Consider the following 72089-nt stretch of genomic DNA (forward strand, 5'->3'; position numbering starts at 1 on the left):
GTTTTTTTACAGTAAGTGTCTGTGATGATCCGAAAATTCTAACCTTTGTTTTCTTGCAAATGTCTTTTATTTTATTCTCAAATTTGAGGACTGATTTATAGAATTCTAGGGTGAAAGTTAATTTACTGCAGGGGTTTTTTGACATTTATTATTGTTGATGAGGAGTCTATCACTCGGACACACTTTGTAATTTACTATTTATTGTCTCTAGTAATTTTTAGCAATCTGTACATAGCTTCTGATATTTTAGCAAAATATATTTCAGTTTGTATTTTTGTTACCTTTCCTTATGATTTAAATATACATTTTTCAGATGAATAAACAACTTAACATACACATATTGGCCATAAGAGTTGTCTGTTTTTAAAAAATTGGCTAGTGTCATCCCTTGCTTCTTCAATGTGAAGACATATCATTTGCAATGCTATAATATTCTTAGCCACATTTTGTGACTTAGTAGGCTTCTTATGGCTATGACAGAATATCCTAAACTGGGTAATTTATAAAGAAAAAAATTTATTTCTTGCTTGTTCTGAAGGCTGGAAAGTTTATTAATTATATGTTCAAATATATGTATGTCCTTCTACATTTTAACTGCCATGAATATATCTATACATATAGAGATAGATAATTGTCTCAAAAGGTCTGGTTGATCATTTTACAAAACAACTTGTTTTTTTCATGTAGCATATTTTATCTCTGATTTTATTTTATCAAAAAATATTGTCATTCATGTTAAATATGCCTAATTTATAATTCATCAAATTATTCCTGGGAGATGTTATTTCAATTTCTTTGGCTTTTAATTCTTTTTGTTATATATTGTTGGTAATGATTAATTCAGTGTTTGTGAGTACTGGTATTTGTACAATTTTTATGGCTTTAACCACTCCAGCTTTCCTTTGTTTCTTTGCACCTTCTGGAAATTTCTTTCTTCCCTTTGACTTTGGCAGTATAGTTCAAATCTTTTTTTTTTTTTTTTTTTTTTTTTTTTGTCACTGTTCAAGCATTCACATCTTGTGTGAGCAAGAGGTCTGTTCACATCAGCCTGCTCTACCACGTTACTGGAGCACGTTTCCTCTTCTCGACCGGATACCCTTCTCCATTTTATAACTCACTAAGCCTAAGCCATGCTGACCTGCAGTTTCTTTAATCTACCCTACCTTCCCTGGCTCCTGATCCCAGCCATTACCTTGCAGGGAATACTTCAGTAACTTTGTCATCCTATTAATCTGAGTTCAAATGTCATCTCCTCAGAGAAGTTACTGGCCCAAACCAGGTCTCTTGGTCCCACATTCCCACTTACCATTCACATTTTCTGCTACATGCTTGTCATCCATCATTTAGATTGATACATGCCAGTGGTTGATTAGTATCTTGTCATTCCCACTGAAATGATGTACTATGGTGTAGACACTGAATGAGATCTCTTCTCTACTGAGGGTCGGAGGGAGGGGCAGTATTGTCTAGGACTCATGGCTGAGAGGAAAAGCACCAGCATGCTAAGCTAGAGGCTCTTCCAGAGCGAACTTGCCCCAGCAAATAGGCATATATTCTGTCTCGTAATTTCAAAAGTCTACTATAGTTTTATTTTTGTAATCTGTGTGACTGCACTACAATAATCAGTATCTTTCACCACTAGATAACTCTTCAGGGTTTAGCTGTGACTGTGTTCTATTTGCATTATCTCATTTAATCTTTGTAAGCAATCTCAGAGGGTACAGAGTTCTTAAATCTATTTCTTGTTACTCAGAATTTGGACCACTGCAACCTATAAAATGTGAACTTCTAGATGGTGAAATTACTGTATTTGAAGTGTATAGTCAGACTTTATTATTTTGCATACTCCTGGTCAGGTGACTTTGTTGCAAGTCATAATCAGAAGAGCTAGAAAACACCTCTTTTCATGAAGAACAAGCATGGTATGTCTTCTTTATCAAGGAGGTTCTGTATTTATTTGTTCAGTTTGCATTAACTTATGGTAGAGGCTGGACTGAGATGATTTGTATATTTGTGCATTGTGATCCAAATACTTCTGGATTTCACAAACTAGTAAAAGTATAAGCAACACACTAAAAACGAACATCTATGGTTAGCATCCTTTTGTAAAAGAAAAGGTATTTTGACTATCTTCAGAAAGGAAGGAAAAGCAGAACCTCAGAATTAAACAGAGCCATGTAAATTAAACAAAAGATCTTCCAAAATTTTTATTTCATTTTCTTATTTCGCTACCGCCTGGTGAACAGTTCATTAAGAACTAATATTTAGGAACCACAGTATAGAAAAAGAAATTGAACCCCATGTGGCTCAGACAAAGAATCTTAAAGGTTAAATGTTAAGAGCCATTCCTATTGAAGATCAATCAGAAAAGATGAATCATTTCTGGTTTTATAATGGGATTTTATTTGCACAGAGCTTTTCAGGGATGCACTATGCAAAGAGAGGTGCAGCTGTCTCTTTTTCATGTGCATCCCTATTGGCAATGGAGGAGCAGAGATATGTAGATACCAATTACCTTAGTCTACAATAGCAAATGATGTGCCCTTCTTAATTCCTTCTCAGAAAGGCTCTCTCTGAGTGCCGTGCTCTCCCCTCGCCTAACCCATCTCTGAATTTTAGATGTACAATGTGGAGTGCCACCCAGTGCTTTTTAATGCTTTCTTCACAGCCAGCTATTTTCGGCTTCATTCTTCACGTTTGTTTTAGCTCTCAGACATGTCAACATGTTCCCTTCAGCACTACATATCATAATAGATCTCTCTGAAAGTGACAAAAAAAATGCTCATAAAAAATTCCCATGCAAAATTATAATGCCACACTTGAAAATAAATGCTGTCTTGACTGGTTAACATATTTTCAGAAATATTCTAAAATAATTATCTTCATGCCCCAATTTCCTCATTTGGCTTCCAAGTGCTTTGTTCTCTGACCTTGTTGTGAGTAAAAAGGACTGCTTCACATATGCTCCATTCTTCTTCGAGACGAGAGAGCATCGCTTCTTTTTGAGCATCATAGTGATACATGGATTGCTGTTAGGGAGGGCAGCCCATTCTCCCAGGGCTCAAACTTTCCCCAATACCTCAGAAAGTGACATTCATTTTTACAGGTCATGAGAGTAGCTTTTACCTCATAACATCGTACGGGTTCAGTGCATCTGAATAACACCAGTCTAAGGGGAAGAAAATGGAATGCAAAACATTATCAGTGCCATTCATTCTCAGCACAGCGAATACTGTACAGGAACAGGGGTTGATGTGGAAGCCATAAAGAGGGCAGTCCACAGGGACAGATAGCCTAGGGCAGAAAACTACTAGATGTGTGGGACAAAACACCACTATGCGGTGCAGCATTTGATGAGGAAACCTAATTTGACTAGCATTTTTCATCCTAAAATTTTGTTATGGTCCTTTCTTTCTTTCTTTTTTTTTTTTTTCAAAGAGAGAGAGAGAGAGAGAGAGAGAGAGAGAGAGAGAGAGAGAGAGAGAGAGAGAGAGAGAATTAGTATTTATTTTTTAGTTTTCGGCAGACACATCATCTTTGTTTGTATGTGGTGCTGAGGATCGAACCCGGGCGCACGCATGCCAGGCAAGCACGCTACCACTTGAGCCACATCCCCAGCCATGGTCCTATGCTTGCTTGGTTTTCTAAGAATACCTTTTGACAGACCCTTTGAAAATAATCTAAAGTAAAAACTAATGTAATGTTATTTCTTCTAAAGAAAGCATCTCTATTTGCAAATGTCTAATACTTCTGTACTTTAATCTATTGGCTAATTATTGAATTATCCCCATAATAATCTTCTAGAGATAATAACTCCAGAGTCACAAATTATAGAATCCTGATGTATGTGTGTGTGTGTGTGTGTGTGTATGTGTGTGTGTGTGTATATATATATATATATATATATATATATATATATATGCATGTGTATATCAACACATATGCAAATATTTTAAATGCATACATATAGATTAATGTTAAAAATATGTATGTGTATTATCTATGTGTCCATAAATCTTCTATTGTTCTTGTCAGCTTGAAATTTTTCTATAAAATATGCATAATCTCTGCCTTTAGGTCCAAGTAAAATTTGCCAAGGGCCATCTGGTTTACTTCTTAATTCCCTAGGAGTATGTGTCTCTGTTTGGATTCTTTCCTACATTTAATATTTATGGAACATTTTTTTTCTATATACCTATGAAGAAAAACTACTCCGAAATGAACAATTATTTGATGTTTTCTTGTCTTAGTAAATAGTACTCGGCTTTATATAGATATTTTATATACACATATAGATATACTAATATTTTTAAAATTAAGAAATTCATTTTACAGAAAATGTGGTTATTCATGAAAATGTTGGGACCCTCTACTCTGGTATTGTAATATTTCTTGTATATTCCAAATAAATATGAAAACCTATTTCATATTAGGCCCATCCATCTGAGGGTGAGTTAAGCATGAAGGTTACCTAGGGTTGTATTGGTAAAGGTTTTTCCCTGATGACTCACTAGAGAAATAATTTAGAAGATATTATTTCATTTTATCTTTTAACTGAATATCAGAGAGTTGGTAATGTTTGGTAAGGAGCAGGAGGAGTCTAACTTTTGACTGTTTAATTAAGGTTATTTGAGCACTGATTTATAATTTTAGAAAATATCTATAGTATCCTTCTCTCAAAAAATTTCATATTTAGTAGGGGACACAGCAAAATCAATAGACATTTATGTCAGAGCAGTCAAGGTAAACTTCTGAAATTATGGTGCACTTAATTCCTTGGTGGATGTAGAAAGGATGTTGAATATTCTGTCCCAGACTATAAAGAGTAGGAATAAATCAGAAGAAAGCAAATTTCTACCCTCATTAGAGTTGTGTAAGGGCAACTGTCTTGCATAGTATGTACTCATATTACCATTTTCTAATAAAGAAATTGTACCTTGGGAAAAAGCCATCCCATCGCTACCACAAAGTAGAAGCAGAATTTGAGTTCAGGTCTGAGTCATTCCCAGACTCATACTATTGTCTTCCTTTTATTGACTCTCCTTATGCCAAACTCGATTTAAAAAAGGCAATACTTAATGCCGTGATTAGTGCACTGAACTATATAACTATATGCAGTTCTTGAATATTCTGTGCTGCACTATTACTGCACTCAACAGCTATTATGGATACATATGTGTGCTATGCAAGTTGTAAAAGAAATAATAAAGAAATAAATTTACAAGGTGCATGCTGTACTTTGATGATGCCAATTTGTTTTCTTCCCCAAATGCTGCTAATGTCACTGTCATCTCTACTGCCAGAGGCATTTCTGTATAACCTGTCTGCTGCTATGCTCATTTAGAAAAGGAAACCTATCAGTACAACAGGACAGAAATCTCTCCCCCTCCCTTTCCACTTCGAGCTTCATTTCAAAAGCTGTTTGTTTTGTCCTAATTGTAATTGAATGAGTATTTGTCATCCATCAGTGTCTGCGTTTCACAATCTGAAGATGATATCTCATATTCATCTTGGGAAGAGTAATGGCACCAAATGACACACATAATAACACTGCTTAAAGCTAAGTTGGTTCACTCAAGGAGGGGCTGGCACCCAAAGAAATCACCTGTCTGGCCTTCGTCTCACAGTGTTTCCACAAATACAGGGCTCTTAAATTCTCCGCCGTCTCATACATGCCAGCTGAAGAAAATACACAACCTACCATGGATGCATGCGATTCACAAGACATACATTGCCAAAGGGTGACTGAAAATATCAAGCTGTATATTGCAAATGGCAGCAAGAGAAGATATGTTGCTCCCCAGAATGTATTAACCCCTGATTTAGAAGTTTAGAGTACCCAAACCAAATCATGAGCATATTCCAGATTAATTCTATGCAATCTTATAAAAATGAGGAAATTTCAAGAGAAGGATGTCAATTGCACTTGGAGATGGTTCATATATGCCATGCAATTTACATGACATATTGTCTTAGTATTGAGTCCTCAGGACTCTAAAACGAAAGTATATTTGTCCCATTTTACCACTCGGAAGTTCAAAAATAGGTCAAGATCACATGTCCTGGATGATCTGTGACACTCATGGCATGTGTCATCCAACCTTCTTCATGCATACTGCAGCCAGGCAGCTTTCAGTGGATGGCAAACTTGTCCTCAAGGAGTCCCTCCACTGCCTCCACTTTCATCATGCCCACGTCCCTAAACTACTTTTCCTGCCACTTGATCATTTCAATCTCTACAAACCTAGCAGCCTGTGGTTCCTATTTATAGGCCTGTTCAGTTTGGAAAATCCAGTCATTTGTCCCTTGTGGAAGGTATTATGTGAGGATCTAGTATCTTCCATGTGCTCAATAGGGAAGACAATCTTTAACTGCTATTCTCAAATTGTTGACATGTACTAAAAAGACACATCAACCAAACTCCTGGTCCTTATTCTTGGTTTCTGTCCCGAGCCTGCTCCTCTCCCTCAGTGGACTGCACTGGATGATGGGAAGCTGCCAGAGACTTTATTCTGCCCTCTTGAGGCTGAGCTCTGAGCCAGCTCCCTTTCTAATCCTTCTCACATTCTGTGCACCTTTGAATTTTTGAGGAAACACATAGCCATGCAAGCAGGATGCGCCCCCATCCCTCAGGTCTGACCACTCTAATAGGAAAGTAACAATAATGATACCAGGCATGGAGGCACCAGTGACTGGGGCAGCTGAAGCAGGAGGATCACAAGTTCAAGGACAGCCTCAGCAATTTAGCAAAACTCTAAGCAACTGAGCAAGATCCTGTCTCAAAATAAATAGAACTGGGGGGCGGGGCTGGGATTGTGGCTCAGTGGTAGAGTGCTTGCCTAGCATGTGTTAGGCACTGGGTTCAATCCTCAGCACCACATAAAAATAAATAAAATAAAGGCATTCTGTCCATCCACAACTACAAAAAAATTAAAAAAATAACTGAGAATGTGGCTTATTGCTTATAGGTGCTTACCTCAGTGCAAAAAAAAAAAAAAAGCAGAAGAAAAGAGAAAATCCAGGAAGTAATTCAAATTATTGTAAAATTTTTAAAAAATTCTGTCTTTTGAAAAGGATATATGAACAGTCACATGCAAAGATGCAGCAGTGGACTGTGTGAGTTTATTGTGTTAGTGTCGGAGGAAGTATTAGTTTCACCAGATCTTAATCTCCTTGTCTCTTTTTTCGGTCTTAAACTTTCTAAGAGGAGAAATGCAATTACAAAATGCACTTTTTAAAATGCTGGTTTCAGTGCAGGCTGTCTGGGCTGTCCCTTCCAGCCTCCAGGCCTGCCAAGATGATGCACTTATTTATTTTCACTGCCATAATCTTAGCCTTCCCTCTTTTCTTGTCTATCTGAAATTTACCGATCTCTTTTGCAATGACTCTTTATTTTAGAAAATGGCTGTCTCCCTCCTCTTGAATTTTAACAAGTGATTTTTTCATTTTCAATCTTGCCTTTTTTCCTTCTTACTCTACAGTGCTGTGGGTCTGGGTGGAAGTGCCCCCAAAGGCTGAAAGCACTAAGACTATGACCAGGAGATCTTTAATAACCGTGAGAGTATCTGGGATCAGTGTCATTGTCTCCATCATCCTGTTGTTGATCGGTACATATTTCGTACTCATCTATGGTTGTATCCTTATCAGGGAGCTATGGGGGACCCGCCATGCCATCACTGATCATGGTTGTAATGGAGATTACTGCTGCACAGGTTGAATATCAATGTTTGGTTCCCTAAGACAAGAATTCTCAACAGGCTATGTTAGTTTAATCCATAAGATTTATTTTTTTCTGTACCATATTTATTTTCTTGATGATATGTGTTAAAACACAGAAACTGTAAAGCCCAAGAAGTATGGTTATGTTTGCCTTTTTAAAATGCCCAAAGAGTTCAAGAAAACTTTCCTAGAAAAATTACTATATGTCTGAAATTTTGGCCCAAAGAGTTCAAGAAAACTTTCCTAGAAAAATTACTATGTGTCTGATAAGGACCCAGAAATGAAAGACATCTCCCAGATTATGGGAGAAAGGTAGAAATGAAAAGATGCCATCCAAATATTCTGTTCTGATGTCATATTAGTACATTTCAAGGTGTCATGGTTATACAAAGATTGAGAGGTCAGGGACAGCCTAAAGAACTATATCTTTTGTAATAAAAACATGATATATATGAACTGGCACTAAAGTACAGGAATATACTATATTGGAGAATCAGCAGTGAAGATTCTGGAATGGATTCTCTGGACAGAAAAGGAAAATAACTAGCGCATTGGAAACAATCAAAATACAAGGCAACTGCCTTCTACCCTGAGGAATAGATATATGTTTAGAAACATGTAGTTACAGGGTGAGATAGCAGTTTAAGTAGACAGATACCACTGCTGGTGTAAATTGTGGCTTCCTAGAAGTCAGAGGAAAGACAATGTTCCTGCTTGCTCAGTTTGGTGAGGCGCTCTGCTTGTCTCCAGATGTGTACTGGCCCGAACAGGCTTTGGAGATAAATATTGCATGTCAGGGGTTTAGAACATAGCGTTAGAGTGATGTTCAATTGGGTCATTATGTTATCTGGTTGAGTATGGAGGCAAGAGTGTTCACATGGGGCTGACCGATGTGAACATAGTAGAAATTTCGGTTATGGGTAAAATGTGGAGCTAAGTATGAGGCCCCGAGAAAGTCAGAAGGAAAGGAAGGTGAAGGAAGACTCCTCTGGGCAATGCAATGTGCTATAAAGCATTTTCTTGTTCTGTGATGTGAGGAGTGTGGTTTGACAATAGTCATGCCAATCCAGGGATCTCAAAATAGTGTCCTATGGAAAGAAGCCCAGGAGAGGACAATTTCTAGTATTTTACCTGTGACTTCTACTGGTAATCCCATGTCCCAAATTACTAATCAGGAAAACCCCTCATTCTCACATGTCTGTGTTTGGAGTGGGGATTCTTCTCAGCCATCCATTAACCATTCATTGATATTGATATGAGAGATAAAAATCTCACTGCTCTCTCTGACTTGGGTGGCAATTCACTGGAATTGGAATGTGAGATGAAACCCCTTTGCTGTTTCTGACTCAAGGTGCTGTCTGTGCAGTAGGAACTATTTATTTTCATTTCCTATTCCATTTTCTGTTGCAGTCATTTTTGTGACAAAAGATTATTTTCCAAACTCTATTTTCCACTGGTGCTGAAGTTTTCACCTCTGAAACCAACAGATATTGTAATATGGGGGTTTGTGGGTACCCAGTCATCTTAGGCAGGATTGTTTGAAGAGTTTATACAGCTTATTTCTCTAAGTGGATAGTGAGCTCCACAAAGAAACTCCTATTTATTTTACGTTCTCCTCAGTGGCTGGCCCCATTTGGAGTACACAGCAGGTACATAATAAATACTTGTTGACTTAGTTGAATTTCAAGCCTTTCATATAAGCCATTATGATTTAGCTGAAGAATGTTATCGCCTTTAGAAGGGCTAATTAGAGCCAATAATTTGACTGACCTGTGCTGGTTCTGAAGTACTTAGTGGTAATAATACTGTTTTTGCAAGATGGATATTTTACTGTTGAGCCTGTCTGGTTTGAGAGGCTCACTGTTTTATGGTCTGTATGTGGTGATCATTTGGATGTAATGATCAAATGGGGGTTGCCCAAATTGATCGTTATAACAGGATTCCACTGTAATTACATTTCCATAAATGATACTCAAATTCACTAGGGAAATCAACAACCCCTTGGTGTGCCTACTTCCAGCACTGATTACAAGTTCAGGTTCTATAGCACTTTCTAAACAAAAGGTAATTAAAATTTTATAACCCATAGTTAAGCCAAAATGAAAAGGCAGGGTTTTTTTTGTTCTAGATTCAAAAGTACTGCTCTTTGTAGACAACTTCGAAGACAATTCAATGTAGAAGAATAGGCAGATGTTTGGATCTTATACATGCATATTATTGAGACAAAAGATTTAGGTAGGATAGAACCAGAAGTATGGGTTCAAACCTCAGCTCCATTATTTCTGTATCTACCTGGCTAAGTTATTTACTCTTCTGAGCCTCAGTTGCCTCATCTTTAAAATTGGAATAATATAGATTCTGCCTCATCAAACATTTAACCAACTAAATGCCCCACTGTAGAGTGCTCACCACAGTGCTGGCTGGCCATGTTTGTAAGTACTTTATATACTTGAACTATTATTGTTGTAATTTGGGGTTTGTTCTTTTTTACTTTTTTTTTTTTTTTTTACAAATTCAGCCACATTTTCCCTGGTGACACCATAAAAAAACAAATAAACAAATAAAAAAACCCCACTGTATTTATTTCTTCTGCCTTAGAGTGAGTTGAATGTTTCCAGCTCCACATCTAACAATACTTGCTATCCTTAGTTTGTAATTTCTTCTGTTCTGGAATGCTCGTGGTGAGCTTCCATGTTTCAGAATTTGATCATGTTCATTTTTAGGCAGGGGCTTGTCTACCTTATTAGATTAATAAGAATATTCCATCAACTTCAGATTCTTGACATGTTAAAGCACCCATCACTCTAAATGTGACAAAGGTCATAGGATGATTCTAATGCACATTTCCACAATGGATTAACATACACACACACACACACACACACACACACAAATGTGAGAGAGGGAGGTTTCATCTCAGTCTAAATACCATTATGCCATCAATAACATTTAAAATAATCTTATTTTAAGCTTTTGAGCCCTTTCACATGAAGGAGTGGTTGTAAAACTTTGCAATTTAGGATAGAAATCACTCTATTCAGCAGAAATTCAGCCAACAAAAATCATCCGCACTACATGGAAACAAACTAAGGGTAAATATTTTATTTGTCATACTTTGCCACCCATGTAGCCTGTACCCCAGAGGGCATCATCAAGTTTTACTGATGAGCCATGTTACGAAATTTGAGCTAGGAAGCCTCTTATACAAATACAAACAGGATGGACTTTCCCATGTTCCCATATTCCACCTTTGTGTTTTTCAAAAGTATATTCAGTGTGTTGATTTTGTAGCCTGAAACTTTACTGAATTTGTTTATTCTAACTGTTTTTCAATTATGTCTTTGGGTTTTTCTATATATAAAATCAAGTTGTGTGCAAACAAGGATAATTAAAAAGAACTTGCCCAGTAGTAATCATGAGTCAGAAAAAGTAAAAGCCTTTATCCAGAGACAGCTCTGGGCCTGTATGCGTCTCTTAAAAGTGTTTTTTTAGTTTAACAGTAAGAGAAAAGTAAGAGGCTGATCACATTAAAGCTATGATCTTTCAAACTAGAGGAAACCATACCGAGTTGCACTATCTGGACACACCTTGATTGGTTTTGTTAAAAGCAAGTTAGTTGTATAGGTAGACATTTTACATAGAAGGGAAAAGTTTTCTAATATATTATTACTGTAGCTTCCTTTTTTATTATATACCTTTCCTTCTGAGTTCTAGTCTGTCAGGTTTGTTTCTAACTAATTCCTGGGATTTTTATTTTCATTTTTGACTTCATGATAATCTGTATTTTTGTTGCTCTTCCTAGTAATTCTTTTAGTCTATGCTTATATACTGATATAAAATAAATAATATTTCTAAAATTAGCCTAGTTTTTTTATGATCATGATTTTTTGGGGGGAGAGGGTACTCAGGGGCACGAAACCACTGAACCATATTCCCAGCCTGATTTTGTATTTTTATTTAGAGACAAGGTCTCATGGAGTTGCTTAGTGCATCACTTTTGCTGAGGATAGCTTTGAACTCAGGATCTTCCTGTCTCAGTCTCCTGAGCCTCTGAGATTACAGGCCTGTGCCACCATGGATCATGACATTTTTAATAAATAACTTAAATCTATAAGGACTGAGTCATAAACCAAATCTCTTTTCTCATATAAGTCAATCATTCAATCTTTTCTTATTGAGTGCTTGTATGTCCCATGCTCTGTGCTAAGGACTGGAATTGCAGGAGTTCAAGCAGGAAGTATTCATGCAAAAAAGGAGCAAGGAGGAATACTACAAGTTGAACTGTGCACTTTATCAAATTTTCTATGCATTAATTATGATATGTTCCAGTTTATAATTCCTTCCACTATAGAACAAATATCAGTCAAGATAAACATTAAACTTGTTCTTCCAGGTTCAGTGTATATCACAATGGGTTAATTGTCACTCTTGCCAGTGTATTTATGTCAGTAAAATGAGTATGTAAGGAAATAATAAAGATAATAAAAATGAATAACAAATATGGAAGGTATTTGGATTGAGAACACAAAATGAATATCTGACCATTGCCATGGGACAAAAATAGAGAAATGGATGTAACCCAGTAATGTGCACACAAGTTTTATGCCAAGAAGCTAGAGAAGCACTCCCTAATAGCTTTTGTGTTCAGAAAAGCACAGTGAGCTGCTCTTAGAGAGAAGAAGTTGAAAAACAACATGGCAAGTTTGAAGAAAGACAACAGGTTAGGCCACTGAGTTCCAGGCATAATTAACAAGATGCACATACATATTACATATTATGGTAAGGATTTGTAAACTTAAAAAACACACACAACAAAAGTAGTAAAATGCCTTTTAATGGGAACAGATGATAATGAAATAATATTTTCAAAATATTATGAGAAAATAATAATTTACATTACATTCTGAATACAATACACTATCTTAAATGAATAAAATTAAGAATATATTCAGGAAAAAAAAATGAGTGTTTACAACCAAAAGAATTTTATAGAAAGAAATTTATAAAGGAAAGAAGACAATGAAATCAGAAGGAAAGTGTGACCACAGGTATTGTTCACCACCCTATCTACATGGGAAAGTGACCTTGGTCAGAAGGAGCCCGTGCAATGTGTTCTGATAATGAATGGTGACAGGGGACATGTGGGCTGGTGGCACATGGCACCCCAGGGAACATGACAGTATGGTGGGATCTTCATCAACCTGGGTCCCTCACTGTGAAGAGAAGCAGTCCCACTCACCCTCATTTGACATGTGGTATAAGTGAGAATTTTTTTTTTTTTTTGAGATTTCCAGTTAGTTTATTACCTCATCATAATGTTCCTGTTTTGGCTAATAGAAAAAGCCCAAGACTAAAAAGCTGATGAGCAAAGATATTATTAAAAGTGTTGAGAAATCTAAACAAACATTATCTATAATTCTGTGTTTAAAAAAATGCTTAATTTATGTGGTTCAGAAAAATCAGAACTCAGTGTTGTAGCTAATCAACAAAACCCATTGTGTCTCCTGCCTGACACCCAGTTAGACTGCACTCCTCGAAACCATCTGTGGCCATATGAGAAAGACGATCTCCTTGACTTCTTTCCTGGGTAGCTATGTAAAATTGAGACAACTTGCAGAATGACCTGCAGAGTCACATTTTAACATGGAGGTGCTACAAGTTGGAAGCAGTCTGAATTCTGAATCTTTGCTTGAAGTGAGTACCAATGTCTTCTCTAGACTTCCAAATGAGTAGGAAAGAAACTTTTATGATGTTAATTCACTGATGTGCGTGTGTGTGTGTGTGTGTGTGTGTGTGTGTGTGTATGCATTAGCTTTATTGAATGAAGACAACTAAAGAATATCTAATCTTCTTAATATGTTTAGGTCATTTATAAGATTAAGCATATTCCAGTCTATAAAGAAAGTATCAATAAATAAAAATCAAGAGATATCACAAAAAAGCCCACATTTTCTCTGATCAACATAAACTAAAGCAGAAATCAATAAAAAAGATTAAGATAATACAGCTGTTAAGAAAGAAATAAGATTTATAAATAACTCAGGTTAAAGAATTAATATTATTTAAAATCTGAAACCTAAATCTGAAAAGTGAAATTGCAATGTGTCAAAACTTGTGCTAGTTATAGAGAAATTGAGTTTTAAATGATCATATTGAAAAAGAAGACACATTAAAGTTCTAAAGATCATTTTAACAGCTTAGAAAAGGAAGAAGAGAATGAATCCCCAAATAGTAGAAAAAAAACCATTAAGAATAGAAAGAAATAAAAATAAAAAATAAGTTTAAAGTGATAGAATTAATGATTATTATAGAGGTAGAATTCATGATGTGGTAGTAGTGCATCAACAATACATAACACTTGCTATATATCATAGAGGTCCTAATTTAAATGCTTTAGGTATATTAATTTCTTTAATCCTTAAAACAACCTTATGGAATTGATGCTATTATTATTTTCACTTGCACTGAAAAAGAAATTTATGCACAGAGAAGTTTAACAACAAGATCCAAAAGTAATATTTAAATAAAACTAATAGATAAATCTTGGTGAAATAAATCAGGAGAAAATGATAGATAGAAGACACAAGCAAATGAGAATAAGAATGAAAAATGGGTTAAAACTATAGAAAAAAAAAACAGCAATTCTAAAGACACTTGAGTAAAAAGCCAGCAGAAACAGCACTGAAGAAAGAAAGATTTAACTTTGGTGTTGGCTCCAATTTTAAACTCAGCATTTTGGAAGCAGAATAGCCTCATGCCTTCTTCAACAGTGCATCTGCCGTCCCTGGAATTATATATGATCTATGTTTAGGAGATTACATAGTTCCTATAAAAAATAATCACTGTAAAATGTTAATAGGAACAAGATACATCACTTGAATTCATTGCTAACATCCAACTGTTCACCTTCAAATATGGCAAGCATTTTGTATATGACTTAAATAAAATTTGCATTTTACATAAAAAAATTACACCAGTCAATTGAAGTATGAATTTTTATCACTGAGAAAATAAAATGCTATATTAATTAGTGATGCTTGTGAAAAGTTTTAATTTTATGTGCAAAATGAATGTTCAAGAACTAATTTTGTGGAGAAAAAGTAATCATGAGAACATTAAGATACAGCATGGTGATCACATAACTTTGGCATGACATTATAAATAAAATTTTATCTCTTTAGAGCTATCAACTCTTTGTATTATTTACATAATAATACAAAATAGAATAATAAAGAGTATGATATGATTAGTATATGAATATTATATGAGTAAATTATTGTATAAGTCTCATCTGGATAGAATTATGTGGTATACTTTCTGTGGCAGACATACCCTAATGCAATGCTCAGAGAATCACATCCTTAGATAATCTCTTGAGAGTGGCCGAAACTGTAACTTGCTTCTATGCAAAAGAATTTGACAAAGGTGAGGAGTTGTTAGCCCTTGATAATGTTATGTTATGTGCCAAATGTATTATATTATTTGACTGTTTTAACACACTGGACAATCTAAGGTTGGCTTAGAGAGGCAGATCTCCACATTGAGGGGAAGACATGGCAGGAAATTGCTATGACCTCTTCGGGTGAGGCTTCAAGGAACAAAGTTTTGTCAACAACCAAAGAACTTACTTACCATACCTAAGCTATACTACTATTTTGGTCAGCTTTTTTGGTGCTGTGACTAAAGGATCTAACCAGAACAATTATAGAAGAGAAAAAGTTTATTTGAGGGCTCACAATTTCAGAGGTCTTAGTCCATAGAAGGCCGGCTCCATTGCTTGGGGCTTGAAGTGAGGCTGAACATCGTGGCATAGTGTGTGGCAGAGGGAAGCAGCTCACACCCTGATCAGGAAGCAGAGAGAAAGAGACAGAGAGAGAGAGAGAGAGAGAGGAGAGAGACTCCACATGCCAAATACAAATATAAACCCCAAAGCCAAGTCCCCAATTCCCACCTCCTCCAGCCATATCCTATCACTTCCGTTACCACTCAATTAATCTCTATCAGATTAATTCACTAATTGGGTTAAGACTATCACAAACCAATCATTTCTCCTTTAAATCTTCTTGCATTGTCTCACAGTGAGCTTTTGAGGGACACCTCACATCCAAACCATAACAACTATAATGTATAGATTTGGGTTTTGATGTTAGCCCAGTGTAGCAGAGATTCTTAGCTGTGTGACTTAATGTATGACTTTTTTGCAAGTCTTCAGAGAATTAGTGTCTGCAATGGGAGAACAAGAACAATTTCAGTAGCATTACTGTGTTCTTGTGAGGATTGAAGGTAAGGTTTGTGAAATGTTAGGCACACAATGTGTTCTTGATTACAGTTACTGTAAGAGGTAGTGAGTTCAGGTTACTGAAATCTCCTAAGCCTCTGCCTTTGATCTGGTACTCATTCCTACAGCAATGTTGGAAGGATTAAAGAAGACAACAGAAAAAAAAAAATGTCCTTGCTGGTATATAGCAAGTGCTCATTGAGAGGTGACTACTCAAACACAAATGCTGAGATGGGAATGCTAATCATTTGATTATTCTCCATAATATACATGTAGTAAAATATAACACTATTCCATACATCTGTAAAATTATTATAGGCTAAGCAAAAAGAAAAAAAAATTAATACAACAAATATTAAAGCTGTGTCTTCTCTCAAATGTATGTATGTATACACATATATACACAGAGAAAGGAAAAAATATCAAAATCAGCTAATCTAATGAATTTTTCTTAACATTAAATTTGTCAAAAAATTAGGATGTGATTAGTTCTGAAACCACATTTTATTCAGAACAAAAACATTCCTCAAGATGTCCCAGAGAACAGTCTATTTCTCTTATATACACTATCATTACCACTTCTCTTACAGAAAATGAAAGCATCATTTCCGGAAAGGAAATGGATGCAAATCCACATCTTCCACCGTACTCATCACATCTTACAGCTTTTTGCAATTCCGTCTTTTACTCTTCACTCTCAGGATTCAGATACAGCCATTGTGTAATTATATGTTTTTCAAGAGAAATTGATGAGAATGTGAATGCTCTGAAACAGTATCTTGTTTCCTTAGATAAAGCACAACAATATTTTCTGTTTCTACAGATGGCTTAAAAAGCCGGGGCAATCAGTTCCAATCACTCCTCACTCAAAAAGAATGCACAGCCCTGCTGCCCAGAGTGCATCGGTTCTCATCTGTGACCTTAAGCGATGAACATGCAGCGAAAGTCTAAGATCGTCCAAGTAGATGAGCTTAATAGTTCTGTTTTACCTGTGAAGAGCACTTGGCAGATTCAGAGTACTTTTACAAAAAACTGTCTCCTCTGACCCTCTCAGGCACAGAAGGTATTATTATCCCTGTGTTATAGAAATAAAAAATATGCATATGCAGAAGTAGGTACCTTTCTCAAACCCACTTTATAAGTAATTGGCAGGGCTATGCCTGGCATCCTGGCATCTCTTTTCCTTAATGGTGTTTTTTAAAACTCATAATGGATGTAGCTTCAGACAATTATGACCTTGAGCTTTTAGGTTTTGATGAGACTTGGTTTTGAGTTTTAGCTCTTCCTCTTGCTAGCTATACAGCTACGGGCAGATTATTTAAACTTTCTACAATTTCATTTTCTCATTTGTAAAACAGGGCTCGTAATTGGGCATTTAGAATTATAAAGAGATTAAATGAGATAATATTTGCAAAACACTCAGCACTTAATAAAATCTCACTGTTAGCTCTAATAATTGTCATAAGAAAAATGCATTCTGCTATCTTTTATGAATAATTTTCCATCTATATAGGAAATATTCAGTATATGATACCAATTTCTGTTGAATAGAGATGGTTCTAGGAATAAAAAAAAATCTTTACTATTTGTAAAAATGGAATAAATTTCTTTTCCTGGGGTTCATAAAAAATGAAACACTTATCAAGTTGCACTTCAAGTAATATAGGTTTTCCATGCTCTCAAGAAGGCATATTTTCACAGGCAAATGAGGTAAAAATATGCCTTTTGTCATTCTAAAAACCCAAGTGGGACAGTTTCAGTGAAGGCTCAGGAATATATATTTTTTTCTTAAATGATGAAAATAGTTTCTTCAAGACCATATCTATTTTATCTTTATACCTAGGCAAACTCCCTATATGAAATCCCAATCAAGAAAAAAAAACAGGGCTATATGTCACTATAAAGCTTGATAAATGGATATTTTTCATTGATTTTGGACTGTTTCATCAAAATGGCAGTTTGGGGTGTGAAGTAGATAGACACAGTTTCGCAGCATGTAAGAGAGAAATTACATTTCATCAAGGAGAAGATATGGGCAGGCACATATTAAGGTGAATGGCTCAAATATTTTACATTAGTAGCAGCTTTTTTTAGTTTGCTTTATGCTTATATTTTGAATGTTAATATACATACAGCAATGTCAGAAGAATTGAAGTAATTGCGTGTCAAGCGGTTCAGTGTAGCATAAATGTGACCATATTAAAATAGTTTTCCAATGTTTCTCATAATGAAAAATAAATCAAATCACTATTTTTTCTAGAATAAGAACTAAGGTAGGAGGTGTCAAATTAGCTTGAAAGATTTGAATTGTGTCATTGTGTCTTTATGGTTCTCAGAAGCAATTGATATATATGCATATTTTTGTATATTTTATATATGATTTCCAAAAACTAAACAATGGATCTTTGTCTTAAAATTAGAATATTGGTTTTTAGCAAATGAACTCAAAAGAAATGAATTAAAAAATAGAGCCACAGAACAGATATTGATCCTATTTCAAACTTTGCTGTCAAAGAGAAAGAGAGAGAGAAATTGTCCAAATCTGTTATTACCAAGTGATGACTTTAGACAGCGTCATGAGATTCCAGTTTCTTGGAACATTGTATGGTTGATATACATCATGACTGAGTTGAGATCACCATGAAAAGAGTCACTGAATCACCACTCATCAAATGACGCTCAGAGCCAATAATTTTTATCTTAAATATAAATGAATGAAAAACATATGGAAAAAAATGTAGTTCACAGGTGATCGAAGGCCTGTGGCAGTGTGCCAAGACAGATCATCTTCATGCATTATATTCCAAGAATCTTTGGTTTCAGCCTTTATAGCTTCCAGGAGATTTCAGTGCTCAAAGACACAGGCAGGGGTCCTGTTGTTTCCATTACTCTATGAATAGTGGGACTCTGTGAACTTTGTATACAGTTCAATTTCAATTATTTTACTGGGCAAATATCCTGGAACACCACTGTAGAAGAGACTTTTGTGATCAAATACTGTCATGAGTGCCTCGAGAAGTTAGGTAACTATTCTCCACTCAAAATTGGGATGGGTAGGAAGAGTACGCCAGGGCTGCTTTGGATCTCTGGGGGTCTTTAGTTTTTCCACCTCATTTCTGTGCAGTAGCAGACTGATTTAGAATTTCTTCTCCTACTTTGTCTCTCTTAATATTCTGTTTCCCTTCTGAATTAGTTAAGGTTCTTTGGGTTACATTTAATAACAGAAATCAAATTGAGCCAATGCAAGCAAGGAGGAAAGAAATGAGGGAAGCAGGAAGCGAAAAGCCTTGGGGGATCTGGGGCACTCAAAACTCTCCATCTCATATTTTTGTTCCTCTTAGCAGATGTGCTTCACTTTGACTCTCTACAGTCCAACTTTATTCTTCTCTTCACATATGGAAAGAATATGACTGACAGCTTCCCAGCCCTAACTACAGAGAAGTAGTCTGATTGGTCTAACTTTAGTCAGGAGACACCCCGACAGTAGTTCACTTATCTAGGGCCAGGGGGAAGGGGTCCTATGTGACAAACACTGTTTTCACATCCAGAGCATGGTTTGAGGTGTGACAAGCAGTTCTGAAGGGAGAGGGCTGAGTTGAGCAGTTATTCCAGAAGTTGTCATCCACATTTAATTTCCTACTGCCAGAGGGGACATTAACATAGACTAGCCTATTCTGTACCATTTTTTATTTCAACACTTAAGCCTCTCACCCAAATCTCCTATGAACACTGTTTGTTTTTTTTTTCTTTCATGGTTTTGTTTTTAATATGTACACAGGAAAACACAAGATTGATACAAAGAGAAGTTTTGAGAAGGGTCTGTGGCTGAGCAGTCCTTGAGGGATGAGCAGCTGTGGAATTTGGTTTCCTTGTTTTCTGGAATACTCTTGACCTTCTACATACACTAGGAGATCACAGTTCTATGCTAATTCATCCTACCCATGCAAACCCAGAACCAAGAGACAGACAAAGAATAACTCCAACTCACTAAGCAATATATGGGACACAAGATTATAACAAAGCATATTCTAATGATAAAAGCAACAAAATTGTGAGAAATTTGGAGTTGATTTATTATGCCGCCATGCTCAAAAACCATATATTACCAAGCCAGATTTCAATATTATGCAACGTCTTGCAAAGAATAGTTAAAATCATCATTAACAACAGTAAACACATATCAGATAATCAAAATGTGTACAATGAAAAACGATGCCTATGTGATGCAATGCATTTCAAGGGTTGATTTTTTTTTTAATGGAGTATTACATGAGGCTTACTAAAGGGATGCTGAAGTTACAATGCTCTGGATTCCAGTGCCAGCTATGCTCCTTGAGTGACTTGTGGCTAGGGCACATTATGTAACCTCTCTACCCTCGATGTATTCCTTTAATCTTACATGTAACTACTAAAAGCTGCTTAAAATAGGTTATATATTTTATTATTTATTTATTATTATAGGTTATCTGGTAGCTAATATGTACCACACATTGAAAAATACTAGATTTTTTTTCTCACTTTTTCTAACAACTCTATCTAGCAAACAGGCCAATTGTCTAGGTATTATGTCATCAATTTTTTAAAAATATTTTTTTGTCGTCAATGGACCTTTATTTTATTCACTGATACATGGTACTAAGAATTGAATTTACTACCTCACACATGCTAGGCAAGCACTCTGCCACTGAGCCACAACCCCAGCCCTTATGTTGCCAATTTTGAAAATCAATGAACATAAGAAATTGTCCATGGTCATTTGGATGTACTACTTACTATTTAACTTTCTTTAGATACTTTTAATGATGGAAATAAAATTGATGTCATTATTTGAGGAAAAATGGAAAAGTGAGGGATATGGAAAGAACCTAGAACTGGAACTAAAAAGACATGTCAGTTAAGGAAAAGCTGGTTGGTCAGGGCCATGGTTCATTCATTCTTCTTTCATCATCAAATTGTGTCTTTCAGTAGAACTTCTAGCCACTCAGAACAAAGGCTTCCTTACAGCTACGTGTGGTCCATTGGCCAACGGAATGCTAGAAAAATGTGCCTGGCATTCAACCACCAGAAAATTTTCTGGTAGAAGCATTCATCTCTTTTTGTCTTTCTGTTGTCTGCGCTGGAAGCATGATGGCTGGAGTCCCATCAGTTTGTTAGGCCATGCGATGATTTTGGATCTGAAGCCATGTATGTCAGAGCAATGAGAGGAAAGGAACACTGGTTCTTGGCACTGTGGACCATCCTATCAATTCCACATTACATCTTTGTTGAGGGTAAGCTGGAAATGCATCATCTTGGGAAATACGTAATTATTTTGTGTTTTGCTGATATTTGCAACCAAATTTTGATGCTTACAATAGAATCTAATCCTAACTAGTTTTATCAACCTCAAAGACACAAATACCCTGAACATCTGTGAGAAGTTAAGTATTCTGAAAGGCTTTGAGGTCACAAATAGAGTCATATAGTCCTAAGGAAATTTCCAGGTAGCTAGGAAAATAATACAAATTCCTTAAATAAGACAAATCATGAGAACATCATTATACAAAGATGGCAGAGATCCTAGTACCATGTTGTGTGTGTATATGATTTATGGAGTGAAATTTCCCAAGTTTGCCTTAGTAGTGACCTACTTCAGACCAGTGTGTCTAAACTGTAAGAACTGCAAGAAACATTCCAATAGTAGGAAACTAATACCTCTTTATGTTTATACTAGAGCCAGGATCTAGGGAACAATTAAGATTTCTAAATAAGAACAAGTGAAATAATCAGAAAACCCTCCAGAGACCAGCAGCTGATATGAAACTAAAATGCAGGATGGGAGACCTGAAGGCTACTTTGTTTGTCTTAAAAGGTCAATTTGTCTCTGAGGCACCTCTGGTTCAGGTGACACCATTGTGTGTTGCCCCATACAGGAAGACATTTCCCTATAGTTCTAACAACAGCACCATAGAAATTACATGGACCACCATGGGACGTGGTGGGGGAAGGTTGGACCAAGTTGAGATGAGGGAGTGGTTGGACCAATTATTTTTTAGGCTTATTTAACAAAATACATAAAACACAGTATTTGCTAATCATTAGTTCATTTCATCTTTGTAATAACTTCAGGAGGTAGGGACTATTAGTATTTCCATTTTAGAAATAAAGGAACTTGAGGCATAGAGATGTTGATAAGTGTGAAACCTCATTCCACTTGGATAGAGTGGAGTGAGGATTTGAACCCAAGCAGCTAGGATCAAGATTTTTACCCCACCTTAGTTCTTATTCTGTATTGATTCTCTCAAAGGCTATCCCAAACTTGGGAAAAAAGATCACATTAACTGACATGTGTGCTATGTGTAATGCTGTGCTGAACATCTATACACATTTTTTCTTATAATTCTCACAACAATCCTAGGAAGTAAGTGTTATTATTAGCCCAAAGAAATTATGTATCCCAAGGTCCACTGGCTTTAAAATAAATGAGCTGGAATCCCAACTTAAGTCTCTTAGAGCATCTACTGATAACTACTATTCCTTGTCACAGTATGAGCAAGATGGATCAAGGAAGAAAAGGCAGAAAACTCGAATATCATTCAAACAATAAAATGTTTAGAGTGGAAGAAGAAACTCGAATGTAAACCTGGAAGATCCTGAGTAATGAGAACGCATACATTTCTGTCTCACTAATGAAATAATTTAGTTTTCTTTTAAAAAGAATGTGTTTTATTCATTGTTATAAATATAATCATAAACTGTATTGCATGAGGCAGTTTATGAAAGGAGAGGACTCCAACTGCAGGGGACCTACAATTAACCAAGACCCCTTCTGAAGCTTAGCTTGGGGGGCCCAGAATTTAAATTTATACCCCCTGGCTGGACTGGAAAAATATAAAAGTCAAACATCCAGGTTCGCCTTGGAATCCTCGCTTTGCCCACCAAGAAGCAAACGCTCTGAGTGAGCATTGAACACAGCAGGAAATATCATTACAGACCTGGAATCCAGATTTCTACCAGAAAATGCGAAGCATCTGGCAGTTTTGAAAGGTAATCTTTCCAGATTTACTTTCACATAAACTATACTCCACTTCAGCACCAGAAATCATGGGGGAAGATTGTTTTTAATATAGTGGTTCAGAGAAAAGCACAGGGAAACTTAAATGAAGACAGCATTTCATCTCCAGGCCTTGATTAGCAAAAATAGCTCCCCCTGCCTTTCCTTACTTGTTAAGAAAGGTGGGCTCACTGGAATAGTCTTAGGACATTTCCCAGTTCCTCCTATGTGGCACATTAATTTCCAGAGAATTCTGTGGGGCGCCTCTTTTCTGAAGCAATCGGCCATTGATTACCCATTAGTTTGGTGGTTGTTATTTTTCTCTACAGGAAGCTAACTGAAGTTTCAAATTATCTTCCACTACTTTGCTGTAAACACAGCTCCAAGTTCCTTTTTTTATTAGTTAGAAAGACAGGTTTCTTTTTTGTTTAATTATATCTCCAGTTTTTAATCCATGTGATTGGAGGGAAACACATTGTTCCCATTTTTTCTTTCTTTTCTTTTTTTTTTTTGCGGGGAGGGGATAAATGTGGATTGAGTTATGCATACCTAAATAATTAAGAAAACATTTTCATAGCTTTCAGTACACTCCTCAATCTTTTAGATGATTTCCCTCTGTGTAAGACCCATTAAAAGCAAGAGAAGGTCAAAATATAGGTTAATCTGTAAAGAGTGGTAGGTAAGACAGAATCTAGGGAAGAAAACTTGAGAAATCCTCAATGATCAATATATGACATATACTCAACATAATGAAATGGAAACATAGTGTGTTTTTCTTTTTTTTTTTTTTTAAGAGACATCTTGGAAGAAGTCATTTATAGCAGAATGCACAATGTGAAATGTTTGAACTGCATGAAAATATAAAAGCCAAGCTGAAAATGTACACTTATCAAGATTGTTAGACAACACTGCATTATCATTTTTCCAAAAGCAGAGCATGAATTTGGATCTTAATTACAATGAAAGCAAATGTGTAAAAGAAAAGTTTATTTCCCATTGTTGTTTGTGTATAATTGATAGTGTGACAAATAATTGCACAGCTATTGTGTATGGCAGATAAGTAACTTGGGTAGAAATCTTGCCCTACATGGCAACCAAACAGCTGTTTATCATTGGCCTAATTATCAAGTAAATGAGATGCTAATTTCTATATTCATAAGGCATGCATGAGCAAGTAGTAGTATATGCAAAACAGGGCTCAGTGACAAACTTAATAAATAAAATAGCAAGGTATTGGTAAATAGATCCAAATGTTTTTTAAATCTAAGACTTAGTTTATTGGAGAACTGTACAGTTCCACTATGCACACCCAGCCATCTACTGTGTTTGATGCATACACAGCCCTGACAGCAGCCTTCTCTCACTCCCCAGTCTTTATTCAGCTCCTGCTGTGTCTATGGAACTCCTATTACAGTTGCTCAATGGGGGCAGAATCAGACACACTGTGCAGATTTATGGATGGCTGTTTCAATCCCTATGGGATTGTGGTGCCAGGTTTCCAATTTCCCAGCACAAGATGGGATGCCCCCTTTTCTAGGAAATTAATATTATCAGGAAAACCCTCCAATAAGCACTGTAGTGAAACATGCTTTTTCCCTTCTCCCGGCCTACAGTGCCTCTGTGGGTTCGGTTGGTATAACATCCTGGGTTTTTTTGATGCTGACTAGGAAACAGGAATCATTATTTAAAATAATAATGATAATTTCAACTTTTGAAGTGGTTGGAAAAATGCTGACTCATGCCATCTCCTTCATGTTTAGGGCTTGGGAGGCAAATGAACTTCCATCACCAGATTAGGCACCTTGGTGACCTATTCATACCTACATTTACCTTCAGCAAAGGGAGACAAACAAGTGGAGACTTCAGAAAGCCAAGTCCTCAAAACAGAGCCACAGAGCCCGCCAATCAGGAGTGGAGCCAAAGTTTTAGCCTACTGAACAGTTTTCAGTAAAAATACAAGAAAGACTGCAGAAGATGCCACCAGAACGTGGTGTGCTACATTTTGTAAACTGATGGATGTGTGACAGCCCTGACGGAGAGGTGGGGAACAATGTCAAGTCTATCACTGTTCACTTGTAACCAAAAGCTCAGTCCCTGTACCCAATGCCAATCAATGACAATTTAATAATAAGGACACAGGATGCCGGTTCTGAGAAAAATGAAGAAAAAAAAAAAGGTTTATTGCTTTGCTAGCAAAGGAGAAACACAGGGGATTCTTGTCCCAAAGGCTGACTCTCCCCATCACAAGGGACAGGGGGCATTTAAAGAACTTTTCAAGTGTTACATTCCAGGTGTGCTCTGGTAGGGGGTCCCAGAGTGCCTTGATGGAGTGTTAGGATTCACTTGTTATTTTGGGAGATATTCACTTCCCAGATCCTCAGCAGGCATCTCCTTCCTGTAGTGGGTGTATTCAAAAGCAATTAACTATGGGAAGAAAAGATTGCACTGTCTCCCTAACCTTGTTAGGGTGGGGGAAAAGAGGAGGAGAGAGAAACAAAAGGGTTATTTTAAAAAATAAGCCTTAGAACAAGAGGGCTGTATTCAGAAGGCAAAGGGACCACTGTTAGACACTTTGCAACATGAAAACCTAGAGTAGGTGCTAGTAAATGAAGGGACATACTTCTACTAAGTGTACAATCAGATCGGTAGTGATAACCCGGGCTGTCGGTGGTGAGTTCTGCTTCCTCACATGTTGAAGTTGAACATTAGAGAAGCATGCCAAGGCAAGCATATAAAGCATGGTTTATTTTAAAAAGGGATAACATAGATTTCCCCAGGGAGGGAGAAGGGGGCCATAGCTGGTATCCTGATATCCCAAGAAGTGAGGTGTTCTGCACTTTTTATATGTCCTAGGCTACCTTTGTTCTCCTCCCTTCTTCTCTTCATCTCTCTCCTTCCTGCTGAGCATTTGACTAGGCCTCCCCCCCCCCCAATGCTTGGTGGGAGGCCAAAAGATGGGAAACAGGTGGGCTGGAGCGGGAAGGGCAGGATGGAGCAGCCAAGGATACATTAACAACCTTATAGCTCCCTGTAGGGAGGGGCAATTCATGGGACAGGTTACCTTGGCAACAGGTTGAAGCAGGGGCAGGTTCTTGATAAGGGTGGAGGAAAGGCTCTGAAGGAATTATACCATTTCAATCCCTCATGGGTCAGGCTCCAACTTGTTGGACTCCCTCAAAACTGGCATCCTTGATCCAACCTGATTCGATTTACCTATCTATGCCAACTGCCTGTCTAATTCTGGCTTCGGTAGCTCCTTAAAATATGCTCCTGGTTGTGTTTTGAATCTCTGTTATTGAAAGTAATGAGTTTCAGCAATTGATTCTTTCACTGTATTGACGTTATTATTAATGGCAACTTCAACTTGCATTTTATATTTATTACATGTTCATTTGTTGGAATTTTATGCTAAACCGGAGAGTTTAAGCTACCTATAAGGAAGTCATCATTCAACATGGGCAGACATTGAAGCCCAGGTTGTTGTGATTGTTTGTCACAGAGCGGGACTGGAACTCTGAATCTGTACTCATTCTCCTTCTTGAAAAATGAAGTTGAATAATGATCAGGGCGTTTAACGCGGCATGCCATACAAATGTGCTTTTAACACAAAATAGGAAAGTGTCAGATATCTGGCATGATTATAAAATGGGACTTTTTAAATTGCTGTACACCCTAGTAATTAGGCCTTTGTCCCCAGGGAATAAGAATACAGTTCATTGCTTTGAACTGGAAAACTCTGCTATTAACAGAATACCTCATTTTCCTTTATCTTTCAAGGGACTTAAGAATCTTCTAACTCATTCACTTCAACAAACACTTACGCAGAGAACTCAGCACAAACTGAGTTCAGTCTCTCCCCAGACTGAATCAAGTTAGGAGGATATATGTTCCTTGCAATGAAAGATTGGGGCCATTTTCCAGGTGATTCAGATGCTATTGCAGCAAGAATATAGTGACAATTACTTAGCTGAGCTCATTACATTGATCCAAAATAGTTAATTATAAAATACTTTGATTCTATAGGTTTGGTTCAAAACTTCCTTAATGAATTTTTTAGACATGTTTTAATACCCATTATTTCCGTAGACCAGGACTCTGAGTATGAGTATTTGTAGAAAACTAGAGTCAATGCTGGGATTTTTGAGGTGAAATGGGAACATCTGACTTGGGTGTTCAGGTTCAATAGCAGCTTGTTAAAAAAAAAAAAAAAGAATACCAAGGACCACTCTCAAATTTTTCAATCAGCATCTCCAAAAGGGATATATATAGAAGTACTCTCATTCTTAATATGCTCCATAGGTAAATTTGGCATTTAGTATAAGGTCAGGCAGCAGGACCAAAAGGAGGCAGATTTAAAAAGGCCATTGAACGAGGCTTTATTGAGATTTTGCTTCCTGGTGGGACCCTCAAACCAACAGAGTGGGTCTAAGGAGAAGAGCACCCAGGCTCAGCTGGATTGTAATTTTATCAAGTTTAGGGCAGGAAGGGAGGACTTGGGATAGGAAAAGGGGTTTTTAGAGTCCCTTTTCCTACTGGAGTTGGTTGGGGAAGCTGCCTAAGATCCAGGATTGGCCAGGAGACCCCTCTGATTGACAGATGGTTCTGTCAGCCCCTGATTGGTGTTTCTCTCTTATGTGCCAGGGTTGCTTGGTACTTTGTTCCTCAGCCACCTCCATCCACCTAACATTTACTACAGTCTGAAATTTCCTTGGTAGGTGTTTGAATACCAGGAAAATAAATCTTTCTCTTGAAGTTCTGAATCACCAATGCTAAGAACATAATCGATACTTAATAAGTATTCTTAGATGCATTGATTAATGAAGAAGTAAATCCTCAGGAAAGTACTCTAAAACCAGAGATAAAGAACAGAGTAAGATGTGGCAGAAGCAAAGTCAGATTACTTAGGATAAAGCTGCAGAATGGCCAAATCAGAACAAAGCTAGGAACAAAGAAATCCCCCCAAATCAAGCTCAATAAAATAAAAAAAAAAATCAATGTGGTCTTTGCAGGACTATGTGTATATGAAGACCACTGTGCTTGACCAAGAAGAATCACACACAAGCTGTCTGATTTCCTCAGCTCTATTCACATAGGCATATATCTAATATCAGGATGTGCCTCATAATTGATAGGTCTTATGACTTCCACTGTCCTGAATTGAACTCCCATTTCTCCTGTTCATTCTGCTAGTCACCTGAGGGCACTATCTTAGCAATATTACTTCAATTTAAGTCATCTTCTGACAATATTGGACTATGCTAGTGAAAGGAAAGTGAGGAACTGGGAGACAGAAGAGCAAGAAATGAAAGATGGTGTCCAGGCAGAGATATACAGAGAGTTTATTTGTCAGAGCTGACAAATAAAGGCACATCTCTCCATAGATGGAGAGAGGCAAAACAGGCTTGGGGTTCAGGATTTTTATGGGGGAGGCTCAGAGATTAGAGCCCAGAAGGTCTTAATGCTGGCAATTAAGGATTGGGATGGTATGAGGGAGTGGTGAGCCTTTCTCAGAAACACCCTTGGGAAAGGAAAATTTTTCTTAAAATGGTGGTTGTCACTTAAGATGGCTGTCCAGATGCTAAGCAAGGACCTTACAGCTCATGTGAATTCAGACTGTACACCTGTAAAATTGGCAGATTAGTTCAATTTTCAAAGGAAGTATTTTTTCCCCTTCATCCATTTTTAATGTTGAAATATACAAGTTTCCTTAGTGGCTCTGAATGGTGTGTTCAATTCTTATTTACCCCTGCCTTGAGGGGTTAGGATGGTTTTTTCAAGAAGCAGCTATTAGAATCCCGGTCTCTGGCTCTCTCTACTAAAGCACTAAATAATATTATATCTTATAATCAATGACATTTTATATGTGATAAAATAAATTTCTTTCTACTGGAGTTGGAGTAAAATTCACAGATGAACAATCTTAAGACTATAGGAAGAAGAATAGGAGCAATTACATCTTCCTGAAGGATGTTATAGCTAACAAGGTCCAGATCCTGACAACTCCTTTTGATTATGTAGTGCGCTGGAAGTTGAGACCTCAGATTTCATTGGCCACTTCAGGTTATCATAGTGGCACTTGCCAATTTATTTACTTATTATGAAAGCACCTTTCTTATATCCTGGTATAGTACCCAACATAAACTAAGGGGTCAACTAGTGTTCACTGAACCCCATATTCTAGCACATGAATGTCTAGAGTCTAATTGAGTTGGCTCAGATTTCAAAACAGTCCCTTTCTCATATTTACTTCTTAGATCTGTCTAGTAATCACTTTTAAAGACAATAGGGAATTAGACATGGCTACTAAGCAAATATTTTAATAAAATTCTTCACATTTGCAAAAAATATATGTTGCTCACTTGTCCATGACACAGATTTTGGAATCAACTAAGTTTCTATATATTTTGTACCCTTTTGTTTTATTTTTTCTATTGAAGAAATTGTTATAAATTCTCAAACAAGTTTTTATTTAAGAATAGAAAATGCATTGTGATTAGTATTGGAATACTGATTTTCTGACTTAGTTCATGGTCTATTCTTCCCTCCTTCTTCAACAAGACAAACCAAATTTCTGGGAGGGTTCCTGGATTGCAGGCTACATTATTATTTTTTTATGGGGGTGGGGGCAGTCTGTTATTGCTCTGTTTTCACTCAAATCTGACTTTCTTTGAGTTTTATTTTTTCTTCAAAACGTGAATTTCACTTTTACCTTTTCTTTCTTTTCTTTTCTTTTCTTTTTGGCTTTTATAAGGTAAAGGCTTAATAAAGTTCTGTGGCCCTGCAGCTGTCTCTCAAAACAAGTACTTTGAAACGTCCTTGGCTCCACCCACTTTTTCCTAACCTGTTTCCAGATTATCAGATTCTGGGAAGACCATCAGAAAGCAGAAGAGCCTCTTTCAATTGGCAAGAAAGTAAATCATCAAGTAAAAATGACTAATAATATTGTCAGCCCCATGTAGCTCTAGATTCCCAAAGAAAGGGCAATCCTATCATGTTAGATAAACTCAATCTTTGGGTTTCAACATAGGGATAATCAGTTGTACTCTCTCAAATTCTTCCTGGAGACAAGAGCAATGCCTCTCTCCCTCCTTTTCTTGCATCTTTGCTTTCTTCTTACTTGTTTCCTCTCTGTATCCCTCTTTGGTTTTCTTTTGTCCAAGTTCTCTGACTTGAGCTAATTGGGTCTCTCTCTCTCTCTCTTTCTTTCTTTTTTTTTTTTTTTTTTGTAATGATGCTCATAAATCACCAACTGTCACCTTTAACTACAGATCACACTTTCTAGAAAAGGCAACTATGTCAAGCCATATTTTCTTATGGACCTCACTTCTAAAACTCCACATTCATCAGATCTTGAAATAAAGTAAAACAAGAAACACATGCCTACGTGTTTGCATGTCTTCCTAGTAGAATAATTGTCTTGATAAGAATCTTGATAAATTTTACAGCCATAACTAACATTTTTTGTGTGTGTGTGTGTGTGTGTGCTCAACCTAGATGTGAGACACGTTCAAAATTCTTCATGTGGATTTTGTGATTTACTCCTATGGTAGACACTGAGTTTCCCCACTTTATAGACAAGTAGAATAAATCCCAGAGAAGTTAAATAAATTTGCCAAAGTTATGTACTACTAAATTTCTGTTAGTAGCTTGATTAAGTGTCTCAAATTTGGGGAAGCATTTTAGCAAAATAAATTTAAAATTTCATGCAGTACATATATATATGAACTTTCTTGAAGCAAAGAGGATGTTTAAGAAAGAAATATGCTATAACTAAACATAAATGGTTTAAGATCCGGTTGTCTCAGCTGTATTGTGGAGCTTTGCGGCTGTGTAGGCTGGATTCCACTCCTTGAGTAGGTTTGCCTAAAGCGAGGTTAACAATTTCTGCAGAGAAGTATACCTGGTTATTCCAAAACTATTTGTTAGAAATGTTTTTCATTCCAGTCGGAACTTGGTGCTTTGTCCCTGGTGGTCCTTGACTCAGTAATTATCAAGTTTTTAGAATATTTTGCCCACCATCATATCATTCCCTTCTCTTCATGAGTAGCCTCTGGAATGTATTTTTCTTTCCCAAGCTGTTCCTGCTATATAGTCTTTTCATAACATTCCCTGGGATGCTCACTATGTTGATAGTGATGACATTTTGACCTCTGTTCATCATAGACTGTAACAAAGTGTGATTCTTTTGAATTTTTCTGCTAGCTTCTTGTCAATTCATCTTTTCTACGTCCATCATTAAGTCCTTCAAACCAATCTTCTTTTTCTTGTAGAACCCCACATTCCAAGAGCAAAATGTCCATGCATTTTCCTTCATACATCTTCTGAGGCCATCCCAAGGGGTTTAGTCAAAAAAAAAAAAAAAAAAGACAATCCTAGCAACTAGAGGGAGGCTGGCAAATGTAGGGGTGAAACAGGATGTGCCTTCTTCTGGACTTTTCTTGTACCTTTTTGATGATCTCACTTCCTCTTTCTTCTACTAAATGCTCCAGATCCCCCTCAGAATTAGTTCACTTGGATTAATGAGTCCAGCCCTTCAGTCTCTGTCAAATAGCTCTGTCTACAGATGGTTCCTAGGGTGACCATAGACACAAAACTAAAGCTGTACAAGCCTGGGATGATTTACCCTAACATAATTTTACACAGTCATATGGATAAATTATAAAATGGTGTGCTTATTTTGTTGGTAAAAAAGGAATTTTTGTTGCTATTTTACAGAGCCACAGAGAAGCCATGTCAAATTAACTGTTTATCCCCCGCCTTCTTTCAGCAGTTCTTAGATATTTCCCAGGACCGGAGATTATTCAATTCCCCAACTATTTACATTATTTTACCAATAATGAGCATGCCACATGGTCCTGTTTCTCTGTCCTCGTCTAGAACCTATTATATCTGTTTGATTATGTCAACTAACCTTCCAATTTCCAATTAAATTACAGAAGAGGAGAATGAAGCAATCCTTAAATATAGGAAATTCGGTTTATCTATTTTTGGATGTTGACAAACTCCTGTTGTGACAAAATACTTGCTACAACGAGAAAGAAAAATGCAAAGGAATCAGAGTCATGCGTGATTTGACTCAAACTAAAGCAAATGAATTTATTTTTATTTAAATGCCCCCAAATAAAACAAAAGTTTATTCAAAAAAATTTGTCCCTATGACTACTATATAACTTAGATGTATAAGGATTATGTTTCTGAATGTAATAGGAAGATGTTCAATAAATAAATGTTCTATTGTATGAACCCAAAGTCCTAAGGAGCTACTCCTGGCAAAAATAAAGAAATAAATGCTCAGATTTATAAATTAATAGACTGGAAGGGGAAAGGGCCTGCTCTAGGCAAGAGCTGCTTTTATGGGTAGGAAGCTCTGGAGAAGGGAGGGAAGACTTCGTGGAGGGTTATGGTCTGAGACTTGAGACTGGGAGTTCAGGATTGTCAACTCTGGGGGGTGGAGGGACTGAGTGCACAGGGAGATGGAGTGAGTAGGAGCAGCTGCAGAGAGAATAGGAGAAAAGGCCTTTAATGGGAAGTTTAGGGAGTGTTCCTGTGGGAAGAACTCTGTAAATCTTTTATAAATTTTTTATAATATCCTTCCAAGGAAACTCATAATAATAGTCAAATATTCCACAAGAATTTTGAAAGTCAGTCGATAGAATTTTGAAAAAAAAAATGCCACTCTGAGATTGACCCAAAATGAGCTCAGTTTTACTTAGGTTCCTTGAAGATCCATCCTCCCACCCCTGGTATATTTTACTACACCAGTGTATTCTCCGAAGGGAATGAATCGGATGTTCTATATTAGGGTTCAGAAGTGCATCCAGTTTCACAGGCTTCGGTCAGGCTGAAAAACCTGCCTCTGACCCTGGGACTCATTCATTTTATCAGGACTAGACCTGGAAGAGCTGACCTAATTGTAGCTGCTTCCAGAAAAGGATGAATTATGGGCAGGTATAGGGTGTAGGGGTTAAATCAAACTCAATTTGCATTAGAGGTGAATCAAATATAACAGCAGTGGGAGTCCAGATTGAAATAGTTGCTTGGTTTCCTGGCTTTGGGGACCAGATGACATTCAAAAATGTTCTTGAGTGTGGCAGTTGACAACAGGAAGCCTGCAAACTTATGAAATAAAAGTAAGTTCTTGTTGTTATTAGGATCAATTAAGCCTGGAGCACTATGCTTTGAAAATGGACAAAAACACTGAAACTGGATTGTCCTTGCTGCCATCCCTCTACAACAGAGGCTGTGCTGCACCTCCCCAAATGCATTTTGAATAGTTTCTGCTTCTCTGGACATGTACTCCAAACACTTGGGCAGGAAAGAGTCAACTGAGACAAACTTACATCATTTGTGAGTTTTATTTATTTTTAAAACAGAAATTAGGTTAAAAATAATTTTAATATAGTTTTTAAAATAGAAATTATTTTTTAAAATAAACTCTACCTTTATGTTTCTCCTTAACCACCCTTCAGGAACTCACCTTGCATTGGGATTCACAGAACGGTGCATTCCATAAGCATGTGAGATTTTTAGGTTTGAAAAAACATATGTCTACAGCACTGTACAAAAAGAAGATGTGATTACTACACCATTCGCCAGAAACCTAAAAGGAACGGAGCTCAATTAGAAACCCCAGATCCCTAGAGTAGACTGGAACTTGGGCCAGACAGAGTCTGTTGGTCAGAGTTAGGGCACCAAGTTCAGGTTGACCCAGCAGCAACTTGATTCTGAGCATGTGTCTCCATCCAGAAGGGCACAGACTCTCCTACCACATGGAAGAGTCTGAAAGATCTTGGGTCTGAAAGATATTGCTGTGCCTGCTGGCTCTCAAACTGAAGCCAACCACAAGCAATGCTAGTGAAGATTCTAACATGGGATTTAGTAGAACATATTGACATTTCAAGACATGCTAAGATGAGCTAACACCAAATTTACATTGACAAAGTGAAGCCGCAGTTCAGAAATTGTTATGAAATGATTTACTTTGCTTTTGTGATAATTTATGTAAGCCTATTAATTCCCACGTGACCTGCAAAAATAATGCTATCAGTTGCTATATTCTGTGTGACTGGAGGATTTTCAAAGAGTTGTGTGAAAGTAAATAAGCCCTAAAATGTAGTATTGATAGTGCCTAGATACTACTATTCTAATGTTATTGCAAAAAAACACATTGCCTGGAATTTTTAAGAGCTTTAAATGCTCTCCAGGTTTCCCTGCATTCCTTGGCTAGATGCCAGGGACTGAGCTGACTACTGACCGTATCTGGACGCTCTGATGTTTGGCAGCACTCAAGTCTGTTTGTGGCTATATGTTCCCAGGTGCATGCCTTTCCTCTGTGCCTATGAATGCTGAGGGATGCTAAGGGTATCTTTATGACAGTGCAGGATTCTTTGTCACAGGTATAAAATTCAGTAGACTTTTATAGCAGCAGCTGCTATACTAGAATTGGGAGAAATAATTCTCTAGGTAATCACAAAAGATAAAAGGAAAAGGTATAAGAAAAAAGAAATAGAATCAAATATATTATTTTTCAGGCAAAAATATCAACAGGGGCAGGAAGGAAGGCTAAGAACTAGCATTTATTGTGTTGTGACTATGACTTCAAGGTTCCCATTAAGCCCAGGGAAAGGAGAGATGCAGGAGTCAGATGTGAATGTCATAGCCAGGAAATGTTGTCATCTGCAATACTGCCAGCTCTCTGGTCTCCAGGGCCAAAATTGTAGAAGTGGTTTTCTAGCATGAAAAATCTAAAGATGTAAAGGCAAAAAAGCATATTGGATATTTCAAACTGTTTGATAGCTGATGATTGTGTAATGGGAAAAAGAAGAAGAAAACCCTTTGGACAGAACAGTTTTCCGTATCTATTAGATTGCATAAGTTTATTAGGCTGAGGAAAAGTCTTTAACAGTGAGGAAGGTGGCAAGAACCTGCCACAGATGATGGTGGACATGTTTTATGGAGACGGATTACAAAAACAAAGAGAGGGTATATATAATAAGTTTGCCTTATTATTTCATAAATTTTGGTTGTGAGATGAATTCTTATTGCAAACTCTATCAGAATTCTTCTGATCTCTTGCAGAGAAACAATGCAAAACTCTCTCCCTGACAGGCAGCTCACTGAAAATAAGCAGATCACATTTTAGAAGTCTCTGATTCTGACATCAATGGGGTTTGGATTGTTTTGAATGGATTCAGGCAAATAACTCACACAAAAGCGTAAGCACCAACAAAAATTTTCAAATAACTTTCAAATTTTGTCTGCCTTAAAGAAATCCTCTTCACTATGAAGCATGTCCACTGAAGCTTATGTGGCAGTCATCATGGAGTCTTGGTGGTTCACACTGTGAGAACTGCCTGCTCCCAGCTGGATTCAGAGTAGATTGATCTCTAATGATTTCACAATCTGCAGATACATAATGTTGAAAAATAATAGTTTATGGTTCTTTTTAAAGTGCTTAGGACTCTTGATTCATGGACAGTAATGGGTAGCACCTCCTCTGAATACCTGGAGAAGCAGATTCTCTTTTAGAGCCTTCTTCAGGGTATTTTGGATCCTTCTCTACGACTCTAGTCTTGTGGAAGAGGATACATGATAAAGAGGACTTTGTTCTCTATATCAACCAGCTAGTTAGAAAGCCAGCTTGCTGCCTGGATTATGAGTACCCCATTTCTGGCAGCTGCCCAAACTCTTTGATTGCTAAATATTTGACTTGTTCAGGGAGAACAAGTGTCTGCCACAATTTCTCCTCTTTCCTATTTGCTTCCCAGTCGTGTTGGGATTCTTTACTCCTACAGGGTTACTGGGCAGCTAGCTAAGCAAGACCTCTCATTTCTGGAAGCTGACCCTACATTGATAAGCATAAGAATTTAACTAACTTTGCATCTTTTTGCCCATCTCCATGTGATATACTTCACATGGATAAAATTCAATTATTATAGTAGTTCTTGAGTTTATATTCAGACTTCTCTAATATAGTATGGATTCTTTGTAAAATCAAATTAAGTTTTGAACTTAACTTGAAACTTGCATCTTTTATTTAGGGCATTTTTCAATTTTCCTTTGGCCTTAGAATCAAACATGTGTGTTTGTGTGTATGTGTGTATGTGTTTTACAGATGGCATACATTACTTTGATTTCAGAAGGAAGACCATATCACTGAAATTATATGTATGATGTCTTAAGTCCTATAGTCTTACTTCCTAGATATTACTCTATTCAAAATGTTTTCACTGGCTTTTCTGAAATTTCCTCAGCATTCTTTACAAAATCTTAGGAATGGATTCTACATGTCTTTCATACAGGAATACTACTCTTATCCACATATTCCCACCCTTGATGTTGATGGAATATAAAAGAGGGAATCCCAGCTAGGACACTGATTTCTGTCATTATTTCTTCTCTGGTTGGATTGGTACCAGGACTGGAGAGGCAGCACTCTCCCCTTTTAATAAAGCACCTCTATGATGGTAATTTGAATGAGGGATGAAGATTACAGGTGCATCCATTCTGACAAACTCAGTCAATGTGGTGCCATTCTTTTGAGTTAGGGATTACAGAAGGAGATAAAAGTGTGCCTTGAAGATGGTAAGAAAAGTTCAGTTTTGCACATTAGTTTGTGTCACTTCTATATAAGAGGACCAGCAGCAATTGGAAAATTTACAAATGAATCATGGAGTAATGCTATGGTCTATAAATAATTTTGAAAGCCATAAGGACATAAGTGTAATTAAAGTATTGAGAGCAGATAATTTAACACTTTATGTCTTAGTAGGAGAAGAAGGTCTCAGACAAAGCATCAGTGATGATTAAGGCAGAGTCAGGAACTGGGAGTCTGAAATGAACGCTGTTGGAAGATTCAAGAACAGCAAGAGAAAAACCAGTAGAAGAAAGAAGTTGTTCATCTATTAGAAGTGAGAGTAACACATAAGCCATTAAAAATTATTCTCAAGTTTTGAATACAGGTTACTGGTACCCTTTGGTGACTTGTAATGTTTGTGAGTTTATTTGCACAGTTAAATTCCATTTTAACAAGAACCAATATGGGGAAAAAAGTTTGCAACAATGAAATCATTTCTAAGCCCAGGCCAATGGCCTGGAGCATTAGTGCCTTGTTGGTCTCATTACAACAAAATTCTCTACTATGAATTATTTAGTATAATGACTTTCCCCAGTCCTTGTCTATAGAGTAGTTCTTCACTTATAATGAAAAAATCATAAGAATACAAACTGTTCCATGAAGGTTGATTTAAGTTAAAAAAAAATTCATTCTCTCGAGTCATAGTGGTTTATCCAATGTGAAATGTGTTGTGCTCTGCTGGAAACTGAAGGTGGGCTCTGGGGTGTGCATTTAAATGGAGCTAATGAATTTCCTCTGTGCAGTCCAGCCTGGGGAGAAATGGAGAAGTCAGTTTAATAAAGCATGCAATAGAATTGCCCTCTCTGGTTCTCTAGCTTATAATAGTGGAGCATGGTATTTTTCCCCTTTTCTCTAAATCTATTCTTGTTTTTCTGTGTTACTGCAATTTCTTAAACTTTCATCATCTCATTTTCTTGTCTGCCCTCTCTCTGTCCCTTCAGGGCTCCCTGCACCCCTTCTTCTCTACCTCGCCACCTCCCTCCTGCCTTTCTTCTTGTTTTTCTTTAATTAAGGCTGGTCTCTCAGTGATGATCTGAAGAGATGCTTACTGCGTGCTCATGAATTCTTCTGCAGTGTGCTGTTTTCAGAAGTCCTCATGGTGTGCACTGTCTTACTAAGAGCTGCAAAGTGGGGCCTCTGCTGACTTGGTAAAGAAGAACTTGACTTTGTACAAGAAATAAGTGTGTTTGCGGTCTATACTGTTTTTGTTTATTTGTTTATTGCTTCAATTTGGCTTACCTGAGAGTTCTGTTCCTTTTGGTTACCATCTGAGTCTGGGGAGCTGGGAGGCAATTTTTCTCACTCGGGTCTTTTGCTCTGACTGTGCATTCAGTTCAGAACTCAATCTGGTCACTCCAAGAGCCTTTGAAAGAGCCTTCCCACAAGAGCCGGCAGAGGTGACCTGCATCGTTGTCAACTGGAGTGACAGAAAACCTAAGTATCCTGAGGAATCTGCCTTTTAATAAAAATCTTCCTGTAATCACTGTATGCACTAAAATCTGAGACCTTTATGTTGAACCATTATGAGCTTCAGGATGAGAGAGCGTTTGCTGGGGAGAGAAATGGTAAGCTGCCTATTTGTACATTGCTGCCCTTCAGGACTAGTTCATAAATAAGATTGTAAACTTCCTCAACTCAGGAATCTTACCTTTTATTTCTGAGGCAAGGTAATGTGCAACCATGGAAAGAGTGTGGTCTTGGAAGTAAAAAATGATGGAATTCTAACCTACCTATAGAGGCTCACCATGGATAAGTTCCTAAACCTCCCTGAAGCTCATTTTCATCCAGTAGTAATGAAATACTCGATTACAAGATAATTATAAGCACTAGTGTCCTGAAATGGAATGGCCAGGTAAGCATGTGGGAGAATCCCTGGTATATGGTTGGAGATGTCAAGTATGTTATCACCCCCATATGCACTCTCTCTGAGGCTTAGTTTCCCCATTTATAAAATGGAAATATCATACTTGTATTAATATAAATATGAAGACAAGAATAGGATGGTATGTGGAAACATCTAAAGCTTTGCTTGATATACACGGTTACTATTATCTTATAAGGTACAGTTCATGGTTTGGGAAGACCAATTTTATATTTAACATAGTTATCGAGTGCCTACTATGTACAAATCTCTCTGTTAAGTGAGCTTGTTAATTCAAAATTAAAATCATAGGGTTCCAGGAGCCCACAGTCTAGTGAGTAGCATGATTAAGTACATGTGTGATTCTGACAGAAGGTATGCCATAATATTTGTTGTTTATTCAGAAGTTACAACCTAAAAGTTTTAAGAATTGTTTGGGGGGAGGAGGAAATTCATTCTAACTGGGATATTGGAGCATCTCTCTGTTTAATGCTCATTGAAATTAAGAGGGAAAATAAAATTAAGGAAAACCTTACCTCTGCTTATTTAATCTGCTTAGGAGAGCTTTAAATACTCAGAAGAGAGTGGAACACAGTACAGTAGAACCTTGATTAACTGAAGCACTCTGAATTGAGATAATAGAATTTTCTTGTTAATTCTCTCTTTAAAATCCTGTTGCTATTCCTACCTTTAATAACACTTACCCAAATAATCCTCATTGAATTAATATGGATTCAGCAGTAGTGTGCACTGTAGCAGAAAGGAATAAGCCGTAATATACAATTCTTGATTCTAAAGAATTTATTATCTTATAGATTAAAAGAGATACTGACTTACGAAAATAAAGCAACAATGTAAGGAAATGTGTAGCCTACTGGAAATAAATGAACGATAAGAAGGTGTCAGGCATGGTGGTGCATGCCTATAATCCCAGCAGCTCAGGAGGCTGAGGCAGGAAGATGGCAAGTTCAAGGTCAGCCTCAGCAACTTAGTGAGGCCCTAAGCAATTTGGTGAAACCCTATACTCTATCAGGTTGATTTTCATATTTCTACCTTACTTAGTGTAGACTAAAATAAAAACAATTTTAAAAGGTCTAGGAATGTAGCCCTGGATTCAATCCCTGGTACCCCCCACCACCAACAAAATGCTAGGATTAGGAGTCCTGTCACCATTTGAGGTCCTCTTCTGCAGGTAAAGTACAGTACATGATGAAAATTAGGCCCCCCATATGATCATGATAGGGGTATAATACCAACAAATCCAAATTCACAGCAGCAGAAAAAAATTATGCCAATGTCAGGGCTATGGTCTGGAAGAAAAGAGACATTGAGACCTCAAAGGAGACATCTAATGGGAAGATTTACTTGAGAACTCTCAACTTGTGAATGTCGTGTCTTCCCCACATTCACATGTGGAAGCTCAAAGCACCAATGGAGTAGTATTTGGAAATTGGGCCTTTGGGGGGATAATTAAATCATGGTATTGAACTCTCATGAATGTGATTAGTACCCTTATAAGAAGAGACAGAAGAGTTTGCCCTATCTCTTTGCTCTCCACTATGCAATAGTACAAAGAGAAGAGCACCATCACTGACAAACAAAGAAGAGCATCCTTACCAGACACTGAATCTGGCAGAGCCTTGATCTTGGACTTCCCACCCTCTACAAATATAAAGAAAAAATGTTCATTGTTTGAGTCATCTAGCTTATCCTATTTTTTGTTCCTGCAGTCTAAGATAACCTATTACTCCTATCACAATTTGCAGAAGAAAATGTTGGGTTCCTTGCTTGGAGACCATTTAAAAATCTCATGTGTGATCAATCCCTGGCAGAGGTGTCCTCTTAAACTCTGTGTATTTCCTTCCCTCCATAGTTCCAGATCAATAACTAAGATCAAGGTGAGCTAACTGACAGTATTATGTCTTTGGTATTGATTATCATTCCAAAATCTGAAGAATGTTTTAAGTATTTAATGGAAAAAATAACAGAATATAAATATACTTGTGATTCTAGAGTGTTGTACTAAGAAGAATTCATGATATAGGGAAAGACAAAGGAGCATTACTAAAGATAGGAAAATCTTCTAAGATTCAGTATTGTAATGAGAAACTGATGGTTTTTTGAAGTACAGAGATAAAAATAAGCCTACAGTAAGTAAGGTAGAAATGCAAGAATCAACTTGGTAGAGTCTTGAGGAAGGGATGGAAGATTTAGAGATACGGACTTGTAAAAATGAGCACTGTGTATGCAGATCTGGTTGTCCTACATCAAGGCTCACTAGAAAGTACTCACTACAGAGCAAACAGGACAAAATGAATGAACCAAGGATGTGAGCCAGCTTCTGTCCTTAGCCATGCTGTCATTTGCCTAATGGGTCCATGAAAAGTATCATCGTGGCAAGAAGCTATGCATGGACTCAACCATGTATGCTCCCTTTCTCTAAGCCTGATGAGCATCAGAGACCTTAATGGCACTGTTGACACCTCGTTAAAGAAGCCAACCGGCCACTTGGCAGCAAGTTAATTACTCAAATCCCATGGAGAAAGCAGCCTCGACCAGTAAGAGTGCAGGTCAGTGATGAAAGGCATCTAGAATGTTTAGTAGAGTATGGAGATAATGAGCATCTATTATTGCTTTGAGACCAACCACTTCAATGGGTTCTGTACTGAAACTTTCCCCCACTATCCCTTCTGTTGTGAGAAATGAAGCTCAAAGAATACAGATCATCCTAAATGCCAGATTAAATAATTTGTATTTTATTTCTGTGGGAATGAAAAAAATAAGATAGTATAGTAACAAAATCACATGAATAATTTGTACTATAAGTCTTTACCTACTCCCTGCAGAAGTAAACCAATGCAAATGAACACACATTGGCAGCCATACATGTGTACTACATATATACATACATATAGACACATACAAGTAGAATGAAAAAAGTAGGAATCTAAAATTTGAAGAGTAAACTGATTGAATAATGTTTCCCTCTATAATTACAATAATCAAATTTAGTTTTTCTACTGTCATTTCTCCAGAATACAATAAAATAGTGAATTTTAGGGTTCCTGATTTAGACAATATTATTTTAAACTTTAACATTTTTTGAATGCTTATTATGTTCTAAGCTCAATGGCACTATTCTTTTTAAAATTTTTTCATTTGTCTTAATTAGTTATACATGACAGTAGAATGCTATATATATTTGATTTGATATACATAGATGGGATATAATTTCTCATTTTTCTGATGTACATGTTGCAGAATCATATTTGTCATATAGTCACATATATACATACAGTAATAATGTCTGTTTCATTCTACTATCTTTCATATCCCCACATCCCCTCCCCTCCCCTCTCATCACTTTCCTCTACCTAATCTAAAGTATTGCTATTCTTCTCTAGTGCCCCACCTTATTGTGAATTAACATCTGCATATTAGAGAAAACATTTGGCCTTTGGTTTTTTGAGATTGGTTTATTTTGCTTAGCATGACATTCTCCAACTCCAGTCACTTACTGGCAAATGCCACAATTTCATTCTTTAAAGCTGAGTTATATTTCATTGAGTATATATACTACATTTTCTTTATCCATTCATCTATTGAGGGACACATAGGTTGGTTTCATAGTCCAGCTATTGTGAATTGAGCTGTTGTAAACATTGATGTGGCTGCATTACTATAATATACTGATTTTAAGTCCTTTGAGTATAAACCAAGGAGTAGGATAACTAGGTCAAATGGAGTTTTCATTTCCAATTTCCCGAGGTATCTCCATACTGCTTTCTATAGTGGTTGCAGCAATTTGCAGTCCCACCAACAATAAATGAGGGTATCTTTTTCACTTAAAACTTTAGTATGAAGTGAGTACTGTCATTATTTCAATTTTAGGAAAAACTGAGGTTTGGAGAGTTTAAAATTTGAGCAAGATCAGTTAGGAAGTGATAGGATCAGAGATTCAACTCCAGTTCTATGCGACACTGAAATTCATAATTCTAACTACTGTGCCATATTAGCCATCAAAATTTGTACCAAAAAAAGAAGAGGTAAAAACACACAGCCCTTTGGTATATCCATGTATTTGATTAAGTGATTTTCTCTCTCCCCTTTTTATTATATTAACAGTCTTAAATTCTAATTGTCTATGTTGTCTTTTGAAGTGGCAAGTCTCAGACAGTGAGCACTGGTACTTTGATTTTAAAAGGGGACACAAAGGGAAAGCCTTATTTCTGTTATCCTATCTTTAGTATTTCAGGTAATTACCAATAGTCCAAATTGAGGTTCTTGGCTTCTTCAGTTTATATTAATGATTAAGTGAAATATATTAAACATATTTAGCTGCCTGTCATGTTTGATGAGTAAATGAAAGAGATTATATTGCTTCTAAAGTAAAAGATCTAAACTACAGTATTGTAAACCAAATGTTAATTTATTTTTAAAAAGAGATTTGAGCTTAAAAGTAGGGAAATGTTTCAACAAACCATGGTAGAATTCATTTGTACTAAGAGGCCAACTTTATAGTTACACTTCCTATATAATATAAATCAAGGTCTAAGAAGTATTTTAAAATGCTTTTTAGGAATGTAGAACTATGTTGGTTTCTGCACAAGATTTATACATGTTCTTTCCATCTCTATTTTCTGTGAAGGGAATGTTAATCTTTCATTACCTCTATAATCATGGGAATAGGAATAGTTTGGGGATGTATAGCTAATTTTTGATTATTCATCCTACCAATAAACAAGTTTTTACTTTTTAAAAGTTTTCCTTTGCATTATGTTAGAACTGTGGATAGCAGAAGACATGAACTTCATCAGGTATTGGTTGCAGTCCATTACATTAAAACAAATCCCATTTTACCTCTCTCGTCTCTACTTACAACTTCCAAGACCATAAGGTAGACTTTCATTTGAGCAGATGTTCTCAAACTCCGGTCTCTTCCCTACCATCTATCTAACAAAAGTCATCCATTGACTGGTTCTCTTCATTTGCAAAAACTTATATTATTGATGATAATTTAAGGAAGAAAATCATAGACTAGTAATACATTTGAATTTAATTGCATTCTATTTTTTCCAAAGATGGTTAGAGCTTCTAATTGAGAAGCAAAGTTCATGTGCTCTTAAAGATTTAGAAGTTTTCAGGTTTGAAAGATGATAGTGATTTCACATACTTGATATTAATTTTTTTTAATCACGTAAATTTCTTCTCTGATAGTGCTTTCCTGGCCACTGTGATCCAAAAAGTTAAATTTGGGATTGCACTGCTTTCACCAATTAGATGAAAACTACGAATGAATATTTTCATTGTTAAGTAAAGTAATATACTGTGGAATAATCTTGGAAGGTATATTTTGATTAAAAAATCATTTTAAATAGAATAGATATGAATTTAAGACCTTAGGGGTAAAAGGAGCTATTTATACAAAAATGAAAAAAAAGAGAGAGAGAACTTTTCTTTTAATCCCTGATGTATAGAACACAGATAACACTCCTATCCACAAAACAACAACAAACAAGATGGACAAAATGTTTTCCATGGACCCATCAGTCCATCAGAAAACAGATCACAAGGTAAACTACCACCCTCAAATCTGAAAGGAAATGAATCTAGAGAGTAACCACAGAAACTTTTCAGTCAAGAGAAGAAGATGCTAAGTCATAGGACTTACATTTCATTGGCAGTTTTAAAGATTTGCTCTGAGTCTAAATAGTTAAAGAAGAAAAAATCTAGAAGCCACAGTGCTGGGAGCACACTTTCATAGATTTTTATCACCAGAACCTCCTTCACTCAAATTCTTACAGTACAGAATCAAGAAAGAAGCCCTCCTATCTCTCCAGTGGGGAAAATGACACTTATGGTGAAATACTCCTAGAGACTTCCCTGTAACAAAGAACTCCTGAAAGGGAAAAAGACTCTACCAGAACCTTAGATAGGGAAAGGGCATTCAACTCAATCAGTCCTACTCTAGGATTTTCGGCTCAAACCATAAGGGTAAAGTGGTATATTTTCCATCTTTTTTCTTTTTTTGTATAGGGATTGAACTCAGGGGCACTTGACTACTGAGCCCCATCCACAGCCCTATTTTGTATTTTATTTAGAGATAGGGTCTTACGGATTTGCTTAGCACCTTGCATTTGTTGAGGCTGACTTTGATCTCCTGAACCTCTTGTCTCAGCCTCCTGAGCCACTAGGATTACTATATCCATGTATTAGATTAAAGGATTTTATCTCTCCCCTTTTTATTGTACTAACAGTCTTAAATGTGAGGGATATGACATTTTGGTAAACAAAATTCAAGAGGAAACACATGAAATGTCTTCACCAAGTTTTTTGGTGTTCATAGTAGAAAAGATGGTGCTAAAAAAAATGAAAAATTATTAGGAAAATGATAATAAAATTCCATACAATAGAATAATAGTAGCAACTAAGATTGACAAATTTCAGGAAAAAATGGGGCATTTTTCAAAAATAAATTTGGGAAAACTTTTAATATAACAAGTCTTTCTTCAATAGATGAAAATGCATATTTAGTTTCTTCATTTTCCAGTGTTCCTAACTTTGCAAAGCAAACTGCCACCCCAAAATGAATTCAGAGAGTAATAACTGAGATTTGTCAACTTGGAGCTAAACCACTAAAACCATAAATAAAGTTTGAACATTTCAGTGGTAGTTTTGACAACTTGCTACATCTGAGTATGAACTAGCTTAACTATGAAAAAATATTGGAGGCTACAGTTTTGATATGGAGCACCAATACATATTGCAGACCAGGAAGAGTTAGTGCCTTTTAGTGTTTTTTTTAAATTAACATGGTTTGCCATATTTCATTTTTCTTCTTTCTTCTTATTGCCTCCTGTGATAGATTACATTATTGTTAAAAAATGTTTGCTGACCTTCCCTTTGGAAGGTTACATATCTCATCTCCATTGATGTCAGTGCCACTTATTTGCAATGAAATGCTAAAATGTGAAAAGATATAAGAATGAATGCGCGAGTAACCAAACTTTCTTCTTCTCTTATTGTTATGGAAGGCAATATTGGACAGGGTCCATGAGTGAAAATCACATACAATAGAATAGCATTTTCTTTTCAACTGGCAGGTAATGGGGATAAAACATTACTTTTTTTGTAAGCCAGTGCAGTTTGGGAGTTGTTTGTTATTGCAACCTAATCTGCTCTATACTTACTAATATACTTTCTATGAGATAAAAGAGGTCTCACTACTGTTTTTACTTTTATCTTAACAGCATCAACAAAATGACTCAATATTATGGACACTATATGAGGATTTTCTAAAGGGCTTACTTAATTACTGAGTAATAGCTTTCCCACTCTGTTTGGGTACATACACCTTGTTTGTTTAGTAAGGGTTTGAAAAACTTGACTATGATGAACAAAGAAGGCAATTTGGTTCATGTAATAAGCTTGATACTTCATAAAGACAATTATGAAGATTAATAAAGAAAACAAGTCATGCTAGAGAATGAAACATGTATACAGTTAGATGACGAAAGTGTCCAAAACATAATTATATAAATTAAAATACATAGCAGTGAGGATCTGATATTAAGTTCTAATTCTTATCATAAAGAGTTTATGGTTGTTTTTGTTTGTAATTATGGTTTGAATCCTGAATTCCTTTCAATCTTTTATTATTCAAGATCTACAGAAATTCTTCACTATGTTATGTGCCGTTTTCCTATAAGTTTCTGTCAATATGGAACTTTTTTCTTTTATATTTTTCGTATTTGCTGAAAATTCTTCATATCTCTAGAATTGCTCAAAGTGAACTTTAAATTTAGTGATTATCATCTACATTGAAGGTTGTTTCCTTTCCAAATGATCTTGAAATTGCCAGACTCTACTACTTATCACTGGAAAATAGCTTCTCTTTTCAGGCAGTAAAGCTCTGATGAATAATAAAAGTGGTGGTGGGTGGTGGTAGTCATGAGGATGATAATGGCTACCATTTATTTAGATTCCTCCAAGTTCCAGGAACGACATATGATGATATTTCATATGAATAATCTCATTTAAATATCATAAAAAGAATCAAAAATAGTTATTATTTTCATTTTATACTTAAATAAACAAATAAGAAAATTAGCTTGTAGAGTTGTAAAGTCCATTGCTCTTCTACTAAGATATGTTATCTTCTCGAACTATTCTGTGGCTCTGTCAGTTATCTGTCTCCGCATAATGCCCTGGGCTGAAGCAAGGAAAGAATCTCTAAGGAGAAAAAGGACAATTATTGTTTGGAATCTGAATGGAAATTATTACCTTTATTAGGCAGAAACATGACCATCATGATATTTCTTGTGTAAGAATATTAAATATCCTCTAGACCATCAACCTTAAGTTTTACCTGCTTAGTACAAGATGAACTTTTCTCATCAGTAGGCCTGGAGAAGTAAGGAATAAAGCTAGTTAGAATTAGGGTCTGGCCTCCAGGAAGAGGTGTCAATGCAGCCCTACTTTAGTCAGTTGGTAATAGAATTATCTCTGGTGAGAGGGTTGGAGAATCTCTAGGAAAAGATAGATGAATTGTATAGCAGTGCTTCTAACACCACTATATTGGGTTAAAGGAAATAACAAGGTATTGACTGGAGTTATGTAGATCAAGGTCTAATCTGTTAATGAAGAAGCTAGGGTATATGTCAGAATAAGTGAAATTCCAATCAAGAGAATGGAGCTGGACCCCTAGGCCAGCAAGAATTAAACCTGTCTGTAAATGAAGTGTGGGGTTATTGCTGGAGGATGAAGCTCTGTAAGCATGTGAAAGCTAAATGATACACACTGTGTACCTACCAACAGACTTTGAAGCATTAAACTGATTTCAGTTCACCAATGACTCTTGACAGTCTTGGTTGGAGGAGACTCAAGATTTATGGTAGGTTATAACTGTGGGCCGAAGATATTAAACAGGAATCCTTTCCCTTGCTATTTGATCATGAACTACTTATCTATCCTTATCACTCAATTTTGTCCCTAGTAAAATGGTGATAATATTAATACTTACCTAATATGTAACATATATACTACTAATACTTACTTTTTATGAGTTCTTATTATCATGATATATGAAGAGATTTTAGTGGGTAGTACAAGAAAAATATAGCAATTTACTAGTGAATAAATAATTGGTTACAAATAACTTCCATTAATCTTTTAAAAGTCAAGAAGTCTCATTTAAAGGCATTTCCTAATGCAATGAGTACAGAAACGGAATTCTTTTTCTAGCCTTCTATCCACACTTTAACCATCTTGCTTGGATCCAATGCTGTCATCCATCAGTTGGATGTTTTTACATATATAGTTTGCCTTGAATGATATTATTCTCTCTATATTTGGCAAATACTCATAGGAACACATTAAAGCTCCCAGGTTTAGCATCTCCATTTCTTCCATTTCCATATCTAATTCACATCTACATTTTACCCTTTCTACATCTGTAATATGTTTCACCTCTTCATTTTTATTTATTGGTTGACACCCTAATTATCATCTCAGATACCTCTTCTACCTTGTTACTTGTTTGATTTCCTTGTCTCTAAATTATTTTCCTATAGTCTGTGCTGTTTGCCATCTTAGCCTTGCAAATTCACACATGATCAGGCATTTCCCCTATCTAAACATTTTCAGTGACTCTTCATTTTCTATCAAAAAAAGTATATATGTTAGCTAGCGTGGCATCTGTGCTTATTATTAAATTGACCTCAATATATAGTTATTTCCTAGTTTTATTCTTATAATTCAAATTCTTGCCTTTTATTTCCAAGCAAACTATTCTATTTACTTCTAAGCCTACTTTCTGAATTTCAACCTTGAACTTTACTCGTGATTTTCCTTCTGTCTTTCAAACATGCATCAAATTTTATTCACTTTAAAAATTCCAATTAAAATCATTTTATTTCTACATATTTTAATGGTTCTTTCTGCTTCTATTTTGAATTATAGTCAAGCATGTTGTTATGGACTAAATTGTGCCTATTCCCCAAGTTCACATGTTGAAGTTTTGACTCCAAATGTAACTATTACAGGGTATTTAGGAGATAACCAAGGTCATAAGGTGAATGAAGTCATAAAGGAGTATCTAATTTGACAGGACTGTGGCCTTATAAGATATGGAAGATGTATGTATGTATGTATGTATGTATGTATGTATGTATGTATCTATCTATCTATCTATCTATCTATCTATCTTTCTGCCATATAAAGGCACAGCAAGAAGCAGCAGGTCTGTAGGTCAGGGAAAGAGGTCTCACTAGAAATTAAAACCTGCCAGGACCTTAATCTTGGACTTTCTGGCCTCCAGAACTATAAGAATATAAATTTCTATTCTACCAAATCTATGGTGTCTTTTTATGGAAGCTCAAACAAATTAACACACATTTCCATGGCCTTTTAACTTAAATTAAGAATAATTCCTTAGCCTCAATAATCTTTGCATTTTTCTACATGTGTATTATCACTTATCACACAAAATTAGGGCTAAATAAACATGAACTTAATAAGTAAATGAATAAATAAATGTAAAATTACAGGACATAGAAAGAAAGTGGTGATATTACCTATTATAAAAATAGGTATTTATGTGAGAAAAAATGTTTCAGAAATGGATTTTCAGACCATAACTTCAAAGTGCTTTATTTACTTGCTTGAGTACATCCTTTATCTCACAAAATATTCTTCACATTCAGGAATAGTTTTAAATAGTTATGTAAAAACACACTCTGTTTTGCTTTTTAACAGATACAAATCATTTCCTTTCCCGACACCCACACTGGGGATGAAAACTTTTGATAAAACTGAAGAACAGAACTTGAATAATTTCAGAAGAAATTTAAAACTTTTCAGGAAAAAGAAAAATGCAGTTCCTTTGCAGCTAAGTTTTTGCCAAGTACATATCAGTATTTGTGATCTGGAGAGTTGGAGTGTTTTTTGTTTAGAAAACACTGAAGATGTTATGAATTTAGGAATGAGTAGGAAGGAAGTGTGTTGAATTAGCATATGTAAGCTAACATCTGCTGGAGAGAGCACTGAGAATGCTCAGATGGAAAGGATGGAAAAGAAAGGAAGTGAAATGGAGATATGGGAGGAGGAGAAATTTAAGAATAAAACCGGGAAACCTTTTCATAGCAAAGTTCTATGCATTTCTGAATGGTTCTCTACAGGTTAACCTCACTACTTGAATACAATAAACGTCAAATAATAATAATTATAATACTATAATCTGTTGCATCATTTGTCTTTGAGGTATACTCGACCTGAACTCAGCAATCAGGGTGAAATCAGCAGCTTTTTCTTTAAGCATTTCTCCATTTAAATAATTATGAATAATCACTCCCAACCATTTTCATCATCATGTATCCTGAAGAAAAAAAAAATGAAATGGAAGTCATGTCTTGGTCTGTTTGTGCTGCTCTAGCAGAATACTATGGACTGGTTATTTTATAAAGATCAAAAAAGAAATATGTTTTGTAGTTCTAGAGACTGGAAAGTCCCAAGATCAAGGTGCTGCCATTGGTGTCTGATGAGGGCCTTGCTGTCTCCTTCTAAGATGATGGCTCGTTGAGATATCCTTCAAAGGAGATAAATGTGTCCTCCCATCCAAAAGGTGGAAAGGACAGAAAGAGATGAGCTCCCTCTGAAGTCTCCTTGATAAGGACATTAATCCATTGAGGAGAATGGAGTCCTCCTAACTTCATCCCTTTCTAAAAGGCCCCACCTCTAAATACCACCACGTGGGGATTAAGTTTAAACATGAATTTTGGAAGGACACACTTTCAGACTATACATGTCCACACTGTATAAGATTTTTAAACATAGTACGATAGGACCAAAAAAAAAAGAAAAAGTTATCAGTTCTGTTACCCTTCGAGATGTTGAGAAAAATAAATATTGCTATTTGATTTTGAGATTTAAATGGACTGTCACTGAGGACTATTCTCCCACAGCCTTACTTATTTATGAAACAATTATCTGCTAAACATTTGCAATGTGCAGGGCATGTGACAGCAGAAAACGCAGACAAGCGTCTTCTCTTCTTGGAGCTTATATGTAAGTGGGAAGAAGAGAAAGGAAATAAGATCAAGGAAGCAATGATGGAAGGAATGGAGGGAGAGGAGGAGGTACTTATGGGTTATGATAAATGTTGTGAAGCACATTAGCAGGGAATGTGATGGAGAGTAACTATGAATGGGTATAAACAAAGGCTCTACTACAGAGGGGTCAAAGAAATCAAGAGCATCATTAGAAACCTGAATTAAGAGGGAAAAAGCTATGCCAAGAGCAAGAGTAGGTCACAAACATAGCAGACAGGAGAGAGAGAGAGAGAAGGGGGGGGAGAGTGGAGGGAATGGAAAGGGAGGGAGGAGAGAAAAGAGAGGAGAGAGAGAGAGAGACTTTAAAATATTTTGGCATGTGTGATGTGAAAGGAGACCATTGTGGCTGCAGCCTGGGGAAAAGGGAAAGAGTGATATGGGATTGGGCTGTAAAGGCAGGTAGGAGGCAGCATATGTAAGACCTTGCAGATCCAGGACTTGGTTCAACAGGAGCTGCGGAACTCCTTTAGGCAGGTGAGTTATTATCATAACCACTCTGCTTGTTATGGGGAGAAAGAATTGGTATAGAAAAGAATGGACATGTGATCACAGAAAAATTTTGCACCAATCAATTGCAACTCGATGGAAAATTAGAATGGAAGATAGAGATGGAGAAAAATTATAAAGATTTAAGATATATTATAGACCTTTAAATATCAGTTATGTTTTGTGGATTTCTACGTGGCGTAAGGATGAGATTGAGGGAAAAACAGAAATCAAGCACACCTCCTAGTTTTTAGCTGGAAGACCTAGGTATATGATGGCCTTCCTTGCTGAGATAGAAAAGACTACGAATAAAATTTTTATTGTTCTCCTAAGTATGTGATGTTTTTTATCTGTTAGCCAATGAGACAAGAAGTCAGTAAGACAACTAAGCTTTTGGCTTTATGAGACTCAAAGCTCAGAAAATAGATACAAGCTGAAGATATAAATTTGGAAGTTTTTCAGAAACCCTCCCTCATTTAATGACAGAATAGGGGAGATGGTTTTCAAAAGCTTTGAGGATAGCCAGTGTAGTAAGAATTAGGAAATCATGAAATTATGGATTCTAAAAGATGAGGACATTGGAAATAGCCAGAGTGTTAAAAATTGCCAAAAAATTGTATATGATAAAACAAAGGCAGTCCCATCTGATTGTGATTTATTTTTATTAACCAGCACAACTGAAATATGTTACAAATTAACACATATTTTCTATGATATCTAACTGGCTATCTTTAAACCAATGCAAGATGATGAAATGCTGCAATTGTTATTGATTTGTTCAATTTTTTAATCAATAATAGGTGTTATATGCTGTGCTAGGCACTCTTGAAAATACTTTGTCCTCTCCTGATTTTTTTTTGAAGCCTAAACTTTATCTCTGTAATTTAACACTGATATTTTTTGAACACTCTAATTTTTACTCATACCATAAACCCCAGACCAATAACTTTTTAGATCCCAATCCCATTTAAATTTCCCCTTTCAATGGTAGTAATCATGCCAGCCCCCTACTGTTTCCCAAGAGAATAGCATTTCATAAACTTCTATTTCTTCTACCACTGACATGAACATAAAATCACAATCAGACTGGAACATACTTAGGAAAATAGAATCATTAAATTAGGACCTAATGAAATTCAAGCTATTTTCTTTCCCATCTAAACCCTCAATACAAAAAAAAAAAGTTTCTCTGAAAGAAAAGGGACATGATCATGTGAAACAAAACAAAAGAAAAAAAATGAGTGATTCGATTAAACATGTTATTCTAATTTCTCTTTCAATAGTTTGCATTTTTCATTCATTGCTTTATGGAGATTACGAGATTGGACGAAAGCCATTGCAGAAATGCAACAGTAGAATCTACTACAGTGGCACTGAGCCAAACATCTCATATTATGGGTTTTGGCACAAGGTGTTACTTTGAGAGCACAGACCTGTTTCTGTGTCTCAGGAAAATCCACACTGCATTCTTTATAAGGCTGGTCTTTATTAGGGCTTAGCCTTTACATCATACATGGTCTACATATTGGCATAGCTTTGCAAGGGTTTTACCCAATGTATATTCTGCATGTTATTCTCAGTCTTGATGTTTATTAGTGATATAATTATCCATCCAGACCCAAATTAAATAAATTGGAAATTTTCAAGTTCTGTGTTTTATACATTAAAAAAAAAATCTTTCTGGCTGCCTGCTTATGAAAATGTTATATGTGTGCTATAATGGTCTCAGTTCAAAATACTTACTGTGCAGGTCTTAGCACAAAGTTGAGAGTTTCAAGTGATATTTGTCACGCAGCTGGGAAAGAAAAATATGAAAACATTCCCATGTGGAGGTTGCAGTACAATACCACCTATGGAGATACAGAAGATGATATTAAAGGCAGGTAACTCATGTGATGAAACGTTCAGCTCCACCAGTGGGAAAGAATGGCCTTTTCAAAAATACTTTTTGAGGTATTTATGTTATTATTTTTTATTATTTTAAGGGAGGTTGCTTTTGGGAATTATTAACTTGATTTTCATTACCATTCATAAGAATAAAAGGCCCTTTTTTAAATTTAAGGTGACACATCTTAAGTTTGGATCTTTCTATCCCTGACCTTTCCCCTTGATGTTCCACACCTGGACAAAGAGCATTATGTAGCATTGGTTTGGGATAAGGGATGGGGTGAAGAACAGGTGGAAGGTATGGTTGTATTTTGTTCCTTATTTTTTTCTCCCAAGCACAGTTTATACTTCTGTTTGTCGGGAAATTACAGCCTGAAACGGAAATGGAAAACAGATAAAAAGAATAACAACAAAACACAGCTACCACCAGCATCACCAGCAGGCTCACTTCTGCTTTGCATGTATTAACTATATTCAAAGAGAAAGATGAAAAATTCCAGCATGTTGTGTTGTAAGGGTGCTGTTCAATGAGCTAGGGTAAGAGTTAAGACTTTTAAAGCTTTTATTTTTGTACTTTCAAAGAATTCTGTTAAAATGTCTTGTGTGTGTGTGTGTGTGTGTGTGTGTGTGTGTGTGTGAAAGAGAGAGAGAGCGCGCGAGAGAGAGCTGTTTGCTTTATATACTTTAAGAGGCACAACTGGTGGTTTCTGGGCAATAGTGTAGCTGATTGCCTTAAAAGCAGTAGAATAAAGAAGTACATCTGAAGTTTAAAAGTGCATATAAATTACTTGTATGTTGTTAAAATGCAGATTCTGACTTGGTTGGTGTGGGTGGAGCCCGAGAGTCTGTGTTTCTAACTAGTCCCAATGTGATATGATCCTGCTTATCCATGGAGCAGATTTTGAGTAGCAAAGGGTTGAAGCTCCAGGAAGTCTCCTTATACTTAGCTTTCCATGTAAGGCACACATGTGGTGTATCTATAAAAAGGAAGTTTTAAAACTTTTTTTTTCCTATGATGCTGGCCTCACACATGCTAGGCAAGTGACACTAAGTTTTATCACCAGTCTTGAGACTTTTTTTTTAAAGAAGCATTAGAATTTATTTTGTGCTTTTTTCTAGGTCAATAATAATAATAATAAAACTTTATTAAGAAATGTGGGCTTGGGCTGGAATTGTGGCTCAGTGGTAGAGCGCGCACCTAGCACGGGCCCAACCTGGGTTCGATTTTCAGCACCACAGAAAAATAAAGGCATTGTGTTGTGTCCATCTACAAAAAAAAAAAAAAAAAAAAAAAAAAAGATTCTCTCTCTCTCTCTCTCTCTCAAGAAAAGAAAGAAAGAAAGGAAGAAAGAAAGAAATGTGGCCTCTAGTACTTGATATTGCAAATCTACCAATATGATTTTTCCTTGATGTTATATACATTTGACATTTCCAAGGGTAAACTCACATTTGAGTTGTTCTTAGAATAAATTTATTTATTTTTTTTAAGAGTAGGAATGCTTTTGGCTATTGTTCTGTTTAAATTGTTCTCATTAATGGTGTCTTTTCCTACCACTGGTGTTCCTTTAGTAATATGTGTACTTTGAGGTTTCCTGAATGATTAACCTGATCACACAACCCAAAAGTATAGACTTTGGTTGATCATTGATCATTTAATCATCTACTTTAATACCCCTGGCAAGTTAGAATCAACTGCAATAAAACAAATAGTTTTCTACAGAACGTGGATTGTTTTTGCTGGGGTGGGGATCAGAATCATCTGGAGAACTTTGAAAACTTACATATTTTTCACTACCCCACTCACATGCCTGTCCAGACATTAGAATCTCAACAAGTGAATGGCTATTTTAATTTGAAAAAATGACTCAGATGGTTCTTATTTGCCACCTCCATCCCCAAATTAAGAATTGCTGAAATACATTAATGACATATTTTGAGTCTCACATTTCATTTTGAATTTTAATGTCCAAGCCATAAAATTCTTAAGTTGTTTTGTGCAGTTTTATTTTTCATATGGTTAGATGACACCCAGGTTCTGTGGTACAATGTTCTTACAGGGAGCTGAAGCAGAATAACACAGCAGCATATTCCACTGTATGAGCCAGTGGTTCTCCACCTGGCTATAACCCTGAAAAAACTTGAAGAACTTTTTTAAAACCTAAAGGAACAAGCCCCACACAGACTAATTAGATCAGAATCTGCAGGTATGTAGCCTGGCATTATTATTTTTAAAGCTCCCTAGGTAACTCTTATAAGCAGTCAGAATTAAGAACTATTGCTATAGACCATAGACCCAGAAACTATGTGTATATAGAACAATCTAGAATGATTTATTTTTACTTAAGAAGAACTCAATGTTCCGATTTTTGAGTCAATGATTATAATTTCCATTCCTCTTTTTGGAACAGTTCAAGACTCTTTTCCCCCCAACTGTGTAATTTTTGAGAACTATTAACAAAGAGATCATCATGCATTTTGCATTTTCTGCAAGTAATCAGTAATCATATTGAGAAATATGTTCACTTTCTCCACAATACATTTCTTAAAGTATATAGAGATGAGTGAACCTAATTTAATAAATTTAATACTAATGACCCTGGAGTACATAATTAATATTTGGTTCTATCACTTATGAACCTGCATGATTTTGTTGTTTGCTTTGCTTCCAATCCAAATTTACATTAAAACAAAACAAAACAACAACAACAACAACAACAACAACAAAAACTTCTCAGGAAAGTTATGCGTTAAGGACAGATTTAAAAAAAAGTTAATATTACCTAATTTTCCCATCCTTCTAAGTTCTTAAATGAAAGTGAGAGATAAAGGAATATATAGGGAAATCAGAGTCAATGTGCATGAAGTGAAATCCACTATTCTCAATATGAAGTGCTGAGAGAGAATCCTCTGTGGGTCTCACATTTCTGTACCTCTCCTGTGCAGAAACTTGTCTGTGCTTTCTTCTGGGCTCTCTTTCAGGGATATCTGAATAGCAAAGCAGCCTTGGAAGACTATCTCCCATGGGAACAAGAAGGTATCATCTGAATCACCAAGTGAAGTTTCTTGAGACTATATGGGAAGATTAATAATGTCAATTCCTCCAGAGTCAAGCAAAAAGAAAAAAAAATGTTATTTCAGCCTTCCACCTCCAAAATAAGACCCAACAACTTATGAACTGCTTGCCTATTGGGGTCAGTATGTGCCTACTCTGGGCATTCTACGTAGCCCTTCATATTGAAAGTCGCATGTTTTGAGGTGGACCCAAGCAAAAAGGCCAAGTAGAAAGCTGTCCAGGAAACTATGGCACACTCTCCACATTGGGGGCTCACAGCCCTAGTGACCCCTTAAATTTGACTTGACTTAACTGATTATCACCTCTATCTGTGGATGGCTGCTTCCACTCAGGGGAACTCCTAAGCATTTAGACTCATTGTCTTATGACCATAGCTACCATTTTCTAGGCCAGGACTATACCACTGAGCAACATTCCCAGCTCTCCCCATTTTTCCCCCTGCAAAGCTAGGAATTGAACTCAGAATGTTAAGCATGCTATAGTTACCACAAATTTTGAGAATCAACTATTTGCCTACTACTGAGCTCTTGCTGCTACTGAACTCCTCACCCACAAAAGCTTTGGAACTCTTCCTGGTATTTCTATTTTAGTGGATGGGAACTTGGACTCCATAACTACAGAGGGGGAAGGCCCCAGCCAGCCTCCCTTGACCAATATTAATAATAGAGTAAGAGTATCCCAGGCCTCAGAAGTATTTTGGATTTACAAAAGTAACTTAGATCTATCCCTCTAAGTTACTAAGGCTAATCCTTCATTCTTCCATGTACAAAAAAGCTGGCTCTGAGGTATCCTTGATTTACAGAGGTCCCTAAAAACTTGGACTGCTTCATTGATGGTTTGGCTTAGCTGAAGCCAAGTATTGTCCCTCAGGTGGCTGAAGCCATCCAACCTCATGTACGCTGAATCAGGTTATGGCTTGGTGGTAGGGTGCTTGCCTAAGCATGCGTGAGGCGCTGGGTTCAATCCCCAGCACCACATTAGAAATAAATAAATAAATAAACAACAAAATAAAGGCATTATGTCCACCTACAACTAAAAATATTAACAAAACAAAACAAATGTGGTCTCTTCACTCAGTGGACTGACCTCAAAACCATGTTAGGGTTCTACTTGTAAGAGTCCTAGCTACAAATGTAATGTTACACTTTCATGTTACTGTTCCTTTGATGAACTGCAGTATTTTTACTGACTTGTTTCCAGTGGCCTAGCACTTGTAGAAAACAATAGATCGGCAACTTTAAAATACCCATTTTTGGAAGCTGTGAATTATAGAAGTAAGCCATGGCAATGGATCAAACCGTGGGGGTCACTCATGTGGCTGTTTGTAGTTGGATCTCATTTTCTGAGAATCAAACTGCTGATCAAGCCTATACACCCTAAATTGCACCATTGTTGCCCAGATCCATCATGTCCCCAGACATGGCAGCACATCCATCATCGTCCACTGTGAACAAAGTAAAGCACCCCAGTCTCTGATGTAGAAGCGATTAATACATGTCATCAATTGTCACTCCTGCCAAAGAGGGCCTCTTTTCTTGTGGTAATGAAGGCCACAGCACGTGGAATGCAGCCTTCACCCATTCCTGGTAACTGACTTGTTGGAACCATTCACCGACTTCACTTGGGATGAGCAGGGCCTCACTGCCATCAGCACTTTCTAAGGTCACTTTTTGTTATTCTTCCAGTCCAGTCAGCCAGCTCTGGTCATTCTACTATGGCCCTTCATCCTAATCTGTGCTGCATTTTCAGCCTTCTGTACCAGCTGCAGTCCAATGATCCACTCAACAGAGCTCCTTGAAGGTATCTAATGGGCTCCTATATTCTGCAGCATCCACAGGCACCTGGGAATCCTTAACCTTGAAAGGACTCCCTCCAAAATCAACTTAGAAAGATTTCTGACTCTATTTCCCTCACCTTTTCCTTATGACAGTTTGGTCACAGAACAGCTGTACCTGAACAGGATTATGCTTCATGGCTACTTTCTAGGTAATGATCCAGATGAATGGAGGAGGGTTAATGAAAGCCTATTCTGAAAATTCAGGATATGGCCTTGACCATTCGTGGACATGACTTGTCTTTATTTTCCACGATAGCAATATCACACAAGATTGGCACACTTTTGGGGTGTTTCGAGAAAGGCCTCTTGGTGATTCAAATTTAACTTTGGATTAGCTACCTATGTACTTTTATCGCATTAACATGATCCTTTATCAGAAGAACAATATCCACATTTTCATGCATATCTTTCCAATCCCCTTGTAGAAGCTCACACATATAAAATGCAGAAAACATAATGTGTCTTTGTTAGTTTTCTCAAACTGCTCTGCCCCACTTGCACATGATTCTTCAGGAAAAAAAAAATTGTCTGTGTGAAAATAGAGGATGATTGCAAAAACGATAAAATGAATACTCCTGGATAAAGAAACACCAATTTTTGAGTACAGACAGAGAGCAAAATCTCAGCATCTGGGAAGAGAATACCTCAACACTCAAAATTTATGAGAGAAAGCTATTTGAATGATTTTGTTTCAGTGCTGGGGATGAAACTGAGAACCTCACTCATGCTAGGCACATGCTTTCTCACTGAGCTACATCACCAGCTCCTGTCTTAATGATTTTTGTCCTTCACAATTGTCTTTGAAGATTAACTCATGAAGGAAAAGCCCTGCTGAGGCTTTGAAGACTGTTGCAAGCATCATAAATGAAATTAACTATGGGTTCTGTCATTCCCTGGCTACTTGGGGCTGACGTTATTTAATCACCATCTTCTTAAACTTAGTGAACTATTGTAAATGATAGGGATTGATTCCAATTCCTACATATCCAACCCAGAATCTCTCTCAACACCCCTGATATCCTTCCTTTCAGTATTGTGGGCAGATGAATGTAAACTGGCAGATGATATGGGAAAACATGAGAGACTGGACTTACTGCTATCACAGTCCTTCCAAAAACAAGGATTAGTGTCAATTATTTAAATTGAATTGAGATTCTTCAGGTTCTTTTAGAGCTTTCTAGCACAATATCCAATTCTTAATTTATGATTATCTGTTGCATATTTATTTCTATAATGGTATTGTCAAATAGAAAAACAAAATGGAAAGTAAATTCTTCCTGACTTTAAAGGCATTAATGTCAGACATCACTTCACTCCTCCAAAAGCACCCAGTTTAGTCTATACTCATTGTCCAAGTTTCATGTAGATGATACACTTGTTCTAAATTTTCTCCTCGAGGGCCAAGACAGACAAATATATTCTACTCTTCCTTGATTAATGCTTCAGGCAAAGAGGGGGAAATTAACTCAGAAATTTAAAGATAAACCCACTGGGATTTCTCAAGAGCATGTTTGGAGATTCTAGCAGGGGAATGCAGTTACTTGTATACCCCCAATGAAAGAATGGTTCTCTTCTATTTGGAAAGGACATCCTCTTCAAACAGAACACACGTTTTTGGGGAACGCTGCTCAGGGAGTAGTGAGGGAGAAAGAGCACACCACCTATCTGACCAGATCAGCCTAATCAACCCTGGTGATCAACAGAGTGACAGATGTAGCAACCAGATCATCTTCACATCCAAGCCACCTGGCTTTCTTTTTTAAAAAATATATATTTTCTTTTAGTTGGTGATGGACACACAATATCTTTATTTATTTGTATATGATGCTGAGGATCAAACCCAATGCCTTACACATGCCAGACAAGTGTGCCACCACTGAGCTACAACCCCAGCCCAAACTTTCTAAGAAAGCCTAGTTGGTTAAACCAAGAAATTTAAGTTTAATACTTTGTTGGCCTCATTCTGTTGGTCAAGAGTATTAGAGATAGTAACTTTAATTAAATGCTATATGATAAACGTTGAATAGAATTGGTCCTAGTTTTTGTCAGGCAGATAAATCAGAATGACCAACAGAATCAAATTTTCACTGGAAGCCATGGAAGTGTAAGAACTAGAGATGCATGTTTTTGAGGCCCAATTCTCCCCTAGAGTCTCATTTTCTGACATGGCTAACAAGCACAAAGATGCTCTAGACTACCTTTTCAAGGTCATTTGTAAATAAACTTTCTGATAATTCTAGTATCTTGGTCATTTCTTAGTATGGTCATGTTGATTGTATTTTGTTCTTTGATAGAGGAGTTTATCTTACTTTTTCATGTATCCCGTAAATTTTTATTGAAAGCTGGATATAATCTGTAGGACTGTAGACTGAGATGAATAGCAGTTATTCCTGATAAATGGGTGTGCCTCTTCTTCAGTTAGGTGTTCACTGTGGACAGACTGAGTCAAAGCATTTAGGTGATGAGTTAAACTTTTGTTGTCGTTCTTCAGTATACTACAAATTTCAGATTCATTTTGTGTTTCTTTTATTAGGTGGGACATTGGTTATTAGGTGGAACATTTTATTCAATGTTCTGTTCCATTACCAACTTTAGGCTTTCCCAAGAAAGCATCACAGAAGGTTTTGCCTCCAGGTTCTTCCATATAGTCTAGAAATAGACTAAAGTTGTTTTCATCTTCATATTAGATAGCCTGGGGTGGTCTTTAGGAGATAGTTCTTTGTTGTTTTGGTTGTGACTCTTAGTGAGCACTGTAACTCTGCAACTCTAAGTTGAAACTTCTCAGTGATATAATTTCTCCTTCTCATCTGGCAATCAAACTCTACCTGGGGTGTTTAACAAGTCTTGAATAAGAGGGCTATTTCTGTTGTTTCTCCCTTTTTTTTTTTTTTGAGTCAGGTTTTGCATCACAGTGACCAAAATACCTGACAAGAACAACTTAGAGTAGGGAAAGTTTTTTTGGGGGCTCACAATTTCAGAGGTCTCAGTTCAGATGTCAGATTCCCATGGCTCTGGACCCGAGGTAAGGCAGCACATCATTGCAGAAGGGCCCAGCAGAGGAAAACTCTTCAATTGATGGTGGGATCAGGAATGGGAGAAAGAGGGAGGGAGGGAGGGAGGGAGAGGTGGGGAGGGAAGAGAGAGAGAGAGAGAGAGAGAGAGAGAGAGAGAGAGAGAGAGAGAGAGAAGAAGAAGAGGAGGAGGAGGAGGAGGAGGAGGAGGAGGAGGAGGAGGAGGGATAAAAGAGAAGAGGAGAGGAAAGAAGAGAGGAGAATGGGTCACAGGGCAGTGACTAGTAACCCACCTCCTCCAGCCTCATGCCACCTGCCAACAATTACCACTCTGTCAGTCCATTCAAAGTAGGATGGTCAAAATAGGATGGACTGATTGGGTTACAGCTTTCATAATCTAATCACGTTACCTCTGAATATTCCTGCATTAACACAAGAACTTTGAGGAAATACTTCACATCCAAATCATAATTTCCTCAAAGGCCTGGCACTAACGGTCTGGTTCAGAGTGATTCTGCTCTTCTGCCAATATAAACATTTGTTTTTCTCTTGTTTCCTTCTTCTAGTCTCAATGCTTTTTCACTTGTGCAGATGCAAAGTAGAGTTTTGTTGCTTTTCCCCCAATGGTATGAAATATTTGCTTTTGAAGGGAGATGGGAATGATGAAGCAGGGCTTCGTGCCTTTCCTGCATTGGCACTGCTCCTCTCTCCAAGGCTGGCCCTGCCAGAGGAAGCTGTCTCTGTTCTCCAGTGTAGCCCACAACCTTTCTTGTAAGAAAGATCGAGTCTATGGAGAAGGTTCTGTACCTGGCTGGGATTGTTCCTTGCATTAATAGCTTCAGAGATTTTGCTGTCACACTATCCCATAACCTGCCTTTAGCAATTTACTGAATATTTAAGTGAAAACTTTACCTACTTCCATGATGGCCCCATTTTCTTCCCATGCTGCCTACCTACTCCAGCAAGCCAGTGTTTGTGTCCTGGCTCTTTGGAGGAACCTATCTCTTAGAATTCAGGTTAGTTGGTAGACTACATATTTCAAGTCTCTGATGAGTTTATTAAAAAAATATGATTTTCTAGACTATTTACATTTTCTTGTCAAGTGGCAGAAATCTTCTTTCTAACTTTCTATATCCCAAACAGAAGCAAGAACTTAAATGAGTTTGGTATGTAATCTTCATTTCCCTGGCTTCATAAATGTATGGGTCTTTCTTTGAAAGGTAATTTTAGGACTTTTATCATCTAATTCAATGTTGTCATGGAGAAATCTATTATTAATCAAGGCCTTATACTAAATTTTATTTCCTCTTAAGTTTCGAATGAATTGTGGTAGTTCACTACAGAGAAAAAGAGATATTAATGAAAATCTTACTTAACAAAAGTACATCTATAGTTTCTGAAACATTAAATTTCAAACTTGCTAAAATTGATAAATGAAAGATTATTTATAACTCAAGAGGTAGAGAATTGTACTTAAGTCATTGTGGTCCACTATTTACTGTATGTGTCATATAGGGCAAGTTATTTTTCGGAGACTACAGTAATTATTTGTAAAGTGGGCAGAACATAACCTGCCTCATTTATCACTACATGCATTTAGAAAGATTCAACAGTGTAAGCATGCAGAAGTCCTAATCTCAAGATAAGGACACAAAATGTTCTCATCAGAAATATTTTGATAATAGTTCTTCCACTACATGATCATCAGCAAGCCTCTCAGCATTTCTCCACCCCAATCACCTTATTGGTAAAATGGTTTATGTAACAAGTTGTCTGACAGCAAACCTACAAATCAAAGTGGTAAGAATCAAAGACAGTACCTGTGGGATGGGGTTGAGGTGAGGCATGACGTCTTTTACGACATTGTACAAATGGTAGGTTTTCTTATAATTATTCAAATGCAGTATTCTTCTTTTAAAAAATTATTTTTGTAGTTATAGATGGACATGATATCCTTATTTTATTTATTTTTATGTGGTGCTGAGGATCCAAAACAGGGATTCACATATGTGAGGCAAGTGCTCTGCCACTGAGCCACAACCCCAGCCATGTACTATTCTTCTTATTTAAAAAAAAAAAAAAAACTTCACCAATTGTGCTGAAAATATTATGCAATCATTATTTACTTAAAACATTTTTATATGTTTAAAAGTGTTTATATTACTTAGAATAATAGATATTTCTTACCAATTAAGAAGATCAATGGAGTCATTAACTTTTATATCTAATAAAATCATGTGAGATACAACATAGTTTTCAAAGTGAAGATAACTCACACAAAAATATGTAAACCCTTTTTATATGTATGCTTTGTTTTTGCTCATCCAAGCAAAGATTTTTGAAACTTCACGTTGAGGTATTTAATAAGTCAAGCAAGAAAAAAATGTACAAATCAATTTATCAACACAACAGCAAATACCTACTTTCACTACATAAAATAAATATGATACTCACTACTAAAACAAAACCTTTGACAAGATGAACTAGTCACAGTAGGCAATTCAGTTCGCCAGGTTTAGCAAATAAAAATATAGGATATTATGTTAAATTGAATTTTAAGATAGATAATATATAGTGCTTTCAGTATGAGTATGCCACAAATAAGACATTCTCATTCTAAAGAAATCACTTGTGGTTTATCTGAAGCTCCAATTTTACATAACCTCCTTTTTTTTTTTAAAAAAATCTGGTAACCTTACATTCAATTAATATATTTTTAAAAATTCTTTGAGTTGTCCTGGATTCTATTCTTAAAAATTCTTAGGTATCTCTTCATTCTAACATGTCCTGAGGCCTCCTAGGCCTTGGAACACCCTTCTGACCCGAGTGGAGACAGAATTTGTCTTTCCAAATACATTGCTGCTTAAAATTCACATTTTACTTTAAAGGACTGCTCATTTCCTGGAATTGTTACCCTACCATCAATAATCCAAAGATCAAGGATATAAACCCATGTTTCTTTTACTCTGTAGTGAATATCTAAATGAGTTCTCAAACTTAGCTGCATCAGAACCACCCAGAAGGCTGACTAAACACAGTTGCTGGACTCCACTCCAGAGTTTCTGAATCAGGAAGTTGGGGAAAGCCCAAAGTTCCCTGGTGACGTTGATGCTATTGCTCTAGTGAACCACATTTTGAGAATCATTGCTCTAAATTAGGATTTCCAAAAGGAATGACATAAAAATTGATTAACTGAGTATGTTATCATTCAACACCTCTAAAGAGCTGTGGTAAGGAAGACAATTATGTTTTTAATATTGTCCACATGGCATTTCCATTTTAAATGTTTTCTGAATTATTATAGAAAAATCACATTATGTGAAGGCTAAAGCTTATTTTGTTCTATCATTTTGAAAATTGAAAATTTATACCGATATATACAAGACTCTTCTAAAGTCTAAGTGTGCTAAAGTACAGGGAAATTCTAGATGCAATATTTTAAAATTCACTTTAAGAACATATTCTCAGAACACTTAAAATTACATTTACTTGTGGATTCAGCACTTCTAAAAATGTATAAGAATAAGAAAATCCTCCAAGTATCCATATTCTTTGTACTTATAGTCATATTGCATGAAGAGTTGGGAAGAGGGACAACATTCAATGAATAAAATTACAAGCAATTCAGTTTTTGTTATTTCTCTAAATAACATACTTCCTCCAAGGCATTGAAGATATTTTAATAACTTTAACTTCACTTTCTCTATGAAGTGGCTAATCAGCAAGCACTTCCAAGAGTAATTTAATGAAATGAGAAAAAGTAGTTAAAGAATTTATTAAGCCTAGTATTTTAAAGTGTTTTTTAAAAATATTCCATGTTAGACCAGCTGGCTCAAATATGTAAGGATAATATATAAATTTTGAAATAAAAATATAAAAAGGGTAAAATTTAACAAATTGTAGTCCCAAGTGTCACTTATAACTCAAATTGATAGAATGGATGGCAGCAAGGGATTGAGTGTGGAGAGTGTTCTTAAAGAGCATGAAAAAGTGAGATGCCCACTAAACTTCAGAGTTTGTACCTCCTCTTAAGCAGCTGTTACTGTAATCCTCAACACCTTATCCAATGATACACTAACTGACTTATAGGAAATTACATCCAAAAGGATTCCATGTTTTAGAAGAGGACTATCCATAAAAATCAATCTCCAGATCCCAATCCAAAATGAAGAATTCAAACTGGTGGGTAGTATACAAATTTCTTACTAAGATTTTAAACTCTAGGGAATCCTAAGCCTGTTTATTAATCTATGCCTAATATTAGATCAAATGTTAATATGTTTTCTTTAATTTACCAGTTAACATATATTTACTATGCTCCCACTATATTCTAAGTCTTATTCCAGGCAACTGACATATCTAATCTCATTTTTTCTTCAAAAAATATAAAATAAATCAAAGTAAAGATTTTAGGTATGTGCAACATAAAAGTCACTCTTATTTACACTCCTATTTATATAACAATTTCTTCAAACCTATATAAATAAATACAGGTTTATCAAGTATTTTGAAAATTCAGAGGCTGGGGTTGTGGCTCAGTGGTAGAGTGCTCACCTAGCACATGCAAGGCCCTGGGTTGGATCCTCACACCACATAAAAATAAATAAATAAAGGTATTGTATAAAACAACACCAAAAAAAAAAAATTTAAAAAGAGAAAATGCAGAACCACTGCATATGCATTCTATATTTGCAATTCACTTACATACCATTCCAATTTATTGATCCTATTCTATCCTAAAGGTCTAAAAAGACATGCAAAAGTATATTTTACAGTTTCTTCTTTTCTTGGGATGCCAGAACAGTGAGGTGAGGCAAGAACTAGGCTGCCTCTTTTGACCTCCTAACTCAACTCCCCACTATCTCTAAAGACCTACCCAAATCAGAGATGTCCATCTTTCTCTTTTTCTACTTTTATTTTTAGCATGTGAGTTTATTGAGAAAAGAAGAACTGACAGTTGAGTCTGCTTTGGATACTCTTCTAGAATGATTCTCATCTAGAAAAAAGCATGAATCCATGTGACTGTATCTCATCAGATAGATTAGGTTTTGGGCTGTGGTCTTGGAGTCATATTAACTTTCAAGCATTGCTTTTGGTCCATGTATTTTTCTGTGGTGATTTTATTTCCCTTTGTGGGAAAAGGTGATGAGTTTAAGATGGTATTAGACAGTTTCAAGTCCTTTTGACAAAAAACTATCTTAATATCAATCTTTTAATGCATTGTTAAAAGCTATATACAACATTTAGAATATTCTAAAGCTGTCTTGGATTGTTTCCAAAGACAGGTCAGCTACCTAGATATAGGAATATGTCATTGTCACATAATCACATATGTTAGAGAGTGAGGGCAAAATTATTACATGACATTCTATATTATTCTGTTGGGAAAACGGAAATAAAAGCTTCTCACAGGGATCTCAGCTATTTTTCCATTAACTCTCACTTCATTTTTCAGTGTTCATATGTAGCAATTAAAAGTCTTTATTTTCTGTTCTTGGACATGAGGATGCTTTGAAGCCAGAAAGCAACATAATAATCTAAAATATAAAGACCGACTAAAATTTTTTTCTGAGATATAGATTATCAATGTTAATTTCCTTTTTTAAAAAGAATAATAATTTGTGTATAATTAGTACAAATGCTAACTTTACAATGATATTTTAGGTACATTTTTACAATCTAAAAGTAAAAAAAAAATATGCTATTCTCAATTTCCTCTCTAAGTCTATTGTTGTCACCCAATTGATCAATGTATTTCTCTTTAGCCTATACTGAAATTTAGACTGTAAACAAATTTTTCTGACATTTAACATCAAGGTAATTTCTACATTAAAAAAGTACAACTAGTGGATGTATTTGAATACAGAAAATCATTGCAGCAATTGAATCTTCCCTTCATCTTTTCCACAAGTTAGAAAAGAGAGTATATACCACAAAGATAATGGAATATTCGTCCTTGAATTTGGAAAGTAACTCTTCATACTTCAAGCCAGTCAAACTGAAATTCAGGGATGGAGTAAGGAGAAACTCACAAGGCCTAACCAACTAACATTTACCCAACATCTTTTGAAAAATGTGACTTGAAAATCTCTCTCCCAATACATAAAATTTAGTTGTTTTCACTCAGAGAGCCTGGTCAAAGAGTCAAAAACAATTTCATATCCTAAGCATGGCAAATTACAATTGTATCTTACAAAGACTTGAAGGCCAATCATCTATGGGCTGGTACAAAAGAGTTAATCCTTTTTCAAAAAAGGTTCTTGATTTCTCCTTATTTGAAGCAGATCAAATGATACCAAACCATCAGGTAAGTGAATCTGGAATACCTGCTAAAGCAAGCATTAGGAATTTTCATATATAATTGAGACCTCTTCTTTCAGGCCAATGAAGAACTGTCTTCGTCTATACATAGAGCATTAGATTTGTTTGGTCAATGAAGTGTGTGTGCAGAAGTGATGTATGTCTCTTCCAGATGGAAGCTGTAATAGCCAATGTGTGATATATAAGGTCCCCTTCAACTTACCCCAGTTCTTATGGCAGTATATATTGAGATGAAACAGCTATAGGGTGAGGTCTTTTAAATTGCTATGATGAAGAGAGTCCTCACTTTGTTTATGTAGTTTGACCAAAAATTCTCTTTATTGTGTTGAAACATTGAGTTTCTTTTGGAGTTTTTAACCACAGCAAAACTCAGCTTCTCCTGAAAGATGCATAAAGTTCCTTCTCTTTGGGAAGAATCAAGTTCAATCTCACTTAATAAAATTTTTGGGCATCCTTGAAAGCTCAAGATACAACATAAAGTTGTGAAAAAAAATTTTAGTCATGAAGAAACCATATTGGATGACATGACCAATTAGAACTGAGTAGAAAGTAATTTTCCATTTTAGTCATTTTATTTGAAAATAATTCAACTTTTAGTAATGTCCTAACATGAACTGAGCAACTCACCAACTTCTATAAGTTATTCATGAAGGAGTTTTTAGAAATTGATTCCTGAAAACTGTCTCCTATGCAGAGAAAGTTAACTTAAATCTTTACAAGGATTTTAAGTAGATATTTAAATGGATTCTACATCAAAAGATAAAAACTACATCAGTTATAATTTTATTTTTCTTCTGAGGTTGTTAAAGCTGGGAAGTAGGGATTAGTGATATAACCAGAACGATGCTTTGATTCAGAAAAGTAAAAGAATATGCTTTTTCTAGTGTTTGGCACAATTTAGTCCATTCACTGAGACCATAAAAAACAGTTACCCCTTCAATCTCAGTTCCTGCTTTATGAAAAGGGTAATGGTGTTCACTGTAAGAGGGCTATAAGAGTTCATTGCCATTATTATTGTTGTTGGCCAAGAAGTAGCTGTAAGGAAATATATCAGTCAAAACTTTAAAATATGTGAGTTCAATGCTTCATGATTTAGATATTTTCCTCCCAACTTTCTGTCAGATACTGTCTGCTAAATTTTGAATTTTTAGCTTACACAGTTGTTAATATATTAAAGTCTAGTAACAAACAAAATTTATTACAATTCAAATCTGATAAAATGATATACTTGACGGAGATTTATCTCTAAGTAGTACCTTAAAAAAAAATGAGCCTGAGCCCTAATAACACAACCCCAAATTCCCAGTCACAAGCCACAGGAGAATTTTCCTTTCCACAGTAGCACTCTTATTTCCCCTGACTATCCTGTATTCCAAAATGATAGCACTTCATGAAGAAATAGGAAGATGGATTCATTTGCCTGCTCTTCTGGTAAGTGTGGAAGCAACTGTGAAAAGATGAGAACTTTCTGTTTCATTCATAGCCACATCCCTGACCAGACCCCCAACATTTTTTTTTAAGTGTCAGGCAAAGATTGGTTTACTCAGCCTGCCTTCTGTCTTAATGAATCTTTAAGTTAAAATCTTGCAGCTGACAACAAACATTTCTTGAATACATTTAGGGAAAGTAACTGAGTAGGAAACTAGAAGTTTTTGCAAATCTACTATTTGTTGGGTGCTTTTCTAAAAATTACATTTGAGCCCTCAATTCAAAGAGTTGGGTATTACTATCCCAAATTTTCAAATGAAGAATCTACTATTTAGAGAAATGAATAAAATTTATGTAACTAATGCTTCTCAGAATAGGATTTGGACTTTGAGTCTGTTCTTATGGCCAGATCACATGATCTTTCTAGAGCATCATGCTGCCTTCTTTTACTGAAATCATAATTTAAATAAGTCAAATAACTTATCCCATATCAGTAAACACCAGCTACCTCCTTCAGAATATAGTGGTAAAAATTGATAAGATTAGAAACAAGGAAATAGGGAAAGGTAATGGGGTCATTAACACAATGAAAAGTGTATATATAATCTTTGGAAATGTAAAAGTAAGGAAATATGACCAGGGAGAAACATTCTTGTACAGATATAATTAGATCCAAGTTCACCTTGAGCTCTTCATACTATGAATTTCAGAATTTTATCTTTCAATTTGTGAGAAATATTGCACACCTACTTGTTGTCAGGTAAGAATAAAATGGTAGACAGACCTAAAAACTGAGCATAATCAGGATAATGTGTTTTTAATAGGATTATCTGTTCAAGGATCTGCTGTTATCAGTTCAAAGATCTGCTGTTATCACTAGAGGTTTATTGCCCAGGGTGTAGACTGAGAATTAGGAGATAAACACATTAGAGTTCTTGCTCTGCCACTAAATAATTGGGAACAAATGTTGCCACATGGGTCTTACTTTCATCCTTTATAAAGTGGTGATATGAATAGAGATAGTTCTTTCCTACTTGGTGATTCTAAGGATGCAATGTAATAATGCTTTTGAGATCATGGGCCTCTTGGGGTAGATGGCATCCTCTTTCAGCCATGGTTTAGCTCTCTTATTCTAGAAAAATTAATCCAAGCCCCAGTTTCAATAACTATAGAATGGGAATAATAATGGTCCACTCCTCACAGGGCTTCTGATAGGATTAACAATAAGTACATTTCTATATAATTTGTGGTGTGTGTGTGTGTGTGAGGGTGTGTGTAGGAGAGAGAGAGAGAGATTGATTGATTCTGGGAGTCAAACCCAGAGTCTTAAACATGCTAAGCCAGCTCTCTACCATAGGGCTATGTCCCCTGTCTAAAGTACAATTCAAAGTGTAAAATAATGCAAAGCTTGGCATATAGGCTCATAAAAGTTAGACATAATTGTAGTTGAATAATATACCCTTAGGCTTTGCACAAGGAAAAATGCAAGTGCAGTACCATTCTGTATTTGACAAATGAGTGAGCTGTTTGCAGTCTTCTTCACTGTAAAAGTAGAATAAACAGTTGGGATTACTGTGGACTACAAAGATGTGTGGCAAACAATATTTTATATCTTTTCGGCTTTCCTCAGCATATGACATTGTACTTTGAGGATCTGTTTGCATTTTGGCTGTGAGGAGCACAATCTGACTTAGGGACTACCAGAAAGATGCTGCAGGCAAAGAGAAGTGGTGCTGCCCTTCACCAGCCTCCTGTGTCAGCTCTACCCATCCCGGGAGAAGAAAGGGTTATTAATGGAGAAGTACTATTAAGAAGACTAAAAAGTGAGTCTCTTCTTTTTAAAAAAATATTAAAACTTAAAAAAAATGCTTACAAACTTGAAGTACAATTAGTGTTGCTTGAGAGATATCCCTTGCATCTGTTCTAGAACTGGTACCTATGTAAACCTTTCACCGGTCGCTTTCTGCACTGTTTTCAATTTAGTCTAATTAGTTGTGTTTTCCTGCAAGGATAGGAATCAGTCAGAATGTGGGTAACAATTGTGAAACTATCTTTTGGAGAACTCTTTTGCCTATTATTTTGGAAGACAACTATAATGTCCTATAAATGATAGTCCCCATAAATGTCAGCCCTGATAATTCTGCTGATGTCAACAAGCAGAGGTTGGAAGAGCTATCATAGATATTGGGACTGAATATAGCATATGACATCAAAATCATGACTTTGTAAATATTTCCTTCTTTGCATGCAGATTTAATTATCTTGTACCCCAGAGAAGAGCAAAACTAGGGCCAACATCATTTCAAAGGGAAGAAAAATGTGTTCTTATTTTTATAGCCTTGTAAAAGCAAGGAAATGTCTGAAGGAAGAAAAAAAAATATTCTTGAAGAAGAATGCAATATGCCCCAATCCAAACTTATTCAAGATGTCATTCCTGGATAGAATTCTATGCTCTCAGCATTAGACAGGCTGGTTAAGCAAAGGCAGGTTCTACATAGACTGTCATCTGAACATGATATTGATGGATCGTTTTTACAAACAGGCTGGACCGCAATGAAAAGCCTTGTGAATGTGCTAAGACCATTTTAACAGGTCACTGGAGACCAAAGTGCCTGAAGGAGAGAATCTAAGCCAAGTCCCATGAACAGTTCATAATATATGAATAATGAAGCACTTCAGAAAAAAAAAACATGTATATAGATGAAGACATTCCCAAAGACATTTCTTGTGTCACTAATATCTTCAAGGACCCTTCTAGCTGCAACCTGATTAGGTGTTTCAGGATATGCAATATGTTTTCTTCATGACACTCTGATCCATGATTTCTTTTTTCCCCTCTTAATCACATTGAACAGGTATCCATTGTATAAAGAAGGTAGAAGTTTTGTCTGAAATAAGCATAAAGCAGTATAATGAATCAACTCAATGCAGAAACATTCCATGCACACATGTAACTGGAAATGTTGAGGTCTTTCAAAGACTATAATGAAAGAGAGAATATTAACTGAAAAAAATATCAGCCTACTTCCAAGTGGGCAAGCCGCAACCCTTGCCAACCAATCCCACACACAACCTAATTTCAACACTAAGCTTATGACTCATAAAAGGCATTTAGTCATTCCTTTCTCACTCACCTGACCCAATTCTAATTTTTCTCTGAATTTTAATAATTAATTGCAAGTCCTTGAATTTAAATTTAAGGATTTAAAATATATTATAAATTCTAGCCTAGTTTACTAATGAATCATGATTTAAATCAAGTTTCAGGAAAAGAAATGTGTCACTTTGCATGTCCAGAGATTTTAACTTTCAGAGAAGCTAACAGATATAGGATGTTTTTAAGTTACAGGTGAACACTTAAACTAAATGACTATTTAGAATACATTCAAATGAAATTGAAATAAGGCAGAGA

This window comes from Ictidomys tridecemlineatus, chromosome 11 (genome assembly GCF_052094955.1).
Source record: "Ictidomys tridecemlineatus isolate mIctTri1 chromosome 11, mIctTri1.hap1, whole genome shotgun sequence".
In the NCBI taxonomy this organism is placed as follows: domain Eukaryota; kingdom Metazoa; phylum Chordata; class Mammalia; order Rodentia; family Sciuridae; genus Ictidomys; species Ictidomys tridecemlineatus.